The 72089-nt window shown below is 38.9% G+C and overlaps 4 protein-coding genes, 1 long non-coding RNA gene and 1 pseudogene across 5 annotated transcripts; 2 read left to right on the top strand and 4 right to left on the bottom strand.

Moving 5' to 3' along the window:
- The first annotated feature begins 20555 nt into the window (after positions 1 to 20555).
- On the top strand, positions 20556 to 21053 carry LOC138868252 (zinc finger BED domain-containing protein RICESLEEPER 1-like). Its single transcript, XM_070145785.1, has one exon. It carries the CDS (start codon positions 20556 to 20558, stop codon positions 21051 to 21053), a length of 498 nt encoding a protein of 165 aa, XP_070001886.1.
- A 92-nt stretch (positions 21054 to 21145) lies between these two features.
- LOC104241169 (uncharacterized) lies at positions 21146 to 21623 on the top strand. Its single transcript, XR_714644.2, has 3 exons — positions 21146 to 21228; positions 21324 to 21381; positions 21482 to 21623. It is a non-coding gene; the product is annotated as an uncharacterized lncRNA (long non-coding RNA).
- Positions 21624 to 26919: 5296 nt separating this feature from the next.
- On the bottom strand, positions 26920 to 29589 carry LOC104212271 (desiccation-related protein PCC13-62-like). The gene is made up of 3 exons (XM_070145784.1): positions 29288 to 29589; positions 28044 to 28265; positions 26920 to 27298 (listed from the first exon to the last, which is right to left on the bottom strand). The coding sequence occupies exons 1-3, from the start codon at positions 29587 to 29589 to the stop codon at positions 26920 to 26922; spliced, it is 903 nt and encodes a 300-aa protein (XP_070001885.1).
- A 3428-nt stretch (positions 29590 to 33017) lies between these two features.
- On the bottom strand, positions 33018 to 35388 carry LOC104225169 (isoleucine N-monooxygenase 1-like; annotated as a pseudogene).
- Positions 35389 to 48389: 13001 nt separating this feature from the next.
- LOC138868251 (uncharacterized) lies at positions 48390 to 48836 on the bottom strand. The gene has a single exon (XM_070145783.1). It carries the CDS (start codon positions 48834 to 48836, stop codon positions 48390 to 48392), a length of 447 nt encoding a protein of 148 aa, XP_070001884.1.
- An 11206-nt stretch (positions 48837 to 60042) lies between these two features.
- On the bottom strand, positions 60043 to 60447 carry LOC138868250 (uncharacterized). Its single transcript, XM_070145782.1, has one exon. The coding sequence runs from the start codon at positions 60445 to 60447 to the stop codon at positions 60043 to 60045; it is 405 nt and encodes a 134-aa protein (XP_070001883.1).
- Between the last annotated feature and the right edge of the window lie 11642 nt (positions 60448 to 72089).

The following is a 72089-nucleotide window of genomic DNA, read 5'->3' as shown; positions in this document are numbered from 1 at the left end:
AAATGAAGATATGCTAAGTAGCTATGTCATGCATTTAGTAATCATCCATAAAGAGTAGTGCGTACCAATTCAAATTAACAAATACTGATTGTTTATTTTTAATTGCACGCACAAACCTTCCTTCCTAATTATCTACTTATGGGTTTCGTAATGTTATTGAGAGTAAGAAACGACTAGGAGATCATGTTGAAGTTAGAATTGAGATTTTAACAAAAACAAGGCTGATGTATCAACTTCCATTCATTACTAATACGTCGTTACACGTATGAGTTACAGATTCCAGAACCATTTTGCCTGTTTCAATTACCCTTTGATGTTCAGCAGCTAAATGTACAGAAGCTATAAATGTGGAGACAAGTGAATGAACATTGGTTTCCTATTATAAGTTTAACTACAACATCTAACTATTAAGCATGAATTTAAACTAAGAATCCATTTTCAGTCCATAGTTGGCTGCTAATACCAAAAGTTCAACGCAAAAACCACTTCCTAACAAACTAAATATTGAACAACTACAAATCAGTTGAATGTCCATAACTACAAGCGTGTAAACATGCTCAGATCAAGAATGTGGCTTCATCTCATTCAAGTTCAAAGTTACATCAGGGTGAGCTTAAACTGTGTACCTGAAATCGTAATGCAAAATGAAGAGGAAGGAAGAGTCAGCTGAAGCAAGCGAGAACAGGCAATAGCAATAGCCAACAACAACCAGTAGATTAAAACTAAGCAATAACCCATAATCCAATTGCAATTTCAGAAAAATCAGGCAACAAATAACAACAACAAACCAACAGCAACACGACCAAAGCCCAGGAAATCGAAATATGGCCCAGAAACAACATATCGCAGAGAAGAATCTACTAATGTTCAAATGAGTCCAATAGCTTCAAAACTTTAAACACTGGATACGATTGCCTATTTCAAGCTATGATTTTGTTCTTTTAAGAGATGCTGGAGTTGAAATTCAGTTTAGAAACTAAATTTAAAAACTGACTTCTAACTTTAAAACCAAGAAACTGAATTTAAAACCTCCCTAGACTGATTCAAAACTGATCTCAAAATGCTCTCACTCCAACTAGTTCTCTTTTTATGTTCTGCCCCCCCCCCCTCTCTGTCATTTTTAAAAAAACTTCCAATGTTATATCAAAACTCTCTACTCTTTTTTTTAGTCAGTTCTCCTCCCCTGTTTTCTCTGATCTCCTTTTTTTACTCTTGGCTATCCCTTTTTATATCCCTATAGAAAGGAAGAACCTGCCCTTAAAAGACAGGCTGCCCAGGGCTTAAAATAAGCTTTAAAGGCTGTTATCTCCACTTAGGATTGTCTAGGCATGGGGTTTTCTTCTACTTTAAACTGCTGAAACTCAGAAAGGCAGTGGATACCCTACTGTACAGCAGGTTCCACTACTATTCTCATGTGCATCTTCAACTTTTTATTATTAAACTCATCTTACATCTGACCTCTCATCTGTAAAGATGTCAGCCAAGGTGTATTTGCACTATAGATTATTCTAATGGTTCAACCCATACTCAAAACTGCCAGTCCACTTAACTTATGCTCTGAAATTTCTCATTAAAGTTGCAACTATAACCAATCCTTAAGTGGTTTTTGATTTAACTTAACAAACTACAAGCAATTGTAATCAATTCTCAACTGATTCAAGTAAGAATTAAACAACATGAGTCAGATTACTACTATTCCAAACTGGAACTAATTGACGACATATATCGAATCGACTTCGCGAATTACAACCACACAATTAATAGCAAATGGTTAGAATCCAACAGTGTTAATCAGGTGATTCAAATTGCACTGCCCAAAACAAAAGTTGCCCTGGAAACTAATTGATCGACCAAATTTATTTCAATCGATTATATAGTTTAACACACATTCACTCAATCAATGAATAGAGAAAAAATTCGACCAAATAAAAGGTCCGGGCAAGAGTGGACAGAATAGTCGACACAAAAATAAAAACAAATCAACTAACATTTGAACACATGAACCATTTAACAAAACAAACAACATGAACTGGCAAGGAAAAGAAGAAGAAAATACCTTAAAGAATTGAAAATCAGACGACCATGTCTCGGATTTTGAATCGAACCTCTTTTGGGGTTGAACGGACTTTAATCGAAGTGTTCTCAACTGAGAACACTTCGATTAAAGTCTATTAGACCCCAACCTTCTTGTTTAAATGGACAAAAACTCGGATTCTGGATTTCTAGGGTTCTTAGGGCGGATTTGGGATTCAGGTTTTTCTGGTTAGATTCGGACCAAACCTTCAAATGAAGATTCGAGACGGTGGGGAAGATTCGAGACCCACGGCTTGTGGATCTGTGTTCAGGGGTCGAGGTTCCCTAGGGGTGTTAGTCTGGGGGTCACCGGCGTTGTTGCTGCCGGGTTTACGGTGAGGGGAAAGGGGGGCGGCGCTAAGGTTCTAAGGGGTTTGGGTTTGGTGAGGGAGACGACTCGAGGGGGGGGTCTGGCTTAGGGCGTAGGGTGAGAGTATAGGGTTTATATATGAGACGGGGAAGTCGGATCCTGGTCGTTGGATCAAGAATGATCAACGACCCAGATCTTTCACTTGGTGAAACGACGTCGTGTAATTTAAATGAGATTGGGTCGGTCTTTGGGGTTAAGTGAGTCGGGTATCAGGTATGGGTATGGAGACGTGATCTTGGCCGTTGATCAAAGATCAAGTATGATCAAAACGACGCCGTTTGGAGGTTCTCTGATCTGGACCGGGTAAAACAGTGCTTTTGGGCCTGATTTTGGGTCCAATTTAAATGGCCCAATTCCGATTTCATCTAATTTTAACTCATTTCTTTTCCTTCTTTTAATTTTTGATTTAAATAAAATTCCTAACTAAATTGTAAAATCAAAATAAAACTATACAAATATTAATTAATACCTAAACAACAATTATCACTCACATTAAACATTTAATTAAAATAAAATCACTCAATGACAACAAATAGAATAAAAGATGCATATTTTTTGTGATTTTTTCTTTTATAACCAAATTATGGTTCGATTAATTCCTAATAGTAGAACGATATCCTAAACTCATATGCGACATATATTATTTGTATTTTTATTCGTCAAAACTAAACAATCACAAACAAAACTACAAATAACTGCCAAAAGTGCCACGTAAACTGCAAAAATTGTACAACAAAACCAATTGTTTTATTTTTCGATTTCTTTTGGAGTAATTGTCGTGTAAACAAAAATCACGTGCTCACAGCTGCCCCTCTTTGTTCGAAAACAGGTGAGGTTTTCGTGCAAAGATAAAGTGAGCGGATATGAACGATTTTTGTCCGTTGGACTACTCCGTGTGAAGCACATTTTTGAAAGATTTGACCGAATCTTTGCTTCAAAGATTTCCTACATATCCTGGGCTAAACAGGAATCAGGTCAATGTAGTTCGGGAAACTTTGGTAGCTGGGACTACCATGGGATTGCAATGCTTGTTGTTACTGCTGTCGCTGTTGCCACTACTACTTCAACGACCTCCTTATTACAACTAGAGGTAATTAAAACTGAACTAACTACTTATGCCTGTCAACCGCTAGTTACAAGATTCCTATCTATAACTCTTTTGCAACTTGATCTTGGGTCTTAGCTGATTCTGCTTGTAGACATCGATCTGAATCTTGATGCTCGCAAGTTGTAGGTTCTAGTATATTTCTGCCGTATTGAGTGAAACGGGATTGGCGGAGCTCGGGAATTTGATCCAATTTTTGAGCGACCTGCCCTTTGTTTGTTCCAATATGTGGGAACATCTTCTTTTTTTGTTCTTTTTCCTCTTTCCCTTATTCTGGATTGAGACTCATCCCGTAGGTCATCTCGATCCATGCACCTCAAGGTCAGACCTGCTGAGACAACAAAATAAACGAACGAAATTTTTTGCCCTAGTTTCACTAGGAAAATTTCGTGAGTTAATTGTCATGAAAACTTATAGTACTGATGAGGGGATTGGAAAAATTCTAGTCTACAAAGAGCAACTCAGGGATTGGAGCCCTAATGTCGCAAAGAGTAAAAATGTACAACTCATGGATTGGAGCCCTAATGTCGGCCAAAGGAAGGTTTCTCAACTCAGGGATTGGTGCCCTGATGCTGGCTAAAGGAAAAGCGCTCAACTCAGGGATTGAAGCCCTGATGTTAGCTAAAAGAAAGTCGATCAACTTAGGGGTTGGAGCCCTAATGCTGGCTAAAAGAAAATGCTCAACTTAGGGATTGGATCCCTAATGTCGGCTAACTGGAAAAATCGCTTAACTCAGGGATTGGAGCCCTAATGCTGGTTAAATGGAAAAATGCTCAACTCAGGGATTGGAGCCTTGATGCTTGCTACAGAAAATTGCTCAACTCAGGGATTGGAGACCTAATGCTGGCTAAAGGAAAAACGCTCAACTCAGGGATTGGATCCCTAATGTCGGCTAAATGGAAAACTGCTCAACTCAGGGATTGGAGCCCTAATGCTGGCTAAATGCAAAAAATGCTGAACTCAGGGATTGGAGCCCTGATGCTGGCTACAGAAAATTGCTCAACTCAGGGATTGGAGCCCTAATGCTGGCTCAAGGAAAAACGCTCAACTCAGGGATTGGAGCCCTAATGTCGGCTAAAGGAAAGTTGCTTAACTCAGGGATTGGAGCCCTAATGTCGGCTAACTGGAAAAATCGCTCAACTCAGGGATTGGAGCCCTAATGTTGGCTAAATGAAAAAATGCTCAACTCAGGGATTGGAGCCCTGATGCTGGCTACAGAAAATTGCTCAACTCAGGGATTGGAGCCCTAATGCTGGCTAAAGAAAGTCTCTCAACTCAGGGGTTGGAGCTCTAATGCTGGCTAAAGGAAAAACGCTCAACTCAGGGATTGGAGCCCTAATGTCGGCTAACTGGAAAAAATCGCTCAACTCAGGGATTGGAGCCCTAATGTCGGCTAACTGGAAAAATCGCTCAACTCATGGATTGGAGCCCTAATGCTGGCTAAATGGAAAAATGCTCAACTCAGGAATTGGAGCCCTAATGCTGGCTATAGAAAATTGCTCAACTCAGGGATTGGAGCCCTAATGTTGGCTAAAGAAAGTCGCTCAAATCAGGGGTTGGAGCCCTAATGCTGGCTAAATGGAAAAATGTTCAACTCAGGGATTGGAGCCCTAATGCTGGCTAAATAGAAAAATGCTCAACTCAGGGATTGGAGCCCTAATGCTGGCTAAAGAAAAACGGCTCAACTCAGGGATTGGAGCCCTAATGCTGGCTAAATGGAAAAATGCTCAATTAAGGGATTGGAGCCCTAATGCTGGCTAAATGAAAAAATGCTCAACTCAGGGATTGGAGCCCTAATGTTGGCTAAAGGAAAGACTGCTCAACTTAGGGATTTGAGCCCTAATGCTGGCTAAATAAAATGCTCAACTCAGGGATTGGAGCCCTAATGTTGTCTTACAGAAAATTGGGGATTCTAACTAACCCTCTTTTTGAGTTTTCTTCTTACTTCTCTTTTTTTTTATTATTTTGTTCAGTAAAATGCAGGAGAGAATTTTGGGGAAACTTCCCTTTTGGGTAGATTCCTTATTGCAAAGTTGTTTCTTGCATTCACGTTTTCTTTTCTTTTTGGGCGACACCTGCTTCTTGTACGGTTACTCTGGATCACACTTGTTTCAATTTTCCAAACAAAGAACAATTGTAAGTTTGAAAAAGGTGGTTGGCTCGGTGACCTTGATTGTTCCAATTGCTTTGTCACGTCCTTATTCTTGTTGAGAAACTCCGCCATTGATTGGATTCACAGGCGAAACCCTTTTAAACTGCTCAGACTCGCATTCCCGGATTTGTGATGATTTGCCCGTGTAAGGCTTTGGTTCTTCCATCCCATTCTTCTTGGGGATTTTTACCGAGGCAGACTCAGTGGGGATTTTTATTGGGGAGACTCTATGGGGATTTGTACAAGGCATACGCGTTGGGTATTAGCTGGGACAGACTCTTTGGGGGACTTTTACAAGGGGAGACTCTGTGGGGATTTTTACAAATGGAGACCCTGTTGGGATTTGTACAAAGGGAGAACCTGTGGGGATTTTTCGGTTTTTTTTGTTTTGTGTGGGTGTGTGTGGCTTTACTTGGAAGGCAACCAACATCATGATCAATCGGGACTGGACAAACGTACCACTGAAGCGGGGTATTTACTTCTTACTAAACGGAGCTCCGTGAAACCGGTCCTGCCACCTATTCTTTACAGTATATTTGGAACTTGAGGTTAAAATGAAAGGGATTCAAAGAAAGGTAAAACAAAGAGCGGAGAAAACAAATTTAAAAGAGAAGTGTCCCTTTCGGGACAAGAAAGACTTATCTGAGGAAAACATGCTGACTTTAAATTGACATGACATGTTTTTTGGACTGGATGTCTGACCTTCACGAACTTGCATTTCCTCATGAACCAAAACGGATCTATGTTTCCAAACCAGTGGAACCTTGCCAAGACTTTCTGAGGTGGAATCATCCTTTCGGCCGACAGCGCCCTTTGCGGGTTTTCGCTAGTCGACCTCTCTCATTTCTCTTCTTGTTGTCGCTTGATAGCACTTTTTGCGAGTTTTTACTAAACAAGCTCTCTCATTTTCGATTTCTCTGCTCCCGTCGCCTCACGGTGCCCGAAGGTTTTCACCGACGAGACTCTCTCGTTTTATTTCTCTCAATTTGAATGTGCCGGCCTCCAATCATGATGTCTCTCGGCTTCCCCTGCCTTTGGCAATTGATCCGAAGGACTTGTGCTTGGTAAAGGAATGGTAGATGAAACTACAACTTCTAAGCCATTTGGTGTGCCCCAGTTTCAACTTTAGGGTAAATTGGATTTTATATTTGGTGTGACTGAACCCCAGAGAGAGGCTGCCTACGTATCCTTTCGGAATCAAGTCAGACGTAGTTCAGGCTCAATCAATGTTTTTTTTGTGGTAGCCAAAGAAATGTAACCGGCTCAAAAGGGCTTGTAGAGAGATTTGATAGTGTTTGGGTAGTGGGAATAAAACCTTCATCATCTCAAACGTGCCAAGACCACTGAAGTAAAACTCAAACATAATATCTTTTGACGGCGTCCTCATTCATTGTTGTTTCAGGATCATTTCCTTCAATATCACCCAGATACAATGCTCCTCTCGGCAATATCTTCCTGATGATGTATGGGCCTTTCCAATTAGGAGCAAATTTTCCTTTCGCTTCCTGGTGATGTGGCAGAATGCGCCTTAATACCAGATGCCCTACTTCAAAATTCCTGGGTCGTACTTTCTTGTTATAAGCATGGGCCAATCTATGTTGGTACAACTATCCATGACAAACCGCGGCCATTCGTTTCTCGTCAATCAAAGTCAGGGATTCCAATCGAGTCTTAACCCACTCGCTATCTTCAATTTCTGCTTCGACAATGGTTCGGAGCGAAGGAATTTCCACCTCTGCTGGTATCACAACCTCGGTCCCATAAACCAACAAGTAAGGGGTTGCCCCTACTGATGTGCGTACTGTAGTGCGATATCCCAACAATGCAAAGGGTAACTGTTCATTCCATTGTCGGGAACTCTGGATCGTCTTCCTCAAAATCTTCTTGATGTTCTTGTTTGCTGCTTCAACAGCGCCATTGGCCTTGGGCCGATAAGGAGTGGAGTTCTTATGCGTTATTTTGAACTGTTCGCATACATCCCCCATCAAGTGACTATTCAGGTTTGCCGCGTTATCTGTGATGATAGTTTCGGGAATGCCAAAACGACAAATGAGATTTGAATGTACAAAATCCACCGCAGCCTTCTTAGTGACCGATTTGAGAGTGACAGCTTCTACCCATTTCGTGAAGTAGTCGATAGCAACCAATATGAATCTGTGTCCATTTGAGGCCTTCGGCTCGATCGGACCAATGACGTCCATGCCCCAAGAAACAAATGGCCAAGGTGCAGACATGGGATGCAGTTCTGTGGGAGGTGCATGAATCAAATCATCGTGCACCTGACACTGATGACACTTTCGAATGAAGCTAAAACAGTCCTTTTCCATGGTCATCCAGTAATAACCCGCTCGAAGGATTTTCTTTGCCAAAACATACTCGTTCATGTGGGCCCCGCATACTCTTGCGTGTACTTCATGCATGATTCTTCCTGCCTCCTCGACGTCAACACATCTTAACAAATTGAGGTCCGGGTCCTTTATACAATACCTCACCACTCAAAAAGAAACCACCTGCATGCCGCCGAATAGTTCTCTTTTGATATCCAGTAGCATGTTCGGGGTATTCTTGTGTCTTCAAGAACCTCTTGATATCATGGTACCATGGCTAGGTACTTGATCCTGCCTCGACTACATTACAGTAACCGTGTCTTTCCCTGATTTGGATTTCCAAGGGATCGACGTGGGCGTTGCCTGGGTAGGGTAACATTGAAGCTAAGGTGGCAAGTGCATCCGCTAGTTCGTTGTGACAATGCGGGATATACCTGAACTCTATCGATTTGAATCACTTGCCTAGATCCTCCACGTGCTGTCGGTAAGGAATAAGCTTGACATCCCGAGTTTCCCATTCACCTTGGGCTTGCCGGATAATCAGGTCAGAGTCCCCCATAATCAATAAATCTTCAACATCCTGATCGATCACCATATGCATGCCCATGATACAGGCTTCATATTCAGCTGTATTGTTCGTGCAAAAGAAGCGCAGCCTAGCTGTAGCAGGATAGTGCTGACTAGAGGGTGAGATCAAGATTGCCCCAATTCCTACACCTTTGGCGTTTACGGCCCCATCGAAGAACATCTTCCAAACATGAGCGTTTTCCGAGACTACTTCTATGGTGTTTATTTCTTCATCTGGAAAATAAGTATTCAATGGTTGGTATTCCTCATCAACCGGGTTTTCAACCAAATGATCCGCTAACGCCTGGGCTTTCATCGCCATGCAGGTGACATAGACTATGTCAAATTCAGTAAGCAAGATTTGCCACTTGGCTAGTCTTCCAGTAGGCATTGGTTTCTGAAATATGTACTTCAAAGGATCCAACCTGCTTATGAGGTGAGTAGTGTGATCTTGGAGATAATGTCTCAATTTTTGAGCGACCCACGTCAAAGCACAACACGTTCTTTCCAGTAAAGTGTACTTGGCCTCGTAGCCGGTGAATTTCTTGCTCAAGTAATAGATCGCCTGCTCTTTCTTTCCGGTTATGTCATGTTGCCCGAGGATGCAACCGAAAGAATTTTCCAAGACTGTCAGATACAAGAACAGGGGTCTCTCTGGCTCTGGCAGGACCAAAACTGTGGGATTTGAAAGATATTCTTTGATCTTGTCAAAAGCTTCTTGACACTCAGCCATCCATTTAATCGCTGCATCCTTCCTCAATAGCTTGAATATGGGCTCACATGTGCTAGTCAGCTAAGCAATGAATCGACTGATATAGTTTAACCTGCCCAATAGACTCATCACGTCTTTCTTCGTTCTTGGGGGAGGTAGATCTTGGATAGATTTTATCTTTGTTGGATCTAACTCGATACCTCTCCTGCTTACTATGAAACCCAAAAGCTTGCCTGATGGGACTCCGAAGGCGCATTTAGCCGGGTTCAGCTTCAAGTCATACTTTCTTAGTCTCTCGAAGAATTTCCTCAAGTCTTGGATATGATCGTCCTGAGTCTTGGACTTGACTATCACGTCGTCTACATACACCTCTATCTCTTGATGCATCATGTTATCAAAAATGGTAGTCATGGCTCTCATGTAAGTTGCCCCAACATTCTTCAAACCGAATGGCATAACCCGATAACAGTAAGTGCCCCAAGGTGTAGTGAAAGCAGTTTTCTCGGTGTCTTCTTCATCCATCAACACCTGATGATATCCAGCGTAACAATTTACGAAAGACTGTATCTCATGTTTGGCGCAATTATCAACAAGGATGTGGATGTTGGGAAATGTGAAATTGTCTTTGGGACTCGCCCTGTTCAAATCTCGATAATCCACACACACCCGAGTCTTTCCATCTTTTTTCAGCACTGGAACTACATTCGCCAACCACGTGGTGTACTGGACTACCTGAATTACTCCTGTTTTCAACTGCTTGGTGATTTCTTCTTTAATTTTATCACTGACATCAGTTTTGAACTTTCTCTGCTTTTGTTGAACTGGAGGACAATCAGGGTGAGTTGACAATTTATGCACCACTAGATCAACACCTAATCATGGCATGTCATCGTATGACCAAGCAAACACATCTTTGAATTCAAAAAGGAGTTGAATTATCGCGTCTCGCATTTTCTTGTCCGTGTGAATGCTTATTTTGGTCTCTCGGATTTCTTCAGGAGTTCCCAAATTAACCGGTTCAGTGTCATTCAGATTCGGCTTAGGTTTATTCTCAAAGTGTTCCAATTCTCGATTTATTTCCCTAAAAGCCTCTTCTTCGTCATATTTCGGTTCTTGGTTCATTATTTCACAATTAAACAACTCGTTGTGATCTGGGCGTGAAGTCCGCAAGCATGTCATATTGTTAGCCGCATTATTATAACTGAAAGAAAAGATAAAGGAAAAATAACAAAAATCAGAATAAAGGAAAAAATGAGGAAATACTGATTTTTATTCCTTGGAATTTGAAAGATAACAAGGTTTATAATTCAGGAATTCAAAACAAGAAACTGAAGGGAAAAATCCGAGTTACATCCTGGGGATAACTCGTGATGCAGGAAAGGTGGCAGGACAGGTCTACCCGGACTCCTGCACAGTTGGGAACGGCGTGGCCTCCCAATTTTGAAGCTTGGCGTTTGGTCACACATATAGCATCTCAGTGGTGCTTGTGCCTTCTCCTGGTTGAACCATGTGAGCTTCGTGGAGCATTCCTCTCATTTCCCCACATATCTCCTCGATCTCTTCGGCCGTAAAAACCTCGTCGTCTTCTTCTTCGATGTATTTCGGCCCGATGAAAGTCTCGTATAAATTTGTCAATGGCCGAGGCAGTTTCCAACCCTTATTTTTCCTCTTCCTTGCCCACTCTTCATCTTTTGGAGTGGGTTGAAAACCTATCCCAAAAAGTTTCTTAGTGGAAGGCAAGGTGATGGGTTCCGTTATTCCTTGCAGCGTTCGTCCAAGCCCTTTCCCTGGCTTGAATCCATGTCGGATCATTTCTTTAGCCACTATGATTGAGGCGTTGGACAGGAAAGGTTGGGGGTAAGGTCTTTCTTCCTCATGCTGCTCCGCTAACACAACTTCGAAAGCCTGATAAACCGTGTGCTCACTCCCTTACCTTGCTTCTAGATATGGGATGGATGGGTCCCGGTAAATAGACTGTTCGTCTTCTCCGTGGACCACAATTTCCCGATCTTCGTATTCAAACTTCACCATTTGGTGAAGAGTGGAAGGTACAGCCCCTGCCGCATGAATCCAAGGTCTGCCGAGGACAAAATTGTAAGAAGTATCCATATCAAGCACTTGGAAAGTTATTTTGAACTCCACCGGTCCTATAGTCAACACCAAGTCTATTTCCCCGAGGGAATTACTCTTGACGCCATTAAAAGCCCTTACGCAGACATTATTGGGGCGAATTCTTCCAGTCCCAATTTCCATTCTCTATAGTGTGGAGAGCGGACAAATGTCAACGCCTGAACCTCCATCCAACATTACCCGCTTGACGTAGTAGTCTTCGCACTTAACTGTCAGATGTAAAGCTTTGTTGTGAGCCACTCCCTCTGGAGGTAAGTCATTCTTACTGAAAGAAACCTGGTTAACTACGAAGAACCTTTCCGTCATTCGTTCCAGTTGTTCGACTGAAGTCTCAGCCGGTATGTACGCTTCATTCAGGGTTTTGAGCAAGATCTTCTGGTGTTCGGCCGACCTCATCAACAGAGATAGCATGGATACTTGCTCGGGGCACTTGCGTAACTAATCCACCACATCGTAGTCGGGCATTTTCATCTTTTGGAAGAAAACTTCCGCTTCTTCAACGCTTACAGGCTTCTTGGGTGGGAAGCGTTTCCGTGTGGCGTTGTTTAACTCTTGAGTGTTTGAATATCTTCCAATGAAAGTATTCTCCGGAAGTTCCCCCGTGACTTCTCTACCTTTGTACGTAACCAATGTTCTTTGATAGTTCCACGGTTCTGCGGACGGGTCCATCATTGGCTTCTGTGGTACGCGTCCGATAACCACTGGCTCATTCAGCCGAGGTGGTTGAATCGTCCCCCGGACCACATAGGCCCCTTTCGGTACGTACATTGGTTTTTCCATTTTGACTTCGAATATCTGCGGCTTCTCTGCTCGATCTCGTGGAACGTAAAGAACTTCATTCCTCACAGGCACCATCGTTACTGTCTCTGTCTCGACCTTCTCTTCGAGCTCAACCTTGACAGCACTAGTCTTCTTTTCCCCTTTCTCTAGCTTCGGGGCGGTTTTAGGCTTTTCCCTGCATCGACGATGGCGATTATAGCTTTTAAGGCAGGATCAAACTCTTTGTCCTCACAAATCATTCCAATCAACGGCCCGTTATTGCGAGCGGGCAACAGATTGTTAGTCACATTTGGGACCTCCTCGTCCCTCAATACTATCTTCCCCTGCTCTATTAAGTTCTCAACCACCCTTCTCAAAGTCCAACAATCATTTGTATCGTGCCCTTTTGCTCCCGAATGATAAGCACACCTAATGTCAGCTTTGTAAGCAGGTGATGCCGAATTGTGTCTTGTTTGAGGGACTGGCTGCAGGAAACCCATCTGGACAAGCTTTGGGAACAAGTTAGAATACGGTTCACCAATGGGTGTGAAAGTCCGTCTTCTAGGTGGTTCCTGAGGGCGGAAGTTATTTTGAGGTGGCTGTGGATTATAGTGGTTCCGGTAAGGAGGCTGATTTCTGGGAGGTGGAGCTGGGCCTCGATTGGCTTGCTGTGGTGGATGGACATAGGGCTGGGTATTCATGACCATGTAGGGCTGAGGAGCATAAGTCACATTTTGGTGGGGGTAGTAATACTGTGGGGTTCTTTCTGGAAAACGGGGCCTAGGATTACAATATTCCCTCGCTTATGATGCTGCCATGGACGTTTCTTCTTTTTTCTTTCCTCTTGCCATTCCTCCGGACCCGCTTTGGACGGTTTGGGAGGTTGCCCTTATGGCTGCCTGACTTAAGATTCTACCCGTCTTCAAACCATTCTCTACCATCTCCTCGATCTTGATTGCTTCCGCAAAAGGCTTTCCCATGGTTGACATCATATTCTGGAAGTAGTCTGATTCTTGAGCCTGGAGGAAAGTAGTGACCATTTCTATCTCGTCCATGGGAGGTTTTACCCTTGATGCTTGTTCGCGCCATTTAATAGCATATTCTGTGAAACTTTCCGAAGGTTCTTCTTTAAGTTTGACAGAGAATTTCTGTCCGGTGCGATGCCAATATTATACTGAAATTGTCTCATAAAATCTCTGGCGAGATCATCCCATATATGCCATCGAGATATGTCTTGGTCCATATACCACTCTGAGGCTATTCCTACCAGACTTTCTCCGAAGTATGCCATCAACAATTCTTCTTTGCCGCCGGCTCCACGCAACTGGTTGCAATACTTCCTGAGATGAGCAATGGGGTCGTCGTGCCCGTAATACTTCTCAAACTTTGGTGTTTTGAAACCCACGAGTAGGTGCACGTGAGGGAACATGCATAGATCGGTATAGGAAACACTCTTCTGCCCGTTTAAACCTTGCATGTTTTTCAAACTTTGCTCGAGGCTCCTCATTCTTTTTGCCATCTCATCTTGTTCAGAAGCTTTGGGGTTTTGATCTTTCCCAGGTGCAAACTCGTATTGAGGTTGTTGAGGCTGAGTGCTGGTGGTGAACCAAGTTAGTTCCAGTGAGAAGGATGGTGCTTGAAATGTGAATGAGGATGAGTCAAAATTCTGCCTGTGTGTAGCGGGTTGTGCCACGATTGGATAGGGAGGTGCAGTGAATTTGTTCATAGCTACATCTGTTGTTGACATCCGGGGATAAGAATCAGAGGGTGATCCAGCAGAGTGGGCTAAAATGGTCGGGTACCCGAATGAGGTAGTTGGATAGCTTATGGGGACGTTGGAAGCCCCACTTGTCCTGGAGAATAACTCAGTGAACCCAGGGATTACACTTGGTGGATCTTTTCCGTTATTCCAGTCATCCAACATCTCCAACATGCGGAGCCGCAGGATTCTGTTTTCCTCAGCAGTTGCTGACTCGGGAGTCGGGACGGCCGAGATTGAACTCTCCTCGGAGACGGGAATTGTCGGCAAAGGAATTTCCGAAGACATCTCTATACTTCCCTTTGATCTTGTGAAGTAAGTGTGAATACTCCCTCTCGACTTAACGACGGGCAACTGAACACTCCCTTTCGACCTCGTGAAGTATGAATGTGAGGCCAGACCTCCACCGAACCAAACCACCTTTTCTAAAAACCTGGAACTTAGCAGCAAGCAAACAGTTAGTTTGAAACAAATAACAGATAGGTAATCTCACGTTGGGGCGTGATGCACCTATACAGTTAAGTGAATTTCTACATATTTGCAACGAAGACATGCGTCATTCCGGCTTCTCTTTAGGCTTCCTTTTATTTATCATGTTTTTTTTTATTATTTCCTATTATGATTGTTTTCATTATTTGGAGTTAAAAATGTGACCGGATCCGATGAGGATTGCCTACGTATCACGATGTTGCGTGAATTAGATCATTACGTAGTTCAAAGCAAACGGGTGTAAAAGAAGCACACATTTTATTACTGAAACAATCTCTTACAAACTAACATTTTTGAAAAAGGAGAAAATAACAAGCCTTGAAATAAGTACAGACTCAACAGACTAATACGCCCTGATGCGAAAAGACGGACAGAAGATGCTAAGATGGAAAATACAGACAGAAGATGCTAAGATGGAAAATACAGACTCGACCTATGAATACATTAAGGTTTCGAGAATTGGCGCCCGTGGGGCATCGTTCGGCCTCGCCGCGGTCTTAGCTGTGAGGTCCCTTTCAAGTTGTTCCAGCTCATACATGGTCTACTTGACATAAATCATCACTGCCGAGAGAACGGTAATGCTGGTCATGTTTTCACATCGTAGACACCTTCTGATGATGGCATGGGCAATGGTCGTAATCTTATCCCTGGTTTGCCTCTTTTCTTTGAGTAGGTGCTCTATTTGATCATTACGGGCTGTCATAATCCGAGAATCCTGGAGGCATTGATTATGCCAGTGCTGAATTTCTACTTACATTTGGGCTAAGAGCTTGTGGCAATGTCTATTTTTAGCTTCAAGGGTTCGGGTTTGCTCAACCGCTTTGTCCACCTTTTCCTTCATATTGGCAATGGTTTGCTCGTGATCCCTTTCCAACTGCTGCAGGTACCGGTTACGCTTTTATGTCCTTCTTGCCCAGTGTGCTTCGAGTCCTGCTATGGTATTTTCAAGATTTTCTGACTCACTCCGGCACTCCCCAATTTCCATTCTTGAACCTTTTATCAATCGTTCATCCGAACAGCTCCTTTGCTGGCTATCAGCGTCTATCCTCATCTGTTTGATCTAGGCCCTGAGCATCTCGTTTTCCTGAGTCAACCTGTTCTTTTCTCCCAGATCGGTAGCAACTTGCACGTTGTGCTCATATTTCAGACCTTCAATTTGTTGCTTCAATTTGCTAATTTCGGCACGATAGCCTCTTTCTTTTGCTAACCAATCCCACTGCTTTTGCGACGACTCGGCGAAATTTAGGATGTGGGGTCTTTTAGCCGGCCTTTCATGTTCAAGTTCTCTTCTGTACCACGCAAGGTAACCTGGCACCATTTCACTTTTGGCCCAATCCTGCACATAAGTATCCGCCTTCAAATATGGACATTCATTCCAGATCTGGCGGATTTTTGCTTCAGGAAATTGTCCTTCAGGGCTAATATCAATTGTTTGAGCACTAAGATCTTCCTCGTGTGGTACTATATGGCATCTTCCGAGTTGTCTCAAGACTCGGCAGGGCGCGTAAGGTTGAATGCTCTTAAGTCCTATCAGTAGAAAGTGAGTTTTAGCTGCTGGCATATACATGACCTCATCAACAGGCAACCATCCCAGTGTCCACTGTATTTGGCTAGCAGTGAGAGTCTGAAAGAATGAAGTCCATGCCATAACTCCTTTGGGCAGACTGACCTCCTTGGTTCTCGTGTAAAACTCTTCTATGCAAGTTTTCTTCGAGGAACCATGGCTCAAAAGCTCGGAACGATGGCAGAGATGTTCAGTCATCCATATTTGTAGCAGCAAGTTACACCCTTCGAAGAAATTCCCCCGGCTTTGCAGACTGTGAGAGCTCGAAAGATATCAGATACCACCATAGGCGCGAGTATCATTCTGAGTGAGCAAAGTAATGACGACCCCGGATATTTTCAGATCAATATTTCCATCCTTCCTTGGAAATACCAGAAGGCCCAAAAATGTTATCATGAAAGCCACCCGTCTGTGCTCATCCCACTTCTGACGACTACCTTTGCTGCATAGCTTGTTAATCAGATTACTGAATCCTCCTACATGACCATACCTGTCGTATATGAAGCATGGATTACAAAAACCGGCGGCCAAATCTGGGTTATGGACCGTCCTGGGTATTTTCAGTGAGTCTAGAAATCGATGCACCGTGACAACTCTTGGGGAAACCAGGTATTTTTGCTTTAATGGAAGTTCAGCATTTCCGATGTACCCAGCCATTTCCTCCAGAGTCGGGGTAAGTTCAAAATCGGAGAAGTGGAAAACATTGTGCGCTGGGTCCCAGTAGGTGACCAAGCTCTTATGATATCTCCCCGAGGCTGGATTTCCAATAAACCCGTGAGACCTTTCAGATATTTCTTGACCTCATCTTGCCCTTCAGCACCTAGATCATTCCACCATAGCCGTAACTTGATAGGGATTTTAGTCATTATCGAAAAGTGTTCATTTTGCATCGTGCTCATCCTGCACATTTATTAAGGCGACTTTAAGCAAAAATGATTTGACTCAAAAATATTTTGACTATATTTTTAAAAAAGAAGATCCGATTTTCGAAAACGGCCTTTCAGCACTCGGGGACGAGCATCCTAAGGCCGTTGGGAAATTTGGTCAGAAAAATAAAAATGACCAATAATGGTCGTTTGTGCAAAATCAGCCTTCCGGCGTCCCTTTCGGGAACATTTGGCTATCCTTGACAAAATGGCATCACCCGACTCATTCATGATGAAATTAAAATTCTAACATTTTGGCTATTTTTGAAAAGGGGAGGTTGGACTCGATGAGGGCTGCCTACGTATCTCGCACCCTGTGAGAATCAAATCGGCGTAGTTCGGGCCTCCAGAAATAGGGGAAATAAACTAAATCCTCTTTTTTGAATAAAATCTTTTAAAGCAAAGGAGAAAATATTTTTGGATTTTTATATATATTTTTTTATTATTTTTTTGAAAAGAGATGAAGACTAAAGAAATATTTTTTTGAATTTAAGACTTTTTTTACTCCCTTTTTTGAAACTTCGAAAAATCTTCTAAGGAAGTATTTGGACTATTAGTATGCATTTATGAAAGAGATACTACAAAAGAAAAATATTATATATATTTTTTTTGAATTTTTTTTATATATATATATATATATATTTAAATAAATACCTTTTTGGATTTTTAATAAATCAAACTAAAAGACAAATTTTGTTTTCATTTTTTCCTTTTTTTTTAAGAAAATTCTGGCGAGGTTTTAGAAACCGGTCAGCATGCAGAACTGAAGCAAATAAATGCGCAAAACAAACGGGATGCAGCAGGATGGTCTTTTCATTTCAGGTTGCCTGTCCTAGACGGACCCAACCTCTGTGTTGAGTCCCCTATGTCAAATGCAACATGATGCAAATAAGCGTTCCTACTAGGGATCCGGCATGAGGTTTTTTCATACTAGGTTTATAACCTGGGTATATGTTCTAGACTGTGTACCCGAGCGGACAACTCGAGTCGAGGAGGGGGTTACGTACCGAGGACCCGCGAGATCGTCCGGCTTTGTAACTTGTCCTGCCTTTTTCTTATTTTAGGTATTGACACTAACAGAATAGGGAGTCTCGACCAGCGAGCTTCTCCCCTGAGGTAAGAAGAGAAAGGTTTCGGCACAGTTTATATACAGTTCAGATAATATCAAAGCAGTAAAAGACAACATTTAGCAAGTTATGCCCAAATAGGGGTGGGCATATATCGGGTAAAACCGATAACCCGAACCGTTAATTACTTATTGGGTTATAGGTATTGGGTTATTGGGCTAATGGTTCGGTAACGGGTAAAAAATATTCTTATTGGTTATCGATTCGGGCTCGGTTTATCAATTCTGTTATTGGGTAAACCGATAAACCAATAAGGGTTTACTAATTTACTAGTCTACCCTTTAGTCTAGTAATACTAGGGTTTCATTTTCATTATTTCATATAGTGCTTTGCTTTCTCCGCTATCTGCCTCACTCACTCCTGTCCTGTGCTTGAAGTCCTCAGTCAAGCCCTCAGTCAAGCCCTTAGTCCTCAGTCCTCACCCTCAGAAGTCAAACCTCACCAGTTCTCTGCCAGTCCGCCACCGGCCACACGGCTCTAGCAGTCAAGCCCTCACCAGTTCTCTGCTTCATGACTCACGCAGTCACGCCCACACGACTGAGCCCGTCAAAACTCAGTTTTCTATATCTTTTTCCGGCAGAGCGTTGCACTAAGGTTAGTGTTTCATATCCCATTTCTGAATTCGTCTTAGTTTGGTATCATAGAAATCAATTTTTGCATATTTTCCTTTTTTATGAAGCTTGAAAAATGGTTTCCCTAAAATGTTTGGTTTCTTGAATTTATACTACAATGATTGTTTGGTTTCCTTTTTCATACTATACTGATTTATACTACACTGATTTATACTATAACATCATGCAAATTTAGTGGGTAACATCCTGAAAATTTGGTGTTGTATAACAAACGAAGGTGGTGTTTTCTTTCTCTGTTGTCCGTACTTATCTTTTATTTTACCCTGCTTGATAATTGCTGCTTAGAGCCTTAGACTGAGTTGTTTCCCATCCTCACTTGTTTACTGTCTATGTTGTGGCAGGAAGTATTAAGCATTTATTCAAAAAATATGTGTTTCATTTTAAGATTTTAAGCTAAATATGTAGTTATATGTGTTTCATTTTAAGATTTTGTTGTCTCGCTGCTTGATTTCTTTTAAATCAAATTCACAGTGACACAAAAACATGGCTGAAAATATCATGATTGATAAGGTGATTGGTGAAAGTGGAGCTTCTAATTCAAATGCCACATCACAATCTCAATCAGTTCAATCGAAAGCAAAAAAACAAAGAAAAAAGAGGTCTGTTGCATGGGAATATTTCGACCAAATTATTGATCCGGAAGGAAATCAAAAGGGTGTTTGTAAACATTGCAAAAGAGAATATTTTGCCGATTCAAAAGATAATGGTACGAAATCACTCCTTACACATATGGCCAAGTGTTTAAAAATGCCTTTAGATGTTGCAAAAAGTCAATCAAAACTAGGCTTTAACCCTATTCCGGGGGGTAATAAGGGTGATGTAGCCGTTGTTCCTTGGAAATTTGATCAAGAACAATGTAGGAAGGCTTTGTGTCGTATGGTGATCGTTGATGAACTTCCTTTCAGCTTTGTTGAAAAGGAAGGTTTTATGAATTTTATGAAAGTTGCACAACCTTTTTTTCGAATTCCTTCACGTAGAACTGTGACTCGGGACTGTTTTGATCTTATCAATGATGAAAAACGTAAGTTGGTGAAGCTTTTTAAAGATCAGAGAGTTTGCCTTTCCACTGATACTTGGACTTCCTTACAACGAATAAATTATATGTGTATTACTGTTCATTGGATTGATAGTGAATGGAAAATGCATAAAAGAATTGTCAACTTTTGTCCAATTTCTAGTCATAGGGGGGAAGATATGGCAAATAGTATTGTTAATTGTTTGAAAGAGTGGGGGTTACAAAAGATTTTCACTGTCACAGTTGATAATGCTAGTTCAAATGATGTGACGATGAAGGAGCTTTCTAAGAAGTTAACTAAATGGGGGACCAATTCTATGAATGGTAAGCACCTTCACGTGAGGTGTATGGTTCATATTATGAATCTTGTTGTTCAGGATGGTATAAATGAATCAATTGTGTCTATTGAACGTATTAGGCAAGTAGTGAGATATATCAGGCAGCCTCCTGCTAGGTGGAAAAAGTTTCGGGAATGTTGTGATGAAGGAAATCTAGTTAGGAAATCTTTATGTTTGGATGTTCCTACAATGTGGAATTCTACATACTTAATGTTGAACAGGGCTATTGAATATGAGAGTGCAATTTTAGAATATGTTGATCATGATATTGGCTTGTCACATCATCTTGAGTTTGTTGATATTGTAAATGGAAGTCCTGCAGGTACACTTTTGAGTAGTGATTGGGAGGATGTAAAGAAATTGACAAAATTTCTTGAAATCTTTTATAAGCTTACTATAAAGGTATCTGGCTCACTTTATGTTACATCAAATCATCATTTTCTTGAAATTTGTGAAGTTGCTGTTTACTTGAAATAATTGATATTAAATGAAGATGTTTTGTTGGGTTCAATGGCAAATAAGATGAAGGAGAAATTTGATAAGTATTTGGGTGATCCAGAAAAAATGAACAAAATGATTTTCATTTCATGTGTTTTGGATCCTCGGTACAAGTTTGATTCTGTTAGTTTTGCACTTGCGAAGATGTTCGAAGAGAAAGGGCCAATTATCGCGAAGGGAGTGCATACATACATGACTTCATTGTTTGATGAGTATGTAAAGTCTTATTCAAAAGATAAAGTTTGTCGTCCCTCTTCATGTTTATCTAACTCTTCATTGGACACAATGGAAACTTCAAATGGATCTTTTGGTTCTTTCTTTGAAGAATTAAAAAGACATAAAGCTGGGATTAGAGGTTTAGATTCTAAATCAGAATTGGAAAAATATCTAACAGAAGAAGTTGAAAATGAAATAGCAGACAATAATATATTGCTTTGGTGGAAAGTAAACTCACCTAGATTCCTCATTCTTGCTGAGATGGATCCGGATGTATTATCTATTCCTATTTAAAGTGTTGCATATGAATGTGCATTTAGCATTGGAGGGCATATTCTTGATTCATTTAGGAGTTCATTGACTCCTAAATTGGTGGAAGTTCTCCTGTGCCTTCAAGATTGGCTTCGAAGTGAGCCATTACCTGTAAGTGTTGAGGAAGATTTAGATGTTCTCGAGCAACTAGAACAAGGTAGCAATATTTTAATTTGTTTGATTGTATATTATTTTTATAAATAGTTTATTTAATATTTTTGTTGTTTGACTTGTTAATATATATTATCATAGATTTTGCCAATCTTGGAAACGAACCCTGCGATGATGATATGTAGAATCTTAGATAGTTGTAAGTTAAAACTTTGGTAAGTTAATTATTCAACTTATATAACACATAGTATGATTACAAATATTACTTGCTTAATATATTTTCTTGTTATGTTTAATAGGTGTAACCATGCCTCGACTTTGTGGTCTCAAAGCTATCTCACATGTTTGGAGTCACTATGAAAGGATTGAAGAAGGTGATGATGGATGGTGGAAAGTAAGATGTAGTTATTGTCATCTTGTTTTATGTATTATGTTTGGACTTTGGACTTGTTAATCCTAAGGTTGATACTACTTTGCATTGTTATTAATGTATTTGAACTATTACTTTGGAGTTTGGACATTACTGTGTATACATCTGTTTTTGGGTTGTAAAAGTTGGGATCTTTTTATCTCCTATTTTTGTTAGATTGGAATTTGAGTTGTTTGCATTTTGTATGCACAGGCAATTGAGGTACTGCCGTACTGGGTATGTTTAGTTTGAGGCAAAAAATGTACAGCTTTGTGTGCTGAAATTATTCAGTGAGAAGTTTAACTTTAAACTGAAATTATTGTGAGAAATGTTGGTTTTATGTGCAGCTTTGTGTGCAGTTTAAACTGAAGTTTAAATTCATCAAATGCTTGTAGTTCTGGAGTTCTGTGGCTTCTGCCACAATATATAGCAGCTTCCAGTAAACTTTGTACAAACGTTCAGCAATCAGCACTATTAATTTTAGTTTTACCTTATTGGGTAAACCGATAACCGAACCGATAATGATCAATAACCGATTAACCGATACCCGATAAGCAATATCTTATCGGTTTGGTTATCGGGTTATGATATTTGTAAACCGATAACTGATAGGCAAAACCGATAATATTCAAAACCGAACCGAGCCGACCGATGCCCACCCCTATGCCCAAACATGTAATAAAGATCAGATAATAAAGCCAAATATAACAATTATTCTAAGCTCGAATTCTAAACCCTGAACTAACGTTCTGGGTTCTTTTCCCCAGTAGAGTCGCCAGAGCTGTCACACCTCTTTTTTGCGTGCCTACCCCGAAGGATATATGCGTGAGGGAGTTTTTCCAATTCAAGTGACAATATTCGAAATGGGATTATTTATTTAATTCAGAGTCGCCACTTGGGAAATGTTTGGCTTTTGGTGTCCCAAGTCACCGGTTTTGTCTTGAATCCCAAATCGAGGAAATTTTCGACTTTCCAAATGAAGTCTACGAACCAGAAATTCTAAGTAAGGAATTCTGTTGAACCGAGGGAAGGTGTTAGGCACCCTCGAATCCCGTGGTTCTAGCACGGTCGCTTAAATTGTTATAATGGCTAAGTATCTGATTTAATACATGTTATAACTTATGTGCTTTTATTAAGTTTAAACCGCTTTTATTATTATTATTTTTTATAGAATTGCAACATCGTGAAAATGCATCTCGAATCACGTCAAAATCAATGCACCCGTGGTTGTTAATACATTCCGACTCCGTTGAGATTTGAATTTGGGTCACATAAATGCGCACCCAAATCTAAGAATGTAATTTAATTAAGTCGCGCCTAAAGAGTCTAACGCGTTATTATCTTTGGGGAAGGCAGTGACATTCACTAAACAGTCCATCCCAAATTCTAAGTATTTTATTATGACCCATTATTGAGGGTCCCGCAATTTGCATTTTTATTTGGCGAAGCTCGTCTCATTTTGAAAGGATAAACCTACAGTGACTACATTCTCTATTATATTTGTCTCTAAATAAGAAAAGGTCCTATTTAATTGCATGTTTAGAAAGGGTGTAACTTCTTAGTCATTAGATTAAGACGAGCGTAAACGTAAAATTTGCGCTCAAATATGTACAAAAGATAGTCATTCACAAACCTTAACCCCAGCCCAAATGGAATTCTAGTTTACAGGAAATGAAGATATGCTAAGTAGTTATGGCATGCATTTAGTAATCATCCAGAAAGAGTAGTGCGTACCAATTCAAATTAACAAATACTGCTTGTTTATTTTTAATTGCACGCACAAACCTTCCTTCCTAATTATCTACTTATGGGTTTCGTAATGTTATTGAGAGTAAGAAAACGACTAGGAGATCATGTTGAAGTTAGCATTGAGATTTTAACAAAAACAAGGTTGATGTATCGACTTCCATTCATTACTAATACGTCGTTACACGTAGGAGTTATAGATTCCAAAACCATTTTGCCTATTTCAATTACCCTTTGATGTTCAGCAGCTAAATGTACAGAAGCTATAAATGTGGAGACAAGTGAATGAACATTGGTTTCCTATTCTAAGTTTAACTACAACATCAAACTATTAAGCATGAATTTAAACTAAGAATCCATTTTCAGTCCATAGTTGGCTGCTGATACCAAAAGTTCAACGCAAAAACCACTTCCTAATAAACTAAATATTGAATAACTACAAATCAGTTGAATGTCCATAACTACAAGCGTGTAAACATGCTCAGATCAAGAATGTGGCTTCATCTCATTCAAGTTCAAAGTTACATCAGGGTGAGCTTAAACTGTGTACCTGAAATCGTAACGCAAAATGAAGAGGAAGGAAGAGTCAGCTAAAGCAAGCAAGAACAGGCAATAGCAATATCCAACAACAACCAGTAGATTAAAACCAAGCAATAACCCAGAATCCAGTTGCAATTTCAGAAAAATCAGGCAACAAATAACAAGAACAAACCAACAGCAACACGACCAAAGCCCAGGAAATCGAAATATGGCCCAGAAACAACAGATCGCAGAGAAGAATCTACTAATGTTCAAATGAGTCCAATAGCTTCAAAACTTCAAACACTGGACATGATTGCCTATTTCAAGCTACGCTTTTGTTCTTTTAAGAGATGCTGGAGTTGAAATTCAGTTTAGAAACTGAATTTAAAAACTGACTTCTAACTTTAAAACCAAGAAACTGAATTTAAAACCTCCCTAGACTGATTCAAAACTGATCTCAAAATGCTCTCACTCCAACTAGTTCTCTTTTTATGTTCTGCCCCCCTCTCTGTCTTTTTTAAAAAAACTTCCAATGTTATATCAAAACTCTCTACTGTTTTTTTAGTCAGTTCTCCTCCCCTGTTTTCTCTGATCTCCTGTATTTACTCTTGGCTGTCCCTTTTTATATCCCTATAGAAAGGAAGAACCTGCCCTTAAAAGACAGGCTGCCCAGGGCTTAAAATAAGCCTTAAAGGCTGTCATCTCCACTTAGGATTGTCTAGGCATGGGGTTTTCTTCTACTTTAAACTGCTGAAACTCAGAAAGGCAGTGGATACCCTACTGTACAGCAGGTTTCACTACTATTCTCATGTGCATCTTCAGCTTTTTATTATTAAACTCATCTTACATCTGACCTGTCATCTGTAAAGATGTCAGCCAAGGTGTATTTGCACTATAGATTATTCTAATGGTTCAACCCATACTCAAAACTGGCAGTCCACTTAACTTATGCTCTGAAATTTCTCATTAAAGTTGCAGCTATAACCAATCCTTAAGTGGTTTCTGATTTAACTTAACAGACTACAAGCAATTGTAATCAATTCTCAACTGATTCAAGTAAGAATTAAACAACATGAGTCAGATTACTACTATTCCAAACTGGAACTAATTGACGACATATATCGAATCGACTTCGCGAATTACAACCACACAATTAATAGCAAATGGTTATAATCCAACAATATTAATCAGGTGATTCAAATTGCACTGCCCAAAACAAAAGTTGCCCTGGAAACTAATTGATCGACCAAATTTATTTCAATCGATTATATAGTTTAACACACATTCACTCAATCAATGAATAGGGAAAAAATTCGACCAAATAAAAGGTCCGGGCAAGGGTGGACAGAATAGTCGACACAAAAATAAAAACAAATCAACTAACATTTGAACACACGAACCATTTAACAAAACAAACAACATGAACTGGCAAGGAAAAGAAGAAGAAAATACCGTAAAGAATTGAAAATCAGACGGCCATGTCTTGAATTTTGAATCGAACCTATTTTGGGGTTGAATGGACTTTAATCGAAGTGTTCTCAACTGAGAACACTTCGATTAAAGTCTATTAGACCCCAACCTTCTTGTTTAAACAGACAAAAACTCGAATTCTGGATTTCTAGGGTTCTTAGGGCGGATTTGGGATTCAAGTTTTTCTGGTTAGATTCGGACCTTGGTTTGGTCACGTGGGATGTCAGGGGAGTACCTGGCATGGATTTGGATTTGGGGGGGTTTGGCATGGGTTGGGGTCCGGCTCGAATCTTCAAATGAAGATTCGAGACGGTGGGGGAAGATTCGAGACCCACGACTTGTGGATCTGTGTTTAAGGGGTCGAGGTGCCCTAGGGGTGTTAGTATGGGGGTCACCGGCGTTGTTGCCGCCGGGTTTATGGTGAGGGAAAAGGGGGGCGACTCTAGGGTTCTAAGGGGTTTGGGTTTGGTGAGGGAGACGACTCGAGGGAGGGGGGTCTGGCTTAGGGAGGGGGGTGAGAGTATAGGGTTTATATATGGGACGGGGAAGTCGGATCCTGGTCGTTGGATCAAGAATGATCAACCGCCCAGATCTTTCACTTGGTGAAACGACGTCGTGTAATTTAAATGAGATTGGGTCGGTCTTTGGGGTTAAGTGGGTCGGGTATCAGGCGTGGGTATGGAGACGTGATCTTGGTCGTTGATCAATCTGAGATCAACGGCCTAGATCAAGTATGTTTAAAACGACGCCGTTTGGACGTTATCTGAGGTTGGCTGATCTGGACCAGGTAAAACAGTGCTTTTGGGCCTGATTTTGGGTCCAATTTAAATGGCCCAATTCCGATTTCATCTAATTTTAACTCATTTCTTTTCCTTCTTTTAATTTTTGATTTAAATAAAATTCCTAACTAAATTGTAAAATCAAAATAAAACTATACAAATATTAATTAATACCTAAACAACAATTATCACTCACATTAAACATTTAATTAAAATAAAATCACTCAATGACAACAAATAGAATAAAAGATGCATATTTTTGTGATTTTTCCTTTTAAAACCAAAGTATGGTTCGATTAATTCCTAATAGTAGAACGATATCCTAAACTCACATGCGACATATATTTTTTGTATTTTTATTCGTCAAAACTAAACAATCACAAACAAAACTACAAATAACTGCCAAAAGTGCCACGTAAACTCCAAAAATTGTACAACAAAACCAATTATTTTATTTTTCGATTTCTTTTGGAGTAATTGTCGTGTAAACAAAAATCACGTGCTCACAGTGACAACTGATCATTTCCTTCTAATATGACATCTTCCCATTTCATATTTGAAACTTTTTTTTGTTAATATCATCATACATAAGATGAAATCTAATGAATCAACGTGAACATGCACATGATTCCTCGTAAAAGTCAGAAAATACTAAGCACAAATGTCTAATAAGCTCTGCCATCTCTCCCAAAAAACACATTTTTATTCATGTATCTCATTTCTCCTAGTACTAAACTTTCGCTCACTTTATTATGCATTTTTCTGCACGTAGGAAATAAACTTTTCTTTAATTTCCTAACGTTTAATTCCCTTAAACTCCAAGATAGGATTTTGCAATTCGGCCATCTGCTCCTTTTGGGTAAAATCTTCCTGGTTTATTCTCATTTCCACTTCCGTATACTATTCGCAGTATCTCCTCTGGCGTTCTATCATAGGAAAGCGAGTATTTATCTCCTGCTAATATATTTCCTCGTATCTTTCCTTCAGCACCTACTGTTGGTTTCACTTTGAGTCCTTCATCTTTCAATCCATGGCGTCCTAGCTTGTTTCTCAGCTCTGATATCCGATTTGTGAACTCTACTACTGTTATTCCGTAGGGTTCTACGTTCTCTCTTCCTCGCTCATAAAGCAATGCTCTTAGAACTGCGTCTTGACCTGATTCTACTCCAAGTAGCCCGGCTAGTAGTTGCAGATTTTGATTTTTGTATCAGAAGTATTACAGTTCATCAATTCGAAATATAATGACAATACTTCATGCATGCATTTTATTTTATGAGATGATATTTGACTGGACATGAAGTTTAAGATAATTTCTATTATAATTATATTGGTCATGTTAATTTGGCGCATTTCTACAATTCTATCATATACTTATTACTTTTCACCAGCGTAAGTACTGGGTAACTTTGTCTACAAAGCTAATGCAGACGGAAAATTTAAGATATAAAATTAACTAGTGAATTATACTTATGATTCTGAGCCGACTATTATAATAATAGTTTCACTTCTATCCGCAACAATGCGAATCTTATTTATATATACAATTAAGTTATCTAAATGATAACTACAACAATTGTCCATAAAAGAAGGTGATTGTAACCCAAAATATAAGGTAGATTACATGTTATAATAATTATGACTAACCAACAATTGTAAGTAATTGATAATATAAACATTCTTTAAATGATATAGTCAGTATATATAAGTTAGCTAATTAAACTAATGATTGAAAAATTAGATTTAAAAAGACAATGGCATTGCAAGTAGCTAAAATTTCAATTCTTGAAAATTGTATAGATTTAAAATGATGGTCAAATGTTTTGCAACTTTCTAAAATTGAAATAATGCATGTCATGCATGTAAATTAGAACAAAGATAATAATATTATCTTTAAAATTGTGCTAGTTCAGAGAGTAATTTGATTTAATTACCCTTTTGGAAGTAGGGCTATGGAGTTTAGGATTGGCTCCAATATATCCAGTAAGTCCAATATAAGGGATAACATACGAAGCGAGGAGATAATTAATGTCATTAGCGTAAGGATTAAAAGGTGGTTCCAATTGATGTCCAAATGCATCGTTCATAACTGTAGCAAATGCTTCTCTGCTTAGATTTAGCAATGGCCTTGGAAATCCTGCTACTGTATTCTTGATTGCCCTGCAATATCAATTTTATCGAACTTTTAAATTTGGATATATAGACGCTATATAATAAATTAAGAGGGTGTTTGGATTGGTTTTTAACCCGATCAAATAACCTTTTAAGATTTTCTTAGCTTTTTTCATGTTTGATAAACTTAAGAAGAGCTTAAAATAAGTTAAAAACTGCTTAAAACAAGTTAAAAGCAATAAGGTGGCAACCCCAACTTATTGCATTTTGGGTTAAAACCTATTTCTGCTGAAAAGTCTTTTTTTTAAGCCAATCCAAACAAGCTCTAAATCAACTACTGAAGAAGAGGTGTAGGTCTCCCGACACCTATGCTGCTTGGACCTTTTAAAAATATTTTCGGGTGTATGCAGTGGCGGAGGCAAGATTTTCATAAGGGGTTCAAAAAGCAAAAAGTTTAAAAAACATTGTAGCTACTGGGAATTGAACCAATAACCATATAAAGGTTTTGAACGCCCATTGACCACTAAGCTATGCTTTCGGCAAAAGGGGTTCGGCTGAACCTCCTTCTGTCCCCTAAATCCGCCCTTTAGTGTATGTTGAGTCCTCCAAAAGTGGTGTATCTTTTAACGATTCGACATACGCACGACAATATTTTTAAAGAATATGCGCAACATAGATGGACACTATTTGGTTGAATTGGATAAAGAATATTTGAAATTGAAACTGAAAAAAGTATTTTGAAGTTGAAATTGTGTTTGAGTATGCATTTTACTTGAAAAAAAGTTGAATCTTTGTGAACGATTCAAACAAATTTCTCAATATTTTATTAATCCAATACACCTTTTGTCTTATTTTATATTATATACTTTTTTAAGGAAAAAATGATATTATATAGTCGCTCTCAAAATAATAGCAGAAAAATGATACTGACACTGAATATATATATATATATATACACACACACAAAAAAAAAATTATACACATTTTCAACTTAGTTTTTGGCGCGGGCTAAAAGTGATAATTACTCTTTTTTTTTATTTTAATTTGTTCAAAAAAGATGCGATAATTACCTGACATGACCAACTTCTTGGAATCCAAATTGAGCAATGACATCTCTAATTAGAGGGCTAAGTTTTGCAATTCTAGCCCCAATAGGTGATGGTCCACCATCTGCAAGTTCAGGTGCGAAGCTATCCAGCCCATAGCCAAAAGAACCCCACAAGAAAAATTCAGCTTCCATGTACTCTAAATTCAAAGGAAATTCTAATAAATCCACATCCGATTTTGGCACATTAGAACCAATAGCAGCACCACTTGAACTTAGTAATTGCAAAAAGAGGAAAATCAGTAGTGAGAAATAAGCAAATATCATGGTTACAACTGAAAGAAAGAACGAGAAGTGGAACGAGAAGCTTAAGCAAAGAAAACAAAAAAGAAACTAAAGAGGCATTTGCAAAAATGGCCTTTTTTATGCTACACGTACGAAGCGATCTCAGAAAAGGTGATACTGCGTGCAAATCCAAAAATAGAAAGAAAAAAAAACTAAGCTTTGGCTGAATATATAGTTTGTATTTTTCTTTAGTACGTAATCTGGTTTGTTGGGGGTTGGCAAAGGCAAATTATATTTATGGAATGTGTAGTGTGCGAGAAAAACGATGAGAATTAAAAGACAATGGAGAAAGAAGAAAGCTTCTAACTAAATTTAAATTCAGGTGCGAAAGAGGCAGTTGAGAAAGTTTTGGATCAGCTTATAATTTGGAGTAGTTTGTCATAAAGTTGATATCGTCATGCTAATGTTTTCTCTTTTTCAATTTTGATTTGCTTTCCAAACAAACGTGTACTACTAAAAACAGGAATTAACGACAGATAAATTCAATTCTGTAACTAAACAGAAAAATCTATCGCTAATCCGATTTTTCGACGGATCAATGACAGATTTCAAGAAATTTTGTTAGCACAAGCAATTTAGCGAAAGATTAATAACGGACTACGTAGCTAATTCAAGTTCTTTATTAGTGATAGTCGTTCATGACTATTGGAATGTAGCTATCTCAAAAAGGAGAAGAAAAGGGTTGATCAAAGTTTTGTATTTAATTGACTTATAGTCTGTTTGGCCAAGTTTTTTTCTCCCCAAAAGCATTTTTTTTTCAAAGTTAAAGTATTTGGCAAAGTTTTTAGAAGGAGAAAAAGTGTTTTTGAGGAGAAGAAGAATTAGTTTTGGAGAAGAAGAAAAAAATAGCTTATCCTCAAAAAGCATTTTTTTTAAAAAGCGCTTTTGAGAAAATTACAATAGAAAGACTTTGATGCTAGTTCATTAAAATTGTAAAATAATTGTAATATCTTACCCAACTCCTACTTATAACCAAACATCAAAAATAGAATACTCGTAATACTAAAAACAATTAAGACGATAATGTATGATAGAAAAAAAAAATTAAGATAAACAATATGATGAGTGACATTGTATTTTTTAAAATTATATTTCTTGTTTTAAATGTAAAGTTGATATTAAAATTCAAAACTTGAAGCAAAAAGAAATATCAAAATATTTTTACAAATGTCATTTTTTCCTTCAATTTATTAATTAACGACTTAATTTTTTTGACCCATCACTTTTCTTCCATTCGTTTTTTTTTTGCCATCCTATCTTTCCTTTCATTTATCTGTTCTGATTTCTTCTCCTTTTTTTTTTCAAAGGAAATATCAGTTTGCTTCATGTCCTACTTCAAACTGAAAATTTCAAGTATTAATTCTATATACATTAGTTCATTGAGGAAGGAAATTATATTTATTATACATGATTCAACAAAGAATTCTTTTTACATAATTATAATCTTATTCTAACTTAATTCTTAAATATTAGAATTTCATATATAGTTCTAATAATGAAAGATTTGATAGTCATAATCTTAATTGATTTTAAAGTTGATAAATAATAAAAAATTATTAAATGATTATTTTATCAAATGCGAAATGTTTTAAAGACTGAAAAAGGCGAACACATTTCTCTAAGAAATAGATAATGGGAAACGTTTGATCAAGTTGCTAAGTTTACGCCTTTAATACAATCTATTCATCTACAAGAATTTCATATGTTAATTACACTGAAAAATGAATGATCGCATATAGTCTAGGACGAAATAAGAGAAACAATATAAATAAAGGAAATTTTACCTCTAAGAAACTGATACGACCAAACATCATTTCCATATATTTTGTTCAGTTAATACATTCCTACTTAGCTTTACATTTTTTTGTTGCTTTTTCACATAAGGAATGTTTAATAAATTCATATAATTTAGTTGATTTCGTATTCCTAAGTATTAGGAGAAATAATTAAATAACTATTCCTAAATATTAGGTTTAAATTAAACGACTATTTTACATAATGTGAAATCGATTTTTAAAGGGGAAAAAAGCGAATGATATTATGGTAAGAGGTTTCGTGCTTTTAATATATATATATATATATATATATATATATATATATATATATATATATATATATATAGTTATTCAGTACTGGGATCATTAACCCGTAGTTTGGTAGCTACAATCTGTCTGTATTCTGTGTACAAAATGATAAGAAAGACAGATGGAGAAAGAAGAGGAATTAAAAGCTTCTAAATTTCAGATGGGAAAGAGGTAGTTGAGAAGATTTTGGATCAACTTTTACGGAAAAGTTTTCCAAGACTTGACATCGTCATGCTGATGTTTTCTCTTTTTAATTTTTGTTTTGTTTTGGAAACAAATGAAATCGTTCATGACAATTGGAAATGTCAAATCTTGGTATATTAATTGGCCATTTGGATGCGAAGGCCTATGTCCAAAAGGAAGCCATATTCGTATAATTGGTGTAAATATCAATGCGAGTAAGTTTTTACCGTTAAACTAGAATATTGGATTAAGCAATCACCAAACTAGAATATTAGTTTTTACATGGATGCAAAAGTAAGAAGACGTGTTCTTTCTAAGTGTTGGTATTAGTGCATTTTTTAATATTAAAGTACATTATTTCTTGTGAGATAATGGTTATAAATAGACAAGAAAGTGGTCATTATTTTGGTGTAACTCTTTAAACAACTAATGCCATGATCTACCACTAATTACCTACTAAATGTTAAATTTTTAACCACCAACCATGTTCTATAACTTTATTATGCCACTACTTTGTTATTTATTTCATGGAAGAAATTCTACACCTAAAAATAGTGATATTTCTTCCTTGTGTTTGGTGTGGGAAAATATGGTATTGTGTATGAAAAAAGTGAACTTGGTGTAGTGAAAAAGAGAGTTAAGAGAAGGAGAAAATCTAAGTCTCTAACTTATTCTCTACAAAAGAGTATTATTTTTGTTGAAGGAATGTATTCATTTTGGTGGAGTTTTGGGCTCAACAACTTGTTCAGAGTTTGTTCGAGTCATACGACGTTGTCGGGCTGTTGTATCCTGGAGGGGACAAGTTAAGAGTATTACTGCTGCACCGATGATGATGCTACCGTAGTGAGCTTAAATCTATTTAAAGAGAATGATATATCCGCTCCTCAGCCTGAAGAATATTTGTTTATCTTATTTTTGAACTGTAATTACTTGTAATTTCACCAACACTAAGTGTAGAAGAAGATAGTAATGGCAGCTATTACTGCAGCAAAATAATGATACAAAAAAATGAGTGTACTGAAAACCAACCCAATGAAGACAATTTGAATCATAGGAAAAGACACTTTTGAATAGTTTCTTTCCTTAAAAGAAGAAAAAAAAAACAAAATTGAGAAGAAAAGAAATATGAATTCTGGTCTTAAGGAGTGCCACGTCACCTTTAAAATATTGATCACACCAATATTATTGATTCATCCTCTCATAAATACTATAGCAGCAAGAGAATATCCTATATAAATATATACACATACATGATGTGTACGTACATACTTTATTCTGGTATAATTTCACATATTTAAGGGTACATGTCTTTTGACAATCGCGGTTTTGCCTTAGCAAAAAATGGCATGGTACAAAGGAGAGCACATTCCGGGTAATCATCAGCCAAGTCATTGCCTGGAGAGTTCAATGGTAAACTCCAAGTAAACCCTTGAAGAAGCCTAGCAAGTAACATAGTGGTAATTGTTGAGCCAAGTTTTACACCTGGACAACCTCGTCGTCCAATACTAAATGATAACAAACGTAACTCTGAATCAGTGAAAACTACATCATCACCTTCCTCGCTGATATGGAGCTCTGGCTTGAACTTCATGGGATCATCCCAAACTCTAGGGTTTCGGCCAAGTCCAAGACGACTTAATAACACTACTTCCTTTTGGGATGAAGTATTCACCAACAACAGAATCCGATACAGACACATGAGGAGCGTTAAAAGCCGCCAAGGGATGTAGTCGAAAGGACTCTTTAATACAAGCTTTGACATAATTTAACCGTGGCAAGTTGGATTCTTGAACCAATCTATTGCTCCCCATGACATTGTCAATCTCTTCTATAGGATTATCTAACGTTGCAAGCATGAATTCCTGTCAATATAATCGGTAACCAAGAAAGTCAAACAAAATAATCGTAATTGATTTTCTAAAAAAAAAAACTTTATGTTTTTCTAATCAAATCGAAAAAAACAAAAAAAGCAAGTCTCATTTTCACATAAACTAATAAAATGATGTAATCCAAACGGACAATCAATCTTTTGACTTATGTTTCAAAAATATTTTCCAAATTCTTCTGAAACTACTCCCTCGTTCCAATTTATGTGAATATTTTTGCTTTTCAAGATTCAAACTACATACATTTTGAAAGACATTTTTTCATCATATCAACATGGGAAGAATTAAAAGTTATAGTACTTTTTGTATAATATTTGAATATCTAAATTTTAACTTTAAATATCGAGTTAATCTAATTCAATTTAGCTTCAAAGATAAGTTAAATTGACTCTCGAAAAATGAAAAAGTTCAACATAAACTGGAACATAGGGAATAAATCAAGAAAAGCCATCGAGTAATGTTGAATTTTAATTAATTTATATGGTCAAAAAAATATTGAAATTGGTTTTAAGCAAGATTCAAGACAGATTTAGCAGTTTCTAACGAAATCTTACTCGTCTATTTTGATTTATATGACGCTGTTTGATTGGATACTGACCTTAAGAAAGAGATTTTTGAAACTTATGACCGTAAAAGTACGTCACTAAAAGTAAAAATGAAAATCTTAAAGTTTATCATGTTGTTCACATGGTTTAAGAGAGTATACTTACAAGGACTTGTGCTTTAAACTCTTTAGCATTCAACATAGGATTCCCATTAGTATCTCTGAGCATGATAAGGACATCAAGGATGTCTTCTTCCACGGGTTTTTTGCCATTCTTCCAAATATGAATCCTCTGGTCAATTTCAAGATCAATGTGTTTTGTTGCTATGGCAAAGGCTTTCTTAATAATTGCCTTGTGATCATATAAAAGAATGAAAATATTCAAGAAGTGTAAAAATTGCATCAATTTGCTTCTCCTGATCTTCTTGTAATTCTACTAATGGTCCTCCATTTTCTATTATACTTTTTCCAAGTAATCTCTTGCTGAAAATCATATTGTTAATAACATTTGCACAATAGTATCTTGTCACTTTCCTCAAGTTAATAACAAGACGTTTGTTAATGCACTGTTCATAAACGAATCGAAGAATATGGTCAGCTTCTTCATCTCTCTTACGACGAAGCCATTGAAAAGATGTAGCTGAGAGGACATGGGAAGAAAGGATTCTTCTCATTTTCATCCATTGATCACCCATAGGGAGAAAAAGTGAAGTCAAGTAGCCATTGCTAACGAGGTTCGCGGACATGCAAATAGGCCTCGATGAGAAAATCGAGTCTTGATTCTTTAAAAATAGGCAAGCAAACTCAGGAGAAGTGACAGGAATGACATGAACATTACCAAGAGGAATGCAAGCAATATCAGTATCCATTTCCTCCATTAGTTTGTGTATCCACTCAAATGCTGGCTTCTTGTTTAGTACCATTTGAGGAATGCAACCAACTATTGGCCATGGTTTTGGACCTGGAGGCAATAATGGCTTATATCTTGTAGTACTCAATAATTTGCTTGTTATCTTAATTATGGAAAAGAAAATTTTCCATAGAGTACTAGTAATATAGCTAAAGAAAGTGGAAACCATTTGAAAAAAATAAAAAATGAGTGGCAATTTAATATTTCTGCTCATGATTTTCCTTGTTATTACTGAAGTCTATCTTTCAAAGGTTGCACGCTATCTACACTCTTTATAACATTGCATGAGCTTGCACATTAGTATTTTTCAGCAGTAAGATTATGTTTGGATCAATGTTACCCATCGTATGATGTATTGTACAATATTGTATCGTTTTTATGGCCAACGTTTGGATAGAATGTATTATTGTTGTTGTTAAATAATATTTTTGTTATTTAATTTGATTGTATAGTAATGTACTATAACTGATAAGTTTACTAAGATACCCTCAATTGTTTTTAGTAAAATGTAGAATTGCGTATAAGAATAACTTAAGAAAACTTCTTTCTGCTATAATTTATCATAAATTATGTAGCTTGAAAACAAGAGCAAAAACTTGAAGAAAAGGGCTAACTATCACTAGTTTTATAAAAAAAATCTAGAACGATGGAAAGAGATAAAGAAACGGTAAGAGATTTGGATGAAAATAAGGGCATGAACCAACTCTAGAAAAGATGGATGTAGACATAGTAGGTCAATAGGTTGGAGATTTAGAGTTAAAATAAAAAAAGGTAAAAGATAAAATAGAATTATGGAGTAATAGGCAAAGGCATAACTGAAAAAGAAAATAGGAAATAATCTCACCCTACCAAATTGATTGCTTCATAAAATGGGACTTTTGGTTGTTGAAACAATGATTTAACAATACAATACAATTAATTTTAAATAAACAATTAAAATAAACATTATTTTAGTATAACAATACAATACAATACAATAGGTAATAATCATCCAAACAAGCTGGAAAATAAGGAAGATTACTACGTATCTAATTTGAAGATTAGTACTAATCTGAACATAAGGAAGATTAATTAATTAGCGGAGTAGTCATCTTACAAAAGCAGTCAGATAAGGAAGATTGTGTAAAAGTTTGTGATCATGATTTTCGTTTTCATGAGCCAATTAGTTTTTACTTTGACTGTCAAACTCCTCCACCCCCACCCCCACCCCAACCGTAATTTTAATGTTAATTAAATGCAGAATTTTAGTTCTTAGTAGAAGTTAATATTAAGGCCAAATACATGGTTAAAGATGTAGTCCAGTCGGATTGACTTATTTTAAGTGCTCTTAAGCCAAAAGAGATTGACTCATATCTCTTATATATTGTTGTTATTTTTATTACGCATTTTTATGGTACTAATATATCATCTCCTATTGTTTTTTTGAGCCGAGGGTCTCCTGGAAACAGCCTCTCTACCCTTCGGGGTAGGGGTAAGGTCTGCGTACATATTACCCTCCCCAGACCCCACTTATGAGATTATACTGGGTCGTTGTTGTTGTTGTTGTTGTTGTTAAGCCAAAATAACTTTTAAGCCATTGTGTAGTATTTGGATAAAGTAAAAAACGTGCTTTGAAGCACTTATTTTTAAGCTAAAATGACAAAAACAAATCAAAAGCTAGAATTCCTAACTTATGTCTTAAAAACTAATTTGACGTAAAAGTTACTTACAATAAGCCCATCCAAACGGGCTCTTATTCCCTCAAGAAATGTTCAATTGCCTTTTAGATGGGCTTTTGCATTTATACCCGATTTTAGGGTCACAATTGAAACTATACCCATTTTGCAAAAAGATTTGCAAGCCTACCCATTTTACGATCAATTATAGATTTTAAAAAATAAGTACAAGTTAAAAATAAAAATAAAAATAAATACAGATTAAATTGGGACGACTAAATAGGACAATGGACAAATTTTTCCTTTAGATTCGTATCATGTGGTCCATAAATAGTTAGGTTGGGATCCATTTCAAATCTTATACTTATCACATGAATTAAAAATGAAAAATTACACTAATGGCAGCCTTTAGATTTCTTCTTTTACATAATTATCTTGGGTCTATTGGCACATGACATCATTTTATTCGTCCCTTTAATTTGCTACGATATTTGCGTGTTAATTACTCTCCCTAACATATGTAAAACGTTATCTTGGGTCTATTGGTCATGTCCATTAGCATATTTGTCCCTTTAATTTGCTACAATATTTGTCTGTTGGTTGTCCTACATTTTTGGATTTGTTGTCATGTCCATTAGCACATGTAAAATATTTCATTCTTCCTTTTAATTTGCTGCAATACTGCAAGTTAATTGCTTAGCCTCTATGTTTTGAATTTGTGGTCATGTCCATTGGTACATGTCATTGTTTTATCTATCCCTATAATTTGCTACAATATCCACATGTTAATTGGTCGACCTGTATTTTTTATTTTTGTTGTCACCTCCATTAGCACATGTTTGTCGTTTCATTCATTTCTTTAATTTGCTACAATATCTGCCTGTTGCTAATTGATCGCTCTATATTTTTTGGATTTGCGATCATAACTATTGGTACATGTCATTGATTCATTCATCCCTTTAATTTGCTACAATATCTACCTATTAATTACTAGGGGCGGTTCTACTGTAATTAGTAGTAAGGTTGTTAAAAATATTAGGTTTATATGTATTTAAAAAAATAGTACTTTTAATATATGAAAACTTTTTAGTATAAATAAAGTAACAATTTGATTTACTTCAAAATGGGTAGATGAATACTTTTCCTAACGTTTCAATTTGCATTAATTTGACAATATCACTCTTTACTCCTTCATTAGATAATGTGTAAAAATTTTACTCCCCTTACTTAATTTTACATATTTTCTATCTTTCTTTTTAATATTCTTATTCACCTTCTTTGTAAAAAAAATTGCTAACAATTTTATATCTCAAAAACTAGAAGAATAAATGTCATTTTGTGTTTAATAGGTAAATCATAAATATTTATTACGATTGTGGTGTCCGGTGAGGTGTTAATGTAAAAGAAGCGGACAAGTCTAATGGATAGCTTATGCATTTGCCTCTAGTTTAAGTTTTATAAACTACTTTTCATATAATTATAGTGAATATTTTAATTGAAGTGACAACCTTGGTCTAACCCTTGAGATTATCAGACCAACTAGTATTAAACAATATTTCTAAAAGGGCTACAAAAATTCAAGTCTAATCCTATTTAATTAACGAGTGAGTCTTTTCGGGGATATTCGATAAAATTGAAATGATACAGAAAAGATTAGCTACTCAATAGAAATATTTTATCAATTAATATCTATTTATAATAGTACTTATTAAATAATTATACTTATATTCATTTCAGAGAAGATCTAGCTCTTTGTAACGATCCGACCGGTCGTTTTAAGAATTATTGCTCCGATCCCCTATTAACTGCTTCCCCCGTATTTATTTCTACTACTTTGATTTGCCGGGATGATTCATTTTGAGTTTTGGAGTGTTTTGGGACACTTAGTCCCTAATAAGAGTTTAAGCTTTAGAATTTGGACCGTAGTTGGAGCAGTATGAAGATAACCTTGGAATAGAATTCCGTCAATTCCGTTAGCTCCGTTGGGTGATTTCAGACTTAAGGGCGTGTTCGGATTGTATTTTAGAGGCCCGTAGCTTATTTAGACTTGAAATGCCGAAGTTGAATTTTTGCAGTTTCCGGATCAATAGTGAGATTTTGATATCGGGGTCGGGATCCAATTTCGAAAGTTGGAATAGCTCTGTAGTGTTGAATGCGACTTGTGTCCAAAATTTGGGGTCAATCGGACTTTGTTCGGTTAGTTTCGACATTGGTTGTAGGATTCTTAAAATTTCAAGTTCTTTAGGTTTGGATTGGAGGATGATTCGTGGCTTTAGCGTTGTTTGATGTGATTTAGGGATTGGACTAAGCTCGTATGATGTTTTAGGATTGGTTGGTGTGTTTGGTTGAGGTCCTGGGGGCCTCGGGTATGTTTCGGATGCTCAACGGACCATTTTTGGACTTGGAGAAAGATCAGATTTTTCTGTTGTAGACTTCCCTTCATCACGATCGAGTGAGGAGGCTCGTGATCGAAAAGGCTTAGCTGAGGTAGAGGGAACTTTGTTCTACGCGATCGCGGGAAAACGAATGCGAACGCGTAGTATTGTTAGAAGGTTGAACCGCGAACGCGTGGGCTATGCCGCATTCGCGTAGGGGAAGAAGTGAGGCATCTGTGGTATGGGAGTTTCTTTTCGCGATCGCGTGAGGTAAACCGCGATCGCGTAGACCTGAGCAGTGCAAGCATTGTGTTTGCATAAAGAGTATCACGTAAGGTAAATCTGGGAGCTAGCAAAGTTTCTCTTCGTGATCGCGATTTAGGTCGCGTCTAGGCACAACATAAAGTTCAAAATCGAGAGCTTTGAGTTCATATCACAAAATTGAATTGGGAGTTCAGTAGGAGACGAATTTTGGAAGGATTTTCGGAGGAAATTTGGGGGTAATGATTATTAACTTTTTTTTGCTTATAACCCATTAATCTAAACATGAATTCATCATTTAATTTCAGATTTAGGGTGAGAAATTGAGGAAAATTTTTAAAAAGTTCTTAGGCCTAATGTTAGGGTTTTGATCAAGATTTTGGTATCGGGTTGGAGTAATTTTGGTATGGTTAGACTTATGAGTGAATGAGGCTTTATAATCCGTAACTTTTACCCGATTCTGAGACGTGGGCCCGGGGAGGATTTTTGGGTGTTTTTCTATTTTCTTGTCTTAGCTTCGATTTCATTAACTAAATTAGTTGTTTGTAGTTATATTTACATTATGCAATTACTTTGAATAGATTTAGGTCATTTGGAGTCGGGTACTCATGGCAAGAACGTGATTTCGAGTTGATTGAGCTGATTCGAGGTAAGTGGATTGCCTTACCTTGTGTGGGGGAACTCCCCTTAGGATTTGGTATTTTGTTATATGAGTGACGTGTACATAAGGTGACGAGTGCGTACACGTGCTAATTGTTGAAAATCCCGTTAACATTAAGCTAATACCTATGTTTATTGTAATTTAACAAATACTTTTACTTGAAACCTCCTGTTTAGATTAGGAAAAGCATATTTACGTGACTTAATTGTCTTACCTGCTTTAATTGCCTACTTGTATTCTGTGCAGCATGTTAGAGTAGAAATTTTCGATTTAATTCTTGAATAGAACTGTATATTCTTCTGAGATGGTTGTGTGTTTACTTTGGGTCTACTGGACAATATCCCAGGAGATCCCCCTACTTGTTTACTTTGGGACTATGGATCGATATTCCGGTAGATTCTCCCCCCTCCCACACATTTATGATTGGGACTTCGGGACAACATCCGGTAGATTCCTCATACTGGAGATTTACTTTGGGACTACAGATTGGTATTCCGAGAGTTTCCCTTGCACATTTATGATTTGGACTACGGGACGATATCCCAGGAGATCCTCTGGACATTTATGTTTGGGACAACGGGACAATATCCCGGGGGATCCCCTGTTGCTATTTCTGTGTACCGAGTTAGATTCTTTTTTGTGATTTTATTCATTATAGCCTGTTAGCATTTTAATTATATTGTCATATTCTATACTGTTTTACCTTGTTTTTCATTTATAATCAGTAGGGCCCTGACCTTCCTCGTCACTACTCGACCGAGGTTAGGCTTGGAACTTATTGAGTACCGCTGTGGTATACTCATGCCCTTCCTGCGCATGTTTTTTCTGTGCAAATCCAGGTTCTGTGGCTCAGCCATACCATCAGTGAGGCGAGGCGACCTTCTGGGGTTTCAAGGTATACCTGGAGTCCCTCTCTATTCTCCTCTCTAGATTTTGCTCTCCTGTATTTACTTTTGTTTAGACATTCTGGAGTTAGAACACTTGAAGTGATTCAATAGCTTGTGATTTCATGAGATTTTGGATTTTGGGAGTTGATTCAGTTTGAGAGTTTATATTTGTATATGCCGAGCGGCATCTTAAACATTTTATTTATGTTTTATCCGCAGTTTCTGGCTAGTTTCATCTTTTGCTTTTCTTTTTACGCAAATTATTAGGCTTAACTAGTCGTACAGACTAGGTGCCGTCACGACAGATCATGAAGGGCAAACTTGGGTCGTGACAAGTTGGTATCAGAGCTCTAGGTTCATAGGAGTCATAAATCACAAGCCAATTTATTAGAGTCTCGTAGACGAATACATCTGTACTTATCCACAAGAGGCTATGTAACTGCTAGGAAAATTCCACTTCATTTGATTCCTTGTCGCGCGAGATTTTGGTATCACAATTCGAAACTTTTGTCTTCTATTCTCTCACAGACAGTGAGGACACGTGCTACTAGAGATGACCAGGCACCCGCGCCCCCTGCTAGAGCCGTCAGAGGTCGGGGCCGGGGTAGAGGTTGAGGACGCGCTCATGGTGCAGCCAGAGCACCCGCACGAACTGCCATAAAGGAGCCATCAGCAGCTCCAGCCGGAGTCCAGGCACCTGATACGCCTACTGCTACTACTATTCCAGCTCTTCAGGAGACTCTTGCACAGTTCGTGAGTATGTACACCACCCTAGCACAGGCAGGGTTGATTCCCCTTGCTGCAACCACATCTCAGGTCGAGGGAGGAGTACAAACTCCCGCCGCCCGCACTCCTGAGCAGCGGGTCCAGGTTGATCAGATCCCAGAGGTTATACCGATTCCGCCTGCAGCCCCAGTTCAGCCTAAGGACAGGGCAGCAACTTTAGAGGATGAGCAACGGAGGTTTGAGATGTTTAAGAAGTATAAGCCTCCTATATTCAGTGGTTTAGCATCAGATGATGCCCTGGGATTTCTGGAGGAGTGTTACCATATCTTCTACATTATAGGTATATCAGGATCGAGTGGGGTTTCTTTCACTGCCTTCCAGCTTCGAGGAGCAGCCTACCAGTGGTGGTGTACTTTTGAGTTGGATAGTCCAGCTGAGGCAACATCCCGTACTTGGACTCGGTTTTCAGATATGTTCCTGAGAGAGTTCGTCCCTAAGAGCCTTAGTGAGGCGTGACGCATAGAGTTTGAGCATTTGCGCCAGGGCACTATGACTGTTTTGGAGTATTATGTCTGTTTTACTAACTTGGCTAGGCATGCACCAGCCTTTGCTACAATTCATGAGAGAGTTCGCTGGGTTATTGAGGGGCTCATTCCCAGCATCGGATCTAGCATGGCTCGTGAGTTGGAGATGAATATTTCTTATCAGTAGACGGTGAGCATTGCTAGGAGAATGGAGGGTATGCATGCTTGGGATAGAGAGGAGAGGGAGGCCAAAAGGTCTCATAGTCGGGCCATTATTTTGGTACCCGTGCTCTAGCTGCAGTTCGTCATGGTAGGGTTTATATGAGTCGCCTCGTTCATTCAGATCTTCCAATAGCAAGTGGTATTCCAGCTCTTTCTAGACCTCAGGAGCCTTATTATGCACCTCCAGTATCTAGTGTGCCTCCTGCACGAGGTACTTTCAGTTTTCTGTCCAGCAGACCTGGCCCGAGCCAGTCACAGCCACTACGTCCTCCCATAGCTTGTTTTGAGTGTGGTGACACACGCCATATGGTGAGGGATTTCCCCAGACTTAGGAGGGTTGCACCTCCATAGACTACTCAGCCACAACGTGCCCCACAGAGTTCCAAGGCTATGGTTCCAGCACCAGTTGCTTTCCCATCTGCTCAGCCCGCTAAAGGTGGAGGTCAGGGAGGTACAGGTCACCCTAGAGGGGGAGGCCAGGCCAGATATTATGCTCTTCCTGCCCGTACTGACGTTGTCACCTTTGGTTCTGTTATCACATGTATTGTCCTGGTTTGTCATAGAGATGCATCGATTCTATTCGATCCAAGCTCCACTTATTCCTATGTGTCTTCTTATTTTCCCCCGCATTTGGGCGTATCTCGGGATTCTTTGAGTTTCCCTATTTATGTTTCTACTCCTGTGGAGGATTCTCTTGTTGTGGACCGCATTTATCAGTCATGTTTGGTTGCTCTTAGTGGTTTTGAGACCAAAGCCGATCTATTATTACTTAGTATAGTAGATTTCGATGTTATCTTGGGCATGGACTGATTATTGCCCCATTATACTATTCTTGATTGTCACGCCATAACCGTGACGCTGGCTATGCCAGGTGTGTCACGAGTATAGTGGAGGGGTACTTTTTGATCACACTCCCAGTAGAGTTATTTCTTTCCTTAAGGCTCAGCGAATGATTGAGAAGGGGTGTGATGCGTATCTGGCCTATGTGAGAGATGTTAGTATGGATATCCCAATAGTTGATTCAGTCCCAGTAGTACGAGACTTCACCGATGTGTTTCCAGCTGATCTTCCGGGTATGTCACCCGATAGGGATATTATTTTTGCATTGATCTATTACCGGGCACACAACCCATTTCTATTCCTCCGTACCGTATGGCCCCTCCTGAGTTGAAGGAATTGAAGGATCAGTTACAGGAATTGCTTGATAAGGGCTTCATTCGGCCGAGTGTATTGGGGTGCTCCTGTCTTGTTTGTAAAGAAAAAGGATGGTTCTATGCGTATGTGCATTGATTATCGTCCGTTGAACAAAGTTACAGTGAAGAACCGGTATTCTTTGCCTCGTATTGATGATTCAGTTTACTAGTTACAGGGTGCACGAGTGTTCTCTATGATTAACTTGCGTTCAGGTTACCATCAGTTGAAGATTCAGGAGCCAAATATCCCGAAGACTGCTTTTAGGACTCGGTATGATCATTACGAGTTCCTTGTTATTTCGTTTGGGCTAACCAATGCCCTAGCAACCTTCATCATTTTATGTACAGTATGTTCCGACCATATCTTGACTCGTTCATCGTTGTCTTTATTGATGATATTCTGGTATACCCCCGGAGTCGGGAGGATCATAAGTAACATCTGAGGACAGTGCTCCAGACTTTGAGGGAAAATAAGTTATATGCAAAGTTCTCGAAATGTGAGTTTTGGTTGGATTCCGTGGCATTCTAGGGTCACATGGTATCGAGTGAGGGTATACATGTGGATCCGAAGAAAGTGGAAGCAGTGCCGAGTTGGCCTAGACCATCCTCAGCTACAGAGATCCGCAGTTTTCTTAGCTTGGCGGGTTATTACCGTCGATTTGTTGAGGGGTTTTCATCTATTGCAGCACCTATGACCAGGCTTACCTAGAAGGGTGATCCTTTCCACTGGACGGAAGAGAGTGAGGCGAGCTTCCAGAAGCTCAATACAACTTTGAATACAACCCCAGTATTGATATTGCCTACATGTTTGGGATTTTGTACCGCCTATTGTGATGCCTCGAGGATTGGATTTGGAGAGGTATTGATGCAGGATGGTAGGGTGATTGCCTACGCGACCAGACAATTGAAAGTACATGAGAAGAATTATTTTGTCCATGATCTCGAGTTAGATGCTATTGTTCACACCTTAAAGATCTGGCGTCATTATTTGTACGGTGTTCCTTATGAGATCTATATTGATCACCAAAGTTTCCAGCATCTGTTCAAGCAAAAGGATATTAATTTGTTCCAGAGAAGATGATTAGAGCTCCTGAAGGACTATGATATCACTATCTTGTATCACCCGGGCAAGGCCAATATGGTGGCCGATGCTTTGAGTCGCCGAGCGGAGAGTTTGGCTTATCTACCAGCAGTGGAGAGGTCCATGGCGATGGATGTTCAGGCCTTAGCCAGCCAGTTTGTGAGATTGGATCTTTCGGAGCCCAGTCGGGTTCTAGTTTGCGTGATCTGTCAGTCTACCTTATTTGATCGTATTAGGGAGTGTCAGTATGATGACCCTCATTTGCTCGACATCAAGGACAAGGTTCTGCACGATGATGCTAGAGATGTGACTATTGGTGATGACGAGGTATTGAGGATGCAGGGTCGGGTATGTGTACCCAATGTTGATAGGCTTCAGGAGTTGATTCTAGGGGAGGCCCATAGTTCGTGGTATTCCATATATACGGGTACTGCGAAGATGTACTAGGATTTGAGGCAACACTATTGTTGGAGGCAAATGAAGAAGGATATAGTTGGGTTTGTAGCTCGGTGCCTCAATTGTTAGCAGGTAAATTATGAGCATCAGAGACCGGGTGGGTTGCTTCAGCAGATAGAGATTCCAGAGTGGTAGTGGGAGCGGATAACCATGGACTTCATAGTTGGACTCCCGCGGACTTTGAAGAAGTTGAATACTATTTGGGTGATTTTGGATCAACTAACCAAGTCCGTGCAATTCATTCCTATGTGTACTACCTATTCTTCGGAGTGGTTGGCAAAAATTTATATCCGGGAGATTGTTCGTCTGCATGGCATTCCAGTTTCCATCATTTTAGATAGAGGTACTCAGTTCATATCACGGTTTTCAAGGTCCGTACAACATGAGTTGGGTACTCGGGTGGAGTTGAGCACAACATTTCAGCCCCAGACGGATGGAAAGTCCGAACGCACTATTCAGATTCTTAAGGATATGTTCTGTGTGTGTGTGGTGGAGTTTAGAGGTTCTTGGGATCGGTTCTTGCAGCTGGCGGAGTTTGCCTACAACAACAGTTATCAGTCCAACATTCATATGGCACCATATGAGGTTTTGTATGGTAGGAGGTGTAGATCCCCGGTGGGTTGGTTTGAGCTGGGTGAGGCTAGATTATTGGACACAGACTTTGTTCAGGATGCCTTGGAGAAGGTTAAGGTGATTCAGGATAGACTTCGTACAGTCCAGTCCAGACAGAAGAGTTATGCGGATCGAAAGGTTCGTAATGTTTCCTATATGGTTGGAGAGCAGGTCTTGCTTCGGGTTTCGCCTATAGAAGGCGTTATGAGATTTGGAAGAAGGGGAAATTGAGTCCGAGTTTTATTGGTCCTTTTGAGATATTGAGATGTGTTGGGGAGGTTGTTTATGAGCTTGCCTTATCTCCCAGCTTGGCAGGAGTTCATCCGTTATTTCATGATTCGATGCTCCGGAAGTATCACGGCGACCCGTCACACATATTGGATTTCAGTTCAATTCATTTGGACAAGGATCTATCTTATATTGAGGATCCAGTGACAATATTGGATAGGCAGGTTCGGAAGCTGAGGTCAAAGAACATTGCATCAGTGAAGGTTCAGTGGCGGGGTTAGTTAGTCGAGGAGGCTACTTGGGAAACCGAGCAAGATATGCGCAGCCGTTGCCCTCATTTTTTCACCACTTCAGGTATGTCTCTATGCTCGTTGGAGGACGAACAAATGTTTTAAAAGGGGGAGGATGTAATGACCCGACCGATCGTTTTAAGAATTAACTCCCCGATCCCCTATTAACTGCTTCCCCCGTGTTTATTTCTACTATTTTGATTTACCGGGATGATTCGTTTTGAGTTTCGGAGTGTTTTGGGACACGTAGTCCCTAAATAAGAGTTTAAGCTTTAGAATTTGGACCGTAGTCGAAGCAGTGTGAAGACAGCATCAGAATGGAATTTCGTCGATTCCGTTAGCTCCGTTGGGTGATTTCAGGCTTAGAGGTGTGTTCGGATTGTGTTTTGGAGGTCCGTATCTTATTTAGACTTGAAATGCCGAAAGTTAAATTTTTGAAGTTTCCGGATCAATAGTGAGATTTTGATATCGAGGTCAGAATCCGACTCCGAAAGTTGGAATAACTCTGTAGTGTTGAATGTGACTTGTGTGCAAAATTTGGGGACAATCAGACTTGGTTTGGTTTGTTTCGGCATTGGTTGTAGGATTCTTGAAATTTCAAGTTCTTAAGATTTGGATTGGAGGGTGATTCATGGTTTAAGCTTTGTTTGATATGATTTGGGGGTTAGACTAAGTTCGTATGATGTTTTAGGATTGGTTGATGTGTTTGGTTGAGGTCTCGGGGGCCTCAGGTGTGTTTCGGATGCTCAACGGGCCATTTTTGGACTTGGAGTAGGATAAGATTTTTCTGGTTTTTTTGTTGCAGACTTCCCTTCGTTGCGATCGCATGAGGAGGCTTGCGATCACAAAGACTTAGCTGAGGCAGAGGGAACTTTGTTCTACGCGATCGCGGAAAAAGGAATGCGAATGCGTAGTATTGGTAGGTAGTTGAATCGCGAACGTGTGGGTTATGCTGTTTTCGCATAGAAGAAGAAGTGAGGCATCTGTGGAATGGGAGTTTCTTTTCTCGATCGCGTGGGGTCAACCACGATTACGTAGACTTGAGCAATGCAAGCATCGCGTTCGCGTAAGGTAAATCTAGGAGCCAGCAAAGTTGCTCTTCGTGATCGCATGAGAGCTTCCGCGATCGCGATTAAGGTCGCCTCTGGGTAGAACATAAAGTTCAAAATCAAGGGTTTTGAGCTCATATCACAAAATTGAATTGAGAGCTCAGTAGAAGACGAATTTTGGAAGCATTTTCGGAGGGAGTTTGCGGGTAATGATTCTTAACTCATCTTTGCTTATAACCCATTAATCTAAACATGAATTCATCATCTAATTTCAAATTTGGGGTAAGAAATTGGGGGAAAATTTGGAAAAGTTCTTAGGCCTAATTTTGGGGTTTTGATCAAGATTTTGGTAACGGATTAGAGTAATTTTAGCGTGTCTAGACTCGTGAGTGAATGTGAGTTCATAATCAGTAATTTTTACCCGATTCTGAGACGTGGGCCCGGGGAGGATTTTTGGGTGTTTTTCTATTTTCTTGCCTTAGCTTTTATTTCATTAACTAAATTAGTTTTTGTAGTTATATTTAAATTTTGCAATTACTTTGAATAGATTTGGGCCATTTGGAGTCGGGTACTCGTGGCAAGAACGTGATTTCGAGTTGGTTGAGCTGGTTCGAGTTAAGTCGCTTGCTTAACCTTGTATGGGGGAACTCCCCTTAGGATTTAGTATTTTGTTATATGAGTGCCATGTACGTAAGGTGACGAGTGCGTACACATGCTATTTGTTGAAAATCTCGTTTTCATTAAGCTAATACTTATGTTTATTGTAATTTTAAAAAATACTTGTACTTGAAGCCTCTTATTTAGATTAGGAAAAGCATGCTTACGTGAGTTAATTGTCTTACCTGCTTTAATAGCCTACTTGTACTCTGTGTAGCATGTTAGAGTAGAAATTTCTTGTTTAATTCTTGAATAGAACTGTATATTCTTCTGCGATGGTTGTGTGCTTACTTTAGGACTACGGAACGATATCCCAGGAGATCCACCTGCCTGAGATAATCTGACTGGATGCACTAACAGAGGAACCCTTCCACTCCAATCTCGACAACTCAGGCATCGCTAAAGTAACAATCTTGGCATGACAATCAAGAATGACGTGATATGGAGATAACCAATCCATGCCTAGGATAACCTCAAAGTCAATCATATCAAGTAACATAAGGTCTGTTCTAGTCTCGAACCCACAGAATGTAACCACACAGGACCGGTAGATCCGATCCACGACCATATAATCGCCCACAGGAGTGGACACATAAATAGGAGTACCCAAAGACTCACAAGGGATATCCAAGAAATGAGAAAACAGAGATGACACATATGAATATGTAGACCCTAGATCAAATAATACCGAATCATCCCTACCGCATACAGAAATAATAACTGTGATCACAGCATCTGAGGCCATTGCATCTATTCTGGCTGGAAAAGCTTAGAATCTAGCTGGAGCGCCGACTGGCTGAATAATAGCTAACTGAACTCCCCCTTCCTGGCTTCCACCTCTAGGACGGCCCCTACCAACCTGTCCCCTACCTCTGGGCGGCTGGACGACTAATACTGCAATCATAGGCTGATGACCCTGCTGTATTGCCTTGTCGCAAAGTCTGGAGTAGGTCCTCTTTTTGTGCCCCAGATCTCCACACTCGTAACAACTCCTCGGTACCATAGACTGCTGACTCGATGGCTGACCCTGATGGCCTGAATACCCACTAGAGGAACCCTGAATGGCTGGCTAGTGGGTAGTAAGAACTCTCCGGCATGGCACTGAAGTAAGCACTAGAAGAACCCTGATGACTAGAATACCCGCCAGACGAACTCTGAATAGCTGGTGGGTACTAAGAACTCTCCGGCATCGCACTAAAATAAAGCCTCACTAGAGCACCTCGAGGAGGTAGTGGTGGTGCTGAATATGGGGGCCTGGTGGGCTGACCCCTCCCAAACTATACTTTGCCCCTAGCTGGGGCACCTCTAAACACTCTAGAGAATCGGGTCATTTTATCTTGCTGCAACTGCTCTCTACCCCTCTGTCGGTAACCCTCAATCCTTCGAGTAATCTCCAGAACTAGCTAATACTCAGTCCCCATCTCAACCTCTCAGGCCATGCTAGCTTGAATACCGGGGTGTAACCACGCAACAAATCTCTGCACTCTCTCTGCGTCCGTAGGAAGTATCATGAGTGCATGGCGAGACGACTCATAGAATTTCGCCTCATAGTCGGTCACAGACATCTGACCCTTCTCGAGCAGCTCAAACTGACACCATAACTCTTCCCTATGAGAGGGTGGAATATACTTGTCCAATAGAAGCTATGTAAACTAACACCAAGTCATGGGAGGAGAACCTACTGGTCTACCGAGAAGGTAAGACTGCCACCATCTACGGGGCCTGCCCTATAACTGCAAAGTGGTAAAATCTACTCCATGGGACTCCAATATCCTCATGTTGTGCAGTCTTTCCCTACACCTGTCAATGAAATCCTGGACATTCTCATGATGCAGGCCTCCGAATATAGGAGGGTGTAGCCTTGTCCATCTGTACAATAACTTTTGTGGGTCACCGTCCGTAGCTGGTCTAGGATCAGATACCATTACTGCAATTGGCTGAGCACTGCCTGCGGGTAGAGTACCCGGAGTTTGATATATGGAAGATGCGTGCCCAAGAGCCTGAGAAGTAGGGGTCTGTGCTCCCCCTCCTGCATGAGATGTGGCTGGGCCTGCTGGAAATAAACCAGCCTAGGTCATAGAGTCTATGAACCACAACATATGACCTATGACCTCCTAAAAGCCTGGTGCCATCATGAAATCCGCCATGGCAGGCGCTGCTGCGGGCACCTCACCTTGATCCTCAATAATGGGATCCCTTGCTGGATTCATTGGTGGTGCAATTGGGGAAGCCCTGGGACACCCTCGTCCCCAACCTCGGACTAGTTCCCTCCCCCGGCCTCTACCTCGGCGTTCAGTAACGGGGTGATCGGCTCCTCCCTTGTCTAGAACGTCCGCCGTATGCGTCCTCACCATCTATGAGAGAATAGAAGAAGACATCTTAGTATACCATCTACTGCACGATAGAAGATGAATAAAGAGTAGTTTCCTAACACCCTATGACATTTCGAAGATAAGTACATATGTCTCCATACCGATTCTCAAGACTCTACTAGATTTTCCCATAACTTGTGAGACCTACGTGAACCTAGTGCTCTGATACCATGTTGTCACAACCCAAATTCCATATTAGACCATGCTGGCACCCAACACTGTTGTTAGGCAAGACAACACTAATCGAATAGTAAATCCTTATTTATGTAGCTAGTACGTGATAACTTCCATTATAGGTTTAAGAAATTTATTATCTTAAAAACTTAAGCATATTTAATGAAAGAGGTAAATGCGCATCTCAATCATGAAAACAAGCCAAAACATCATAATTCTACTAATGTGTGTTCCAAGACCTGGTACCACAAGTGTGTGGGAAATCTATAAGAATATACATCACCATACTTTCCTACTCTCTGGAAAAGGAATAGATAGAAAACATAAATACAAAAAAAAGGCTCTAGCAGCTGCAGAACGACTCAAAAGGGTAGCTCACCAGAAAGTCTCAAGCTGAGAAGTCCACTCTATGCACCAGACTGGTGGCCAGATGCCCTTGCCTCAAAGCCTGCACAATCAAGTGCAGAAGTGTAGCGTGAGTACATAGAAATATGTACCCAATAAGTATCTCGTCTAATTTTGAAGAAGTAGTGACGAGGGGTCGATTTAGACACTTACTAGGGCCAACAATATATAATGTGAAATTCCAATAACTTTAAGCATAATGTATATAGATAACAGTCAAGCTTAAACCAGAGCAATAACCGAGGAATTTCCTCCATCATATTAAATAAGGCAAGGCACTTTCTTTATTTAAATAATGTAAAGTATCAAGGAATGAAGCATACAACTACAAAGTATCTCCGTTCTATTATCACACACAATTACCACCAAGGACGTTCGGCCCGATCCAACATTAAAGTAAAATGTGCACGACCGAGGGTCGAACGACGCGAACCATAGATGCATCTATTCACCCTGCTCATGAATCATGCATGCAATGAGGTAAAAGCATAATCCCGCTCGCGATATCCATGCGACGCGATCAAACGTAATCTTTATCATTTAAAACACAATACTTCCTTGATTCTTTTTCAAAAAAGAAGACAATTCTCTTGAAGCATTTGAATCTTTAGATTTTCTTCAACTTAATTACTTTCTTACAATTAGCGCATATAATCATATAGTAGTGTCCACAAAGCATGGTGTAATCCTAGAACTACCCGAACAATAACAGAAATAGTAGCTACATACAGACTCTCGTCACTTTGCGCGTACTTAGCACCCACAATTAATTACATATTAATTAAGTTCACCTATGGGAAAATTTCCCTCTTACAAGTTTAGAAAAGAGACTTACCTCATTTGAGCCTACTTCCAACTCAAGAATGCGCTCGAACCCTCAAACCGAAGCCGCACAATCCGAAACTCAAAGTGCTAGGTGAAAGCCCACTTCCAAAAGCTCTGAAAATCACCTAATTGTAGAAGTGAAATGAAATAAATAGCCTAAGTCCCATTTTTAAAGGTTGTGCACAAGCCACAAATGTCGTATTTGCGACATCTAGTTCGCAAATGCGAAGACCGCAATTGCGACAAAAGCATCACAAATGCGAACATGGGCTCCCTCTATAAGGGTCGTAAATGCGACAAAATGGTTGCAAATGCAGACTCTGCTGGGTTCGAAAATGCGATAAAAAATGTCGCAAATGCGATCGCTGCCCAGCTCAGGCTTCTTCGCAATTGTGAAGCTTTCCTCACAAATGCGTTTGTCGCAAATGCGAACAAATCCTCGCATTTGCGAGACTTGCAGCAGCTGCCTAGAAATACCAGACAACTGGAGTGTCTTCACTCCGAAACTTACCCGAGCCCTCGAGGTTCCACTCCAAATACCCACATCATTCAACCAATACTATACAAACTTGATCGCGCGATCGGAACACTAAAATAACATCAAAAACTAAGAGTTACACCTTATCGCATCCCCTTTTTTCCCTTTTTGACGGGAAAGTCCGGGTTTCGACATTCACGGGGTGTAATGACTCATTTCCGTTTGGGAATTGGGTATTGGAAGAGTTGCCACCTAACGGATTATGGTACGTTAGGGCACCTAGAGTGATTAACTCTTAGGTTGGTTTGCATTACCAGAGATTAGGGTAAGGGCTCGAAGTAACCTCGAGGGGAAGGTGTTAGGCACCCCTCTTGGTCCACAACTGTGGGTCCCAGCCGAACATATATTCACAAATTAATCCATTACAAGTAAACAATTGAATCAAATAGGTTGCAAGTAAAACACGTTGGATAAGTCAAGTAATAATATAAAGATTTGGACAAGTTGTAAAACAAAGGTTTAAATAAAAAAGAATTTGGTAAAGAGGGGTCCTAGGTTGGTTATCCTATAGGATCACCCCACACAATGTCCGGTAAACACTCCTCAATTAGGGGCTACACGTGACATTAGCGCGTAGTCATCATATCACATATCTACCCTTCCCATTCCCTTAGTGGTCATGCAAGCGAGTATTTGGTCAACGATTTCTATTACGTGCTGCTACCCGTCCCTTCTTAATGGTCCTGGAGGGAGTTAGGACCTCTACCTATAGGTGGTTATAGACGGACCCCTAAGGTTTTAAAAGGTTAAAATTCTAAGGCGACAATAAAAAACACTCAGGACTTTCAGCACATAAATGGAGCAATTAGAGACTCAAAGTTTCCTCCTCAAACAAGCACATAAACAACACGAATCGAGCACAATTAAGGGCTTTCATTAGACAGTGTCCTAAGGCAGGGTATCTAGGTGAATATGCAGAAACAAACAACTTATTTTAGACTCAGAAATGATAACCCTAGCAATTGCCTATAGATTAGTACACTTGTATAACCCTAGCAATTGCCTAAGGGCTTGCCTATACGCGGAGCATTGATTAGTACACTTGTATAAAAACAAAGCAAGTTTTGAAACAGACTTCTTTAATACCTATAAGCATGATATCTAATAATAGTTTGAGACAGTTTTAAGGAATTTGTTTCAGGAAATACGAAATACTTAATTAAACTAATCCAGAAATGACTAAACGTGGACTAATTAGATTTATTAGATTGGAAGAATTTCGAATATGGTTCCCTATAGGCATGATATATAAGTGTAATACTGATTTTAATGATTAGCATACATAACACTCGTTATAACTGAATCTGGGTTAAATCACATCCTATAGGCATGATATCTATTAGTTAATCTGATTTTAAGACAATGAAAACATGATTCTTATTACGAAATTATCCGAATCCTATAGGCATGGTTTCTAAATATGACATGATGTAAAGCCTTGTAAACATGGTTTCTATTTAGTAGAGCAAATAAATTTAAAAGTAAGGTCATATGGGAATGATTTCTATTTGGCAAAGCAATCAAATTAAAAACTAAAGTCCTATGAGCATGATTTCTACCTAAATTACCCCATAAAACATGTATCTACCCACCCTTTCACTAAATACCCCAATATTTATTTACAAGTTATTACAGACCAATGAATGAATTACATAAGTAAATAAGAAAACTAAGAAGCTATTCTATAGGGAGCCTTCATTTAGGCCCAGATTCCAAAGCCTCCAATGACCTCAAATGCCTCAATTCCATAGACAATGACATAGTCTAGGTTCATCAAAGTTTCCTAAGGATCTCAAGGATCCCGGGCAATGCTTACACCTAGACTTGGAAACCAAGAATTGAACAAGTGCAGTGTGGAAGGGCCAACCTCAGTATGTCATAGTTCAGAGGGTTCTCAAAAGGATCCCAAGGCAGTACACATACTGGAGGGGGTAGAACTTATTGAGTAAGAGTAGAGCAAAAAGTGATTGACACAAGTTAAAAGGTTTTAGTAAAAAATATTGTATTAAAACAAAAGTCTGTTTAAAAATAATGTAGTAAAACAACAAAGACTGTTTGAAGAGATGAACAGAATTCAAAACACCTTTGGACAGGTTTATACATAGCTAGTTCACAGAACCAAGTAAATTCAGTAGTCACACACATGGGTTTTGGGATACATAGAACAATTGACTACAAACACATAACCTAGCAAAGATCTAGGACTAGTTTAGCATGCTCAGAAATAGCTAACCCTAGCATAGTCACAAAACCAGACATGAAGAATACAACCACATAGAGGGGTGATAGGGATTTGGGGATTCATGGAGTATATGGTGGTAAGTACACAACAAGTAAGCGATACCTGGTAAGACAAGCTCAGAAACACACATAAAGGGGGAGTATGTTGATCTCAAGGAAGGGGAAGACACAATAACATGCTAATAATGTAACCATCAACTACAAGTTTTACAACAAAACCACAAATAGAAGCAAACTAGGAGCAAAATGAACTGAAGCAATAAGAGAATCATATTGTTTTTGGAACTTTGAATTGAAACTAGAACATACCAGTAAAGAGGATAGTGAGTAGAATGAAAGAATAAGAGAACATAAATGGTTAGCCTTGGCTTGCAGCCGGCAAACTTAAAGCTGTAGCAAGTAGTACAAAAGAGAGAGCAGTAAGTTTGAGTGTGAGAGATAGTTTTGAACCAAGGGTTCATGTGTTGTGCTAATGAAAGACTTGGGTATATATAGTTTGAAAGCAGGTAGTAAATAAGGTAAGAATCATAGTAGCATAATAATTAAGGAACTCAGAATTAGTCCGTCAGAAAATCAAGGCAAGTACTCACTCAGAATTAGTCCGTCAGAAAATCAAGGCAAGTACTCCCTTAAGTTAAGAGAATTAATTCAAACGGTAAGAACCAGTAGCATATAAGGCAAGAAAATTAGTATATGACTAATAAGGAAAGAATCAAAGTTCCGCAAGCATAGGGTAGTCAATTAGGACTAAGTTCAGAAAACTTCAATTAAGGAAATGGTTCAGTAATAATAAAGCACCACAACAAATAAGGTATGGGGATCAGTCAATTTAAACAGGCGAGGTAGAAATTTAGGGTTTAAAAGAAAATCTTTCAATCAAACCATAAAATAAGGAAATCAGAATCAATCAAGAGGAAGTTATGATTCTATAATCAACATATAAATAGAGAAGAACAAAAGAAGTAGCAAACATGCAAGGTCAACAATATCGACAGAAAGAGGCAAGTCATGAACAATCAAGATGAATATAATCACATAGAGGTGATATAAGTAGGCTAAGGACTCAGTAAAGCCTATTCGAAGCACGGTAACCACAAAAACTTAACAAGAATCGAGTAGTCATGCTAACAAACATAGCCAAAACAAAGAAGACCTAAGAGATGTAAGCAAGAAATAGGATTTCAGAAGAAACCCAAGTATAAACGAAAGAACCTGTCAAAACCTGAAGGATCGTAACAAGTATATCAGGATTTCACCTGGAATCATACTGAAATAGACAATAACAGACCAGATGGCAAACCCCAGATGCAAGTCGGTGTGACCCAGGGCCCTTGAAGGCCTCAGAGAAGATGAGCATGGCAAAAGAGGAGCCATTGAAGGCTTGGGGTTGAAGGGTGGTCACTAGAGAAGAAAAGAGAAGGGAGGCAGTTGAAAGAGGCTAGGGTTAGGTTGAGAGAAGAGAGGAGATGAGAGGATTTGAGGGCGGCGGAATTTCAGAAATGAGTTAGGGTTAGGGGTTGTAGGAATTAAAAAAGGTAAGAAGTGATACGGGCCGTTGATCTGTGAGATCAACGGCTAGGATTTAATAGATTCCGGGTCGGGTAGATGTGTATAGGGCATGGGTCGGGTAATCAGGTATGAAATTGGGCTGGGGTTGGGTCCGATTTAGGCTACAATTTAAAGCCAAATCTGGCTATAATTTAAATAGCCAATTTTCCTTATTTAATTTATAATAAATAATAAATAATTTCTCAAAAATAATTTTATGTACCAAAATTATTTTAAATATATATATATATATATCATTTTAAAAATACAGGGACAGATTTTACGCATATAAAAAGTAATTATACATTAAATGGGCTAACGTTGCAATTATATGCAATTTAGCATAAAAAATACCAAATGCAATTATCAAAATGCATAAAAAATATATTAACCATATTTTGGTATAAGTATAGAAATTAAATGAATAAATCACCATAACAATAATTTGGGGAATAATTATTGGGATTTTATGAATAAAAAGGGGAGAAAATAAATCAATTTAAATCCTTAAATTTATTGAAAAAATTATAAAAATCTTGTGCATGCTTATATATGCATATATATGCTATTTCAAAGGTATTTATGCATATACAAAATATATAGGAAAAAATTGGGTATCAACAGTTGCCCTTTTTTACCCAGGAAGGATGAGAAAGTTTCGAGTAAAGAAATGATGACCAATTTTGATCGGATGGGATGTTTTGAAAGGTAGAGGCCGAACTCTAATTTTTGAGTTGCCTACATATCCCTAGTTTTACAAAAATCAGGACATGTGTAGTTCTGGATTCACCTGCGAAGTAAACTGATGAAATTATTGCAAGAACGGACACGACATGCGGAAGCGGCTACGATGAGCGGTTAAGGCTCGGGACGGTTGGAGGGAACTAGAGAGAGATTTCTCCTACTAGGATAGCGGTTGCTTACTGGTTACCTGCAGATAAAAGATTCTACAAACGTATTTGCAAAAAATTAAACATGATGCAGATTTCCTTCGGACCATGGTGGTTGTCTTCGGACGGTTAAAGATGACGTCCTGTGCCATGAATTGTTTAGTGAGGGATTCGCAGGCCATGAAATGGTGTTCTAGATCCATGAAAATGGTGCCTCTGAACCATGACGCCTATGAATAATGATATGCAAGATTGATGGATACTTAGGCCATGGTATGATGTCTTCCGGCTATGAGAATGATGCCTTTAGATTATGACGCCTTCGGATAGATTGGTGATGGTTCAGACCATGATATACACTAATATGAGGTAACAAGACAAGGCTTAGTCTTGTGAAATGGAGGGTAGAGCTTAGCCCGAGTAAAAAGCAAATAGATAGTAGTAGAAATGGAGCAATATCTGTGCAAAGAGGGAAAATGCTTAGTCCCGTGTAAGTGGGGAGATAAGGATTAGCCATATGCAAATGGGGAGGAAAGGATTAGCCTTGTGCAAATATAGAGTCAAGGACTAGACTCATGCAAATACGGAGTCAAGGATTAGACTTATGCAGATATGGAGGCTAGGATTAGCCTCATGCAAGTATGGAGTCAAGGTTTAGACTCATGCAAACATGGAGTCAGAGATTAGGCTCATGCAAATGAGAGGCAAGGGTTAACCTTATGCAAATATGGATTCAGGGATGGGGTCGAGGATTAGACTTATGCAAATATGGAGGCAAGGGTTAGCCTCATGCAAGTATGGAGTCAAGGATTAGACCCATGCAAACGTGGAGTCAAATATTAGACTCATGCAAATAGGAGGAAAGGGTTAGCCTTACGCAAATATGGAGTCAGGGAATAGACTCATGTAAATATGGAGGCAAAGATTAGCCTCATGCAAATGTGGGGGATAGTGATTAGTCCCATACAAAGAGCGAATAGTAGATAAGGGTATTGTATGTCTCAGCTGGAGATATATTCAGTGTCTGATGGCTGGATGAATGGTGAATTTGCTTTGTGTATACATGTTTCACGAATGCTACCGTTACGTCAAATGCTCCTGCATTTAAAGAAAAATTGTAAGTTATATGAGGGGAGGTTGGTTCTTGCTTTGTCTGTTGGCCTTGCTCTGCTCCTCTCTGAGAGCCCCCTTCGAGTTCCCCTAGGTAGCACCTGACTGTTATGGAAATAGAATTTTCGAAAAATAAGCAATCATTGATAAAAATAGAATTGTTTTGGAAATGTATTGATATTTCAAGTATTTTTTGATGAACTAGCGACTATGACACATTTCAAAGGCATTGCATCTCTCTTATGTTGAAATTTTGAGGGTCCCCCTTAAAATTCTGCCCCAGTTTGGTAGATGATTTTTAACTATTTGTGGATGGCAAACTCTGCTGCATCTTCTTCGGAATTTTGAGAATCCTCCTCAAAATTCTACCCCAGTTCTTGACTGATTATTGACTTCCTGGCATGTGATGGCGCTGGCTGGACTTGCTCCGAAGTTTTGAGGACCCTCCTCAAAATTCTGCCCTAGTTTTTGATTTTGGGGGAAATGAAAATTTTATTATAATATGACCGAACCCATAAGGCTGCCTACGTATCCCCTCTGAAACGGGAATTAGGTCAAGCGTAGTTCAATTACATCAAATGAGGAAATATAAAGTATCTAAGCATAGTATCTTTTGAGCATCTGAATTGATTGGTTTTGGCCAGACTTTTCCGTCCATTTAAGCAAGTATGAGTACTCCTCCTATTAGTACTCTGTAAACCATGTACGGACCTTTCCAGTTGGGAGAGAATTTCCCTTTGGCTTCATCTTGATGTGGGAAGATTTTCTTGAGTACCAGCTGCCCTGGTGCGAACCGTCTTGGTTTGACTTTTTTGTTGAAAGATCTGGACATTCTGTTCTGATAAAATTGGCCGTGACATACTGCATTCATCCTCTTTTCATCAATAAGGGCCAATTGTTCATAGCGGCTCCTTATCCACTCTGCATCACTAAGTTCAACTTCCTATATAACTCTTAACGAAAGAATCTCCACCTCGGCTTGGATGTCATCCTCGGTACCATTAACCAGCATGTAGGGAGTTTCCCCGATGGACGTGCGAACTGTGGTGGGGTACCCTAACAGAGCAAAGGGTAACTTTTCATGCCACTTCTTGTGATTCTCTACCATTTTCCTTAGTATCTTCTTAATATTTTTGTTGGCGGATTCTATGGCTCCATTCATCTGAGGTCTGTAGGTGGTGGAATTCTTGTGCTTGATTTTGAAAGTTTCACATATAGCTTTCATCATATCACTATTGAGGTTGGCGACATTGTTAGTAATAATGGACTCAAGAACTCCGAATCGGCAGATAATACGATCCTTAACAAAATCTATGACGACTTTCTTGGTTACAACTTTGTAAGATGCAACATCTACCCATTTTGTGAAGTAATCAATGGCTACCAGAATACACCTGTGTCTGTTTGAAGCCATAGGCTCAATCGGACCAATAACATCCATTCCCCAAGCGGCAAATGGCCAAGGTGAGCTTGTTGCATTAAGCTCGTTTGGCGGCACTTTTATCATGTCGGCATGCACTTGACATTGAAAGCATTTGCGGACATACTGGATGCAATCTATCTCCATGGTCATCCAAAAATAACCAGTTCTGAGTATCTTAGTTGCCAAGATGAAACCATTCATGCGCGGACCACAAGTCCCAGCATGCACGTCCTCAAGTAGCTTAGAAGCTTCCTTTGCATCGACGCATCTTAGTAATCCCAAATCAGGAGTTCTTCTATACAAGTTCCCTCCGATGTGGAAGAAGTGATGTGACAATCTCCGGAGCGTGCATTTCTAAGTGATTTGCATGCTCCGGGTATTCTCCTTTTTGATAAGTATTCTTTGATGTCATGGAACAAAGGCTTTCAATCGGTTTCTTCCTCGACATGAGCATAATATGCCGGCTGATTATGGATCCTCACCAAAATGGGATCAATGTAGTTCTTATCTGGATGTTGTATCATGGATGACAAAGTGGCCAATTCATCGACAAACGCATTCGAAATTCTGGGCACATGACGGAATTCTATCTTTGTGAACCTCTTTCTCAATTCCTGCACATGGTGCAGATATGGAAATATCTTGGAATTCTTGGTGGCCCACTCTCCTTGCACCTGGTGCATAAGAAAATCTGAGTCACCGATCACCAGCAACTCCTGAACGTTCATGTCGATTGCCATGTTGACCCCTAGTATATAGGCTTCATACTCTGCCATGTTGTTGGTGTAGGGAAATCTGAGTTTAGCAGATACAGGATAATGTTGACCCATTTCTGATACCAAAACGGCTCCAATGCCCACTCCTCTGAAATTTGCAGCTCCATCGAAGAACATCCTCCAACCGTCTGTCACACCTCCTTTTTCTACCCGAAAGGGTATAAGGGAGTTTCTCCAATTTAAGTGACAATCGAAACGAGATTATTTATTCTTATTCAGAGTCGCCACTTGGGATAATTTATGGTGTCCCAGGTCACCGGTTTTAAATCCCGAATCGAGGAAAGATTGACTCTATTTTATAGTCTGCGAACACGGAAATCCGGGTAAGGAATTCTGTTAACCCGGAAGAAGGTGTTAGGCATTCCCGGATTCTGTGTTTTTAGCACGGTTGCTCAACGATTATTATTGACTTGTTTATTTGATTTTAAAACATGTTTTAGCCTGTTGTATATTTTAACTTATCAACCACTTTTAAATTATTTTTAGGAAGATTCAACGTTATTTAAAACACGCATTGAACCACTCCACATGAAATGTACCTACGGTTCGCGACACATCTTATTTAATGTTGTTGAGAGTTGGAGTTGGGTCACATGAAATGCACACCCGAGTTTAAGGAAGTTAATTTAAATTGCGCGCCTAAAGCAACTATGTACTTTCAAGTTTTCGAGGGCCATGGAAAATTCACTAATGGCACACCTCGATTTCTAATGAGTTTAAAATAATTAAGTGAGGGCCATGAGTTTTGAGATTTTAGTTGGCATGACACGCTTCGAATTATTCTATCAAAAGAATTTCTAAATTTAGTTTTGAGGGCCATAAACTATTAGTGTTATTTCACATGGCACACCTCACATTAGGTAAAAGAACTATTTTAAACAACACAAATTAAAGCTAGTGTTGCACGACTAAAGGTCACAGAGAAATGCGGGGCTTTTAGATTTTTGAAATAGGCCTATTACGGATAAAGCTTCAGCAACAAATTAAATAAGGAAATGGGCTCAAAAGAGCTGGCCCAAACACAAAGAGGCCTGGAACTCCTACCTTCAAAGGGACTCAAGGTTTAAGCCCAAAGGGAGCCCACATCTGATGGAAGGCAAGTATTGAAAGCCTAGGACTCAAGATCGAGTCCCTTCATAAAAACAGTATGTATTTGACTTAAAAATACAAGCTAAGCCAAATTAAGCTTCATCAAATACGGCAAAGGACTAAAAAGGCTGGGGAATCACTAAACCATATTACAATTTTTAAAAGGAATCATTGTTTGAATTCAAATGTATTAATGACATACAACCACAAAACTGTCTAACATTTAACTTCAATTTTAATCCCAAACTAAACAATAATACGAAAATTAAAATTTCAATTAACTTTCCTGACACCATATCAACAGAAAACTAGAAATTGAAATTAGACAGCCCCGAGATTAAACACCAAGTCCAATAAAATTCAAGTACAAACTAATCGATTCAACACATGCTTGACTGTTAATGCAAACACACAGGGAATTTTCTTTCACCTATAGCAAGTTTCAGCCAAACGGACAACTAAAGCAAGAGAATCAGATAGCTTAAACTTCAAATTAACGCTAAGACACCACATTCATAATCATGAAATAAGCTAACAAAATATTCCTAGAGCTGAATATTATAACCGTAACTGAGATTGAAAGATTGAGAAATGAAATTCAGCAGCAAACAACACTGATTTTATCACATTTCCAATTCCAAATTCCATATTACACTCAAGTGATTTCCATAGTTCCCAAAAGTACCTGGAAAAACCAAGAGAAAAGCAAAGGGAGTGAGGGAATGCAACAACAGCAGGACAACAACAATGTAACAGTACCCACACAGCAAGTCAATCAAACTTTCAAACTAAATCAACCAGTTTAGAACCCAGATGCTCGATTTGGAAATCTTAGAAGCTCTAATCAACTGAAGGAAACAAAAGAACCAGAAAACCCAAGCTAATTTTCAGCAATTTTCCAGTATTGTTGCATTTGAAAAACTCAGCAGTTTCTAAAGTTCTTTTTAGTGTCTTTCAGTCTCTAAAATCTGGCTTGCTAGTGAAGAAACAATGTCTTTATGGTGAAGTTTTAGGGCAGCAGAAATGGGTCAAGTTTGTTTCCCTTTACTCCCTTTGAAATTTTCGTTTTTGCTACTTGGTCCTTAGTTTAAAAATCAGTTTTCTAAAACAGCCCCAATCCCACCTTCTAGGCAGCTTCCTAAGTTAGTTATACAAGATTTCTTTTCCTAAATTCCCTAAAATACCCTTGTAATTCCTGCTATTTGCCCCAACATAGATATGGGTCAATTTGGACCCAAGGCTAAATAGACATGGGTTTACCAAACCTGGATAATCTCCTTTTCTTTGGGCCTCTGCTTGACAGAGCCCAATTCAACCGAAAAAGAATCAATACAGGGGAAACTTGGTGTTATGTGCACTCTGGGAACCACAAGTTCTAAATAACCCCAAACAGGAGGGAAATTTGAGCTAAAAATTAAAACTAAATAAATCAAACAAATTAATAAAGATGTTGATTAAAAACAAACCTAAATTAACAAATGCATGCCAAGGTGATTTACGAAACAGAAACAAGAAAGAAAAGGAAAAGAAACAGAAGAAGATGGTATGAGAAATAAAAGGAAAAATGAAGAAAAGATAAACGAATAGAAAAAAAAAGAAAAAGAAAAATACCTAAGAGACAACTTGGACAGTGGTCATGAATATATCTTCAAAATCTTTCAATTTTTGACCAAGCTTGAAATTAATCATGTGTTCCCGTCGGGAACACACGAATAACATCAAATTTGACCCTAAATCTTTATTGACATTTGATGATTTGGGAGTTTTGGGATTTTAGGGTTTAGGTCAATTTTGAGATTGAAGATTCGAGAGATTCTAAATGGTTTGGGGGAAACTAATTGGAGATTGGGAGAGGAGAAATCATGGGGGTGTCGTGGTGTTGATTTGGGACTGATTGGGAGTGGCGCCGCCGGCCGGAGATGATGGAGAATTGGGGCGGCGCATTAGGATTTAGGGATGGTCTCTGAATAGAAGAAGACGATGTGTGGGATGGAAAAAAGGGAGGGGGTCGGGCTTTCAGGATAGTTATATGTATTATGGGACTTAGTTTTTGGCCGTCTCATCAAACGAGATCAACGACTTAGATCGAAAGCATAGGAAACAGGATCGTTTGGTTAGCTGAGCGGGCGGACAGGGTAAAGACAATGGGTTTGGGCCTATTTGGGACGGTTAAAGGGTGAAAACTGATTGGGCCTATGGGAAATTAATTAAAACAGTCCAACAAGACTTCTCTTTCAATTCCTTTTCTTTAATTTTTTTTTTCAAAAATTCTTTTTCTTTTCAAAATTAAAATTAGAACCTGAATTAATTCCTAAACCAAATTATCTTACCAAATTAGATTAGTTATTCAAAATAATATTTACAACAACTAATTAATTACCAAATTAAAAGAAAACTACAAAATTCGAAGTTAAAAGTAAAAATACAAAAATAAGCTATTTTCGTGATTTTTTCTATTTTTGTAAAACAAACCAATTAATCTAAAATGTAAAATTAAGTACTAAATGAAAGTGCAATGTATTATTTTTATGAATTTAATAAAATTAAACATGCAGAGACAAAAATGCAAATAATTAGGAAAATTCTACAATAATTATTAAAATAACAAACAATTATAAGAAAAAATCTAATTCTTTGGAATTCTGTAGGAGTAATTCATGTGGGGCAAAAATCACGTGCTCACAGCTGCCCTTTTTGCTCGGAAACATGAAGAGTTTTGGTGCAAAGATAAAGTGAGCGGATACGAGCGATTTTTGCCCGTTTGAATACTCCGTGGGAAGCATTTTTGAAAAGATTTGACCGCACCCTACTTCCGAGGTTGCCTACATATCCTTGGCTATAAAGGAATCGGTCAGTGTAATTCAGAAAGTTTTGGTAGCTGGCACTACCAAGAAGCTGTGATTTCACTGTTGTTGTTGATGCTACTGCTTACTGAACTCCTTATTACACCAAAATAAAAGAAGCTAGATTACACTATGATCTGTGAATTACAAGAATCCTATCTATATCTTCAAACTTGATCTTGTAGTTCCTGTTGCTCTGCTGACTCGTACTCTCCAGGTGAAATTCCTTTGTTGCTGACTTGAATTGTAATCTGAGATGCTTTCCCTTTTTCTCCAGACGGGTGCCTGTTTGTTGAACTTGAACCGTCTTCCTTTGACTACTGTGGCCTTCCCTTTGTTCTCCAGGTGGGCTCCTGATTTCCAACACTTGAATTATCTTCCCCTCAGAAACTTGCCTTGTTCTCCCTTTGTGTAGGCTCCTGATTGCTGAACTCCTTTGAACCTTGCTGCTTCCCTTTGTTCTTCAGGTGGGCTCCTGATTGCTGAACTCCTCTGAACTCCTTTGAACCTTGCTGCTTCCCTTTGTTATTTAGGTGGGCTCCTAATTACTGAACTCCTTTGAACCTTGCTGCTTTCCTTTGTTCTTCAGGTGGGCTCCTGATTACTGAACTCCTTTGAACCTTGCTGCTTCCCTTTGTTCTTCAGGTGGGCTCCTGATTACCAATGCTTGAATTGCTCTCCCTTGGAATTTGATTTGTTTTCCCTTTGTTCTCTAGGTAGGCTCCTGATTTCTGAAATTGAACTACTTCCCCTTGCGACTGCTTTTCCTTTGAACATGATTCCTTGTTCTCCCTTGCTCTCCAAATGGGTGCCTGATTTCAAGAAAATAGACAAAACAAAGAAAATTTTCTACCCCAGTTTGTTGGCTGGGCACATCTGTGAATGTTAATTGAATCATGTTACCAAATATCTCTAAGAATCTCAAAGCTAGATCTCATTATCCAGGAGGGTCCTGAAAACTCCTAGTAAAAAGACAGTTTTAAAGCTAAATTATATTTTCTAAAGGTATGACTTCCGCTAAATCTTGTTGTCTAAGAAAGTCTCAGAAATACATCCCATTATCCAGGAGGGTCCTGAAAGTCAAAATCAAATCTTATCTTAAGAGCGACAACTTTAAGGATAAATTATACTTCCTTACAGCAGAACTTACGCTAAATCTTGTTATCTAATAAAAGTCTTAACGCTAAGTCTCATTATTCAGGAGGGTCCTAAAAATTTCGAATTGACCTATCCTAAAAATAAAAACTTCAAAGCCAACTTATATTTCTTTGGGGTAAGACTTATGCTAGATCATGTTACTCATGTATATTTGAATTTTAAACTAGGTCCCATTATCCAGGATGGTCCTGAGAATTTATCGTCAAACCTGTCTGGTACTTGCTTTCCCTTACGGAGGGTTTCTTCAAAACAATCGAAATTTTCTGCCCCTGTTTCAAATTAAAGAAAAATTTTATCAGTTTAAAAATGTGGTGGTTAGTTCGTGGCGTTCTTGTGAAGGTGGATCTTCCCTTGCCATGCTTTGCTTTGACTGGCTACCTTGAACTGGCCAAGAATTGTTTGACTTTCTGACTGATCCTCAATCGCAGGACCCTGGATGAACCGAGGGCTCTATACCCAAACAGTTGTTTTACATTTCTGATCCTTCTATCTGAACCTCTGCATCTCCCACAAAATTACCAAACCATTCCACCGATTGAACTTTCACTGGCACTTTATGTCACACTTTACATCATACTATCTCTGGCATGTTCTAGCCGCATTTTGCTTTGTGCAATTTGGAAGTTGGTAGTAATCTTTGAAATCCTTTCTTATTTTCTTAAACAAAACTGGCATTGGAAACATCTTAGAGAAATAAACCCGAAAGAAATGAAATGCAATGACTTTGAGAGTTAGTAATGAGGAAGAAAAATCCAAAACTGGATGACCATTTGAAGGGGAAAAAGAAAGGAAATGCATTTTGGATTAATCAGCCCAGTCTATCCAACCAATCAACTTTCAGTTGTCATACTTGGCGCCCCAAGATTTCCATAACCCAATTTCTTTGCCCAATCACTGACCTTGTTCGGCCTGCGGTCCCCTGAAGTGTTTTCACCAACAAACCTCTCTCATTTGTTCTTCTCTCAACTTACTATCGCCTTATGGTGCCCATGAGAGTTTTCACCAATAAGACTCTCTCATTTTAATTTCTCTCATCTTTTGTCTCCATACGGTGCCCGCGAGGATTTTCACCAATAAGACTCTCTAATTTTTCACTTTTCTTGCTTAGTTAGGAGTGTTGCCCCTGATATGAATCACCTCTACTTGCCTGACTTGGCATCTCTCGAAGACTGATCGGAAGGTCTTTCTTTGGACCATAATGTGGGCTCTGGACGGGGTTAGAAAGAAAGGATATCAAAGAGGCTCAAAACATTCAAATGGGTTCAAAATTACAACTTTTGGAATCAGATTTCTTACAACAACCACAATTTCTGCCCCAGTTTCTTTTCTTGGGGACTTTTGAATTTTTATTTTGATAGGATAGAACCATGAGGTTGCATGTGTATCCTTAAAAGGAATCAGGTCGAACGTAATTCATGTGTAGGAATTGCTTTGTTGTTGTGATTTTTCTCTTTCTTTTCTTTCTTTCTTTTCTTCTTTTTTTCTCTTATCCCTTTTAGTTTTTTTTCACTCTTTTTCATTCTTTTCTTTCTCTTTTCTCTCTTTTCCTTTACTTATTGCGCTCGCGTTTCTGAACTTTGCTACTGATTCCAAAAGAGGGGGACGAAAGGAAATAAATAAGGCTTATAGGGGTAACAAAGGATAAAATGTTTAGATAGCAGAACAAAATGCCTTCGTCATTCCAATCTTCAAAACACGACAAGTACAAACAAATACAATTTATACCAAAGAAATCATACATAATATCTTTTGACTGAATCAGAATTGATAGCCATATCTACACATTTGGCGTCTATATCTGTTAAATACAATGCACCATTGGACAACACTCTCGTTACGATGAACGCCCCCTGCCAATTTGGGGCGAACTTGCATTTTGCTTCAGCCTGGTGTGGAAAGATGCATTTCAATACTTACTGACCCACTTCAAATTTCCGGGGATGCACCTTCTTGTTGTATTCTCTTGCCATTCTCTTTTGATACAACTGGCCATGACACACTGCTGCCAATCTCTTCTCATCAATCAAACTCAATTGCTCCAAACGGGCCTTGACCCATTCATCATCCTCAATCTCGGCTTCAGCAACAATCCAAAGGGATGGGATTTCAACCTCCGCGGGTATCACTGCTTCTGTGCCATATACCAATAAATAAGGAGTTGCACCTACTGAAGTGCGATCAGTAGTGCGATAACCCAACAACGCAAAGGGAAACTTTTCATGCCATTGCCTGGAACCTTCCACCATTTTTCGAAGTATCTTCTTTATGTTCTTGTTGGCTGCCTCGACTGCTCCATTCGCATTGGGGCAGTATGGGGTGGAATTACGATACGTAATCTTAAATTGTTGACATACCTCTTTCATCATATGATTATTGAGATTAGCACCATTATCTGTGATGATTACCTTTGGGATCCTGAACCGACAAATGATATTTGAGTGAAAAAAATCGACCCCTGCTTTCTTGGTCACAAACTTGAAAGTTTTAGCTTCAACTCGCTTGGTGAAATAATCAATGGCCACCAGGATGAACCTGTGCCCATTGGATGCCGCTGGCTCAATTGGTCCAATGACATGCATGCTCCAAGCAACGTAGGACCATGGTGCGGACATTGTGTGAAACTCTGATGGCGGAGAATGAATCAAATCTCCGTGTATTTTGCATTGATGACACTTGCGCACAAACTGATACAATCTCGCTCCATGGTGAGCCAATAATAACCTGCTCGGAGAATTATTTTTGCCAGAACATACCCTCTCATATGCGGTTCGCAGACTCCGAAATGTACTTCGGTCATGATAGCCGTGGCTTGTCTAGCATCTATGCATCTTAACAAACCACGATCTTGACTCTTTTTGTACAAAACTCCCCCGCTGAAGAAAAACCCACTTGCCAAACGTGGAATTGTTCTCTTTTGATCCCCCGTAGCCTGTACCGGATATACCCCCATTCTGTTGTACTCCCTAATGTCGTGGAACCACGGCTCACCATCAAGTTCTTCTTCCACCACGTTATAAATGGGAAAGCCCGGAGATGAATTAATAGTGGGAGGTTCTTGGGATTGAGCCAGCGGCGGGACGAAAACAGGGTTGATGGGGTAGGATGGTGGTGGATGCCCTTTCACCCATGCCTTGTACATCTATGCCATCTGGTTTTTCATCTTATACAACTCCTCTTTCAGATTAACATCAGACTCTTTCCCCTCTCTTGATGGATAAATAACACTTGCATCTAGTTCTTGGTTGGCCATGATCAACTTGTCTTTGGACCTGGTGTTGTATGGATGAGTTGCCAGAATGCCAAACAAACTAACCGCCTGCCTGGACTTGATGACAACAACAAACTTGTTAGCAATTAGAGCTTAACAGATATGCAACCGCACATTGGGGATGCAATTCACCTAAGCAGTTAACCATTTCTATTATGCATTTGATCGGTTGCTTGCATCATCCCGACTTTTCCTAATTTTCATTTTGCAACTTCTCTCTTTTTCATTCCTGCTTTTCTTTGCCTGATTCTTGTTTTTCTTTTATTCCTTCATTTTCCTCTCTTGGTTTGCTATTATTTCCTCCCACAATTCTCTTGTTTTCTCTTTTTTCTGTCTTTTTTCTTCTTTTCATTTCACGATTATGATCGAATCCTATGGGATTTGCCTACATATCATGACGGCGCATGAATCAGACCAAGCGTAGTTCTAGAAATATCATAAATAAAGTAAACAAACTAATGTTCTCTTTTTTTAATGAATTTTTAGACTTAATGTTCTATAACCTATTCTAAACTTGAGCTTAACGAGCATATATCTTTTTTTTAAACAAATACTCTATGAGAAATTATTAAGGAAAAAACCCTAGAAGAGAATTTTTTTTTTGATTTTGTTCTTTTTTTTTAGGAAGCAAATCTAAAGAATAAACCAAAGAAATATATTTTGATTTTCGTTTGATATCCTGAAAGAAAGATTTCGAACCAAGAAATGAAAAAGATAAAAAAAATATTTTTGGATCTCAGTTTGATTACCTAAGGGAGAAACTCTGAAGATAAACCAAGATAAAGTATGTTATTTTCTTTTTCTTCTATGTACAATATCCTAAAGTTCTAATGAAAATAAGAAAAAGTGTTTTTTTTTTCCATTAAAAAGAGATTTTGCGTTTCATATAAAACACTTTTTCAAATACAAAATAGAAAGTACAATAACATAAAACTCGACATTGCTGTACAAAACTAGAAGGTAAAAGACGACGCAAAAAAAAACAGACTCAAAGAATAAAAAATAAAAATAAAAATAAAAATCTTCTTAAGCAACTCTTGAATAAGCGATCCTGACTAGATGGTCCTGGGGTATTTGCCATGCTCAAACTCCGGTAAGTAGATCCACACCTTTATGAAAAAACTCAAACCAACACTACGTGAGACAATAACATTCCCTACTAGACACATGCAAGACATAGTTGTGACTATTTTTTTAAAGTTTACCTATGTGGCTAAAAATGCAAGATTTGACTGAGACCCCGCGAAGCCAAGAACCTAAACTCACTAGGAAGACCGGACCCTATATGGATTGCCTACATATCACGCCCCAAAAGATGAGAATCAGGTATGCATAGTTCAGACAGATTGGATACGGGAGAGAATTAAAAAAACAACTAATTTAGAGAAAATATGTTTTTTGTCTTTTCTTCTTGAAAATGATGAAACATGTAAACACTTTTTGAATTTTTTCTTTTTCCTTTTTTTGATTTTTTTTTGGAAAATGATGGGAAAGTGCAAAATCTTTATGGATTTTTCTTTAAAAAATGTGAAAAAGCATAACTGGGCCCTACTTTCTTTATTTTCACACTTCACTCTCTTTTCTTTCTCATTTACCCTCAACCATCATTGGTCCGCCAAATGACCCTTTTACCCTTGAAGATTGCAACATGTAGCACATTAGGATGCATCAGGATGATCTTTTATATTTTGGGGTACACCTGTCCTAGACGGACTCAACCCCTCTGTTGAGTCCCCAAAGTCAGATGCACGTGATGCAAACAAGCATTCCTACTAGGGATCCGACATGAGGCTATGTTATTCTAGGTATAAAAAACCTGGGCTTATTTGTTCTAGACCTGACTTACCTTAGCGGACAACTCGAGCCGGGGGGGGGGGCAGCGTACCAGGAATACAAAAGCTTCACCGGCTTTGCAACTTGTCCGAACCTCGTTCTAAAATTGGAATATGACTCTAATAGAAAAGAAGTCACACGAAGTGCACACTTCCCATATGATTCAGAAGACTCAGATAGAGGAGGGTTTCGTATCAATTTATATACAGTTCAACAATATCAAAGCGGTAAAAAACAACATTTAGCACATTAGGCCCATGCATGGAAATAAAACCAGATAATAAATAAAGCCAAATATAACAATTATTCTAAGCTCAAATTCTTGAACCCCGAACCCCGTGGTCGTGGGTTCGATCCCTAGTGGAGTCGCCAGAGCTGTCACACCTCCTTTTTCTACCCGGAAGGGTATAAGGGAGTTTCTCCAATTTAAGTAACAATCGAAATGAGATTATTTATTCTTATTCAGAGTCGCCACTTGTGATAATTTATGGTGTTCCAAGTCACCGGTTTTAAATCTCGAATAGAGAAAAGATTGACTCTGTTTTATAGTCTGCAAACACAGAAATCCGGGTAAGGAATTCTATTAACCCGGGAGAAGGTGTTAGGCATTTTTGGATTTCGTGGTTTTAGCACGGTCGCTCAACTGCTATTATTGACTTGTTTATTTGATTTTAAAACATGTTTTAGCCTGTGGTATATTTTAACTTATCAACCACTTTTAAATTATTTTTAGGAAGATTAAATGTTATTTAAAACACGCCTTGAACCACGCCACATGAAATGCACCCGCAGTTCGCGATACATTTTATTTAACGTTGTTGAGAATTGGAGTTGGGTCACATGAAATGCACACCCGATTTTAAGGAAGTCAATTTAAATTGCGCGCCTAAAGCAACTACGTACTTTCAAGTTTGCGAGGGCCATGGAAAATTCACTAATGGCACACCTCGATTTCTAATGAGTTAAAAATAATTAAGTAAGGGCCATGTGTTTTGAGATTTTATTTGGCATGACACGCTTCGAATTATTCTATCAAAAGGATTTCTATATTTAGTTTTGAGGGACATAAACAATTGGTGTTATTTCATATGGCACACCTCACTTTAGGTAAAGAAACTATTTTAAACAGCACAAATTAAAGCTATTGTTGCACGACTAAAGGTCACAGAGAAATGCGAGGCTTTCAGATTTTTGAAACAGGCCTATTACGGATAAAGATTCAACAACGAATTAAATAAGGAAATGGGCTCAAAAGAGCCAGCCCAAGCACAAAGAGGCCTGGAACTCCTATCTTCAAAGGGGCTCAAGGTTTAAGCCCAAAGGGAGCCCACATCTGATGGAAGGCAAATATTGAAAGCATGGGACTCAAGATCGAGTCCCTTCATAAAAACAATATGTATTTGAACTTAAAAATACAAGCTAAGCCTAATTAAGCTTCATCAAATATGGCAAAGGACTAAAAAGGTTGGGCATCACTAAACCATATCACAATTTTTAAAAGGAAA

This window comes from Nicotiana sylvestris, chromosome 5 (assembly GCF_000393655.2).
Source record: "Nicotiana sylvestris chromosome 5, ASM39365v2, whole genome shotgun sequence".
Taxonomy (NCBI): domain Eukaryota; kingdom Viridiplantae; phylum Streptophyta; class Magnoliopsida; order Solanales; family Solanaceae; genus Nicotiana; species Nicotiana sylvestris.
The sequence above is the reverse complement of the archived record's forward strand: the minus strand, read 5'-3'. Positions and strand labels throughout refer to the sequence as shown.

Bases quoted from the DNA above. Each gene is read 5' to 3' on its own strand.
- LOC138868251 (XM_070145783.1), bottom strand. From the start codon at position 48,836: ATGGCCTCAGATGCTGTGATCACAGTTATTATTTCTGTATGCGGTAGG.
- LOC138868252 (XM_070145785.1), top strand. From the start codon at position 20,556: ATGGCAAATAAGATGAAGGAGAAATTTGATAAGTATTTGGGTGATCCA.
- LOC104212271 (XM_070145784.1), bottom strand. From the start codon at position 29,589: ATGATATTTGCTTATTTCTCACTACTGATTTTCCTCTTTTTGCAATTA. The intron at 28,266-29,287 runs GTAATTATCGCA...TTGATATTGCAG, and splicing joins CAAGAAGTTGGTCATGTCAG to GGCAATCAAGAATACAGTAG. The intron at 27,299-28,043 runs AAGGGTAATTAA...AAATCAAAATCT, and splicing joins CTCCATAGCCCTACTTCCAA to GCAACTACTAGCCGGGCTAC.
- LOC138868250 (XM_070145782.1), bottom strand. From the start codon at position 60,447: ATGGGTCAACATTATCCTGTATCTGCTAAACTCAGATTTCCCTACACC.